Source organism: Cyphomyrmex costatus, unplaced genomic scaffold, assembly GCF_001594065.2.
Source record: "Cyphomyrmex costatus isolate MS0001 unplaced genomic scaffold, Ccosl1.0 scaffold55, whole genome shotgun sequence".
Lineage (NCBI taxonomy): Eukaryota > Metazoa > Arthropoda > Insecta > Hymenoptera > Formicidae > Cyphomyrmex > Cyphomyrmex costatus.
The window spans coordinates 217721-289809 of NW_017279708.1; the positions used below are offsets into that span (position 1 = coordinate 217721).

The 72089-nt window shown below is 33.9% G+C and overlaps 4 protein-coding genes across 5 annotated transcripts in view; 1 reads left to right on the forward strand and 3 right to left on the reverse strand.

Annotated features, from left to right (window-relative positions):
• The first annotated feature begins 17250 nt into the window (after window positions 1-17250).
• Window positions 17251-52189, forward strand: Pde9 (phosphodiesterase 9). The gene is made up of 8 exons (XM_018546469.1): window positions 17251-17383; window positions 32780-32904; window positions 33936-34143; window positions 36478-36589; window positions 48987-49224; window positions 49545-49931; window positions 50021-50272; window positions 50381-52189. Exons 1-8 carry the CDS (start codon window positions 17251-17253, stop codon window positions 52187-52189), a joined length of 3264 nt encoding a protein of 1087 aa, XP_018401971.1.
• Window positions 52190-59030: 6841 nt separating this feature from the next.
• On the reverse strand, window positions 59031-62480 carry LOC113002603 (cytochrome P450 6k1-like). Its single transcript, NM_001365380.1, has 5 exons — window positions 61949-62480; window positions 61317-61685; window positions 60010-60194; window positions 59628-59916; window positions 59031-59212 (listed from the first exon to the last, which is right to left on the reverse strand). Exons 1-5 carry the CDS (start codon window positions 62466-62468, stop codon window positions 59031-59033), a joined length of 1545 nt encoding a protein of 514 aa, NP_001352309.1. The 5' UTR covers window positions 62469-62480.
• A 3476-nt stretch (window positions 62481-65956) lies between these two features.
• On the reverse strand, window positions 65957-69102 carry LOC108779016 (cytochrome P450 6k1-like). The gene is made up of 5 exons (NM_001365379.1): window positions 68576-69102; window positions 67306-67677; window positions 66915-67099; window positions 66248-66536; window positions 65957-66138 (listed from the first exon to the last, which is right to left on the reverse strand). Exons 1-5 carry the CDS (start codon window positions 69093-69095, stop codon window positions 65957-65959), a joined length of 1548 nt encoding a protein of 515 aa, NP_001352308.1. The 5' UTR covers window positions 69096-69102.
• A 1200-nt stretch (window positions 69103-70302) lies between these two features.
• Window positions 70303-72089, reverse strand: part of LOC108779119 (cytochrome P450 6k1-like) — a 2349-nt gene continuing 562 nt past the window's right edge. The window contains exons 2-5 of one of the 2 annotated variants that reach the window (XM_018546477.1): window positions 71647-71913; window positions 71298-71482; window positions 70883-71171; window positions 70303-70544 (exon numbers count right to left, since the gene is read on the reverse strand). In XM_018546477.1, coding sequence (XP_018401979.1) covers window positions 70363-70544; window positions 70883-71171; window positions 71298-71482; window positions 71647-71913 — 923 coding nt within the window. In that variant the 3' untranslated portion in view covers window positions 70303-70362. Of the gene's footprint in view, window positions 70545-70882; window positions 71172-71297; window positions 71483-71646; window positions 72019-72089 lie in introns of both variants that reach the window. The other variant, XM_018546475.1, reaches the window with a different exon arrangement.

The window sequence follows — 72089 nt, forward strand, 5'->3', positions numbered from 1 at the left end:
GATTTACTGTTGTTTTAAAAATTACTTATAATTTTATTCATATTTTTGTTATTTGTATTCTGACATGGATTGATATTGTTTTTCTCGTCTGGCTGTCGATGTTTTATAAACAGGGATATGCCGGCGGCAAGGAGGTTAAACAAACGTCTTAATTAAACGTTCGTCATTTCGACGGCATATTAAATTGAGCATATTTTCCCGCAGGCTTTATCCGACGATACTAACGAGATAAAGACATCGTTATCAGAGGTGCCGATCGCTTTAACTTGAATTAAAGTCATTGAAGGTCTACAGAAAGAGACCCTCGGCTTTTTTTTAATCGTCGAGTAATCAATGGAATAATTATTTTATAAAATAAGATTATGGATTGTAGTTGCGCTTAAATGTTATAGCATAATAATAACATTGTATGGCATATGAATAACGTGGTGAATATGTTAGAGATATTGTAATATAAAAACTGAAATCTTGTTATAGGTAGTTATAAAATTAAATAGGATAAAATTAAAATAGAAAATAACAGAGTCACGTTGTTTTCAAATATAATTATTGGAAAATACAATATGCGAAGCGGTAAAAATAAAAGATTATATTCTTTTATGCATGTAATTTTTTATTTCTTACCTTCGACTATTTATTATGTATTAATCTAAATTAAATAGAATTTATATTATTTAAAGAATTAATAACGATAATAACAAATTTATATAGAATTTGTACTAATATATATTGAGAGAAAAAAGTTTCGAATTTTAATAAATTTTTATTTGAATAGTTTTAGCTGTGAATATTTACTAAACATATATTTGTTTGATACAAGAATTATTAAATTGATTTCACTTTATTTAATTTTATCATTTTTTTATGGAGTAAATATTTGCGTATCATAAATGTTAAGTTAATAATATTTGAACAAATATTTATTAAAATTTAGAATATTTTTTCTCAATGCACAAAATATATGTAGAATAATTAAGTAAATTACATCATTATTTTGTTTATAATATTATTAGGTTATATATTAAGTAAATGGCGTTTATTAAGGGAAAATGCTTCCAAATCTCAACCTGTGTTTCTCAATGTTGTCTCATAAACTACCATTATTATCATGAGCATAAATACCATGCGGTAGCCAGAGAAAATACATTGCCGGGGAAAGCAAGATGGCATAATAAATATCAGCGTCACCGGCTATAATTTATCGGTTACAGGAACTGGATGCGTCCCGCGCACGTTTAATTGCGGGTAAACCGGGAAGAAAAATGGCGCCGTGGCGTCGCGCCAGCGTCGACACTCAAAACAATGCGATGCTGTGACGAGTGGCGGCATGAATCCGCCAGGTCATTGAAATTAATTCGGATTTTCGAGCGAGCGAAACCGAAAGGGGTTGCACCCGTCGCAAATCCTCGACGGAAGCAGCGTCGTCGTCGACTGCACTTTCTGTAACGAAACTCGGGCGGAAAGTCAGCGGAGCTGAATTAAAGAGTCACGGAGCAAATATTTGTACATACTCTTGTATGAATAGTTTGGAAAGTTTACCCGTATAACTTGGCAACAGATGTGGAAATAAATTGCATTAGTTCCCCGCAAATCCCGCGTGAGACGTACGATATGGAGAGAACTTGTTACAAGGGAAACTTTTTATCGCGCAATCCGACTCCATCGATATTCAATCAAACGCGAATAATTTGCGACGATGATTCACGTAGTGAGATTCTCTGATTAATTTGGTATCGCGTTTTCTCTTCGACATACGATAAAATGTTGAATATTGCATTCGCAATTTGCGTTGCAGTTCTGCATCATTTTTCATTTTACGTCATCGCGAATATAAGACGTGAAAGGATTTACACAAATAAGCGAGGAAGGCCGTATTCGGTTAAAACAGGTCTTCGTGGCTAATAATATTTTTGTACGAATCTTACGATTTCCAATTGAAGCAATGGTAAAAGGATCTTGTGTGGTTTCGTCTCTTCAATGGTCGGTGAAATTGCAACACGAAACTTTCTTCAATGCGATTATGCGTTGTACAGATTCCGCGCTTTGTTCGTGACGATATTATTGCAGTAATGGGTCAAAGGGGTAGGTTTGAATCGTTGGCTATGACGCCTCAATTATAGCGTATTTATACGTCATCCGTCGCGCGACGTGTGATTTATTGCCCTGGAGGTCGAGCGTAGCGCGAAACGCCGCGCTCCTTTTCATGGCGACGCTCGCGTGGAAACCGGTATCGATCTCTGTGGCGTCTGGCCGCGATGACATTAAGCGAACCTATAAAACTGTGATATTAATCGAAACCATAAAGTACTACGGGAGTCTCGTGATGGTATGCTGGTCGTCGCCGTCGTCCTTGCGTATCGCTTCGAAACTCCATCGTTTTCTTTTTCCGCTCAAGATCGCTAACACATCGCAATATTTATTGCACGCCGCAGCTTCTTGCAAACGGGAATAAATAGGACGAAGTTACGTTATCGTGATATCGCTGGTGAGAAAATTTTCTCTTTAATCTTTCTTCTCTACTCTCAGGCATGAAGTTTATGTTACGCTTCTTATTTTCATCGACTTTATTTTGAAACACCGTCGCGTATAAGCGAACATTTTCTCTCGATTGTACAAACAACTTTCTTCGACAAATTTGGAATCGATATTTCATCGAGGATAACGTGAGATCTTTTCTCTCTTGTAATACAGATATTTACCTCCGTTAAAGATTTTGAATTTTTTTTAAACAGATTCGAATGTGTTATCTCTATTCGTTTCTTTTCCTACTTTTTTTATGTTACATATTTCTGTTAATAATATATTTTGTACCTAAGGACATTTGATTTCATAGTATGATGCGCGCGCGTCATGAGTTATCACGCGCTACTCATTTTATTTTCTTATTTATTTCTTCCGACGACTTGGCTATCCAACAAAGAAAGAAAGAAAGAAAAACAATCATCGCGAAAATGAGGAACAACGGAGTTTCGTTCATCATTGTCGTGCCTAACATCCGGACGCGAGCCCTTTTAACGCGTTGCAATTTCGACTTCCGTTCCTTTTGACAGAGCGGAAAGAGAACTCTCGCCCTCCCACGCGATACTAGTTTAATTATCTCAGTCTCGGAGACCGCGGAGGAAAAGTAGATGGAGGTGGGAAGAGAGAGAGAGAGAGAGAGAGAGAAAGTTGGACGAATTGGAGTTCGAAGCCACGAAGTTTTCAGAGTTTCTCGTGTAGCTGAGGTAGCGGAAGCACCGATATGTTGTTTACGAATCCCCCGTGTTCTATTTTCGCCTCGTTCCTATATCTTTTTTTTCTCTCCCGTTCCCTCTGAAATCCCTTTAACGCAACCTATGCCACGTGACGGAGATGAAAAGCCACTATGAATTTTTTTCTTTCCCGACTTTCGTTGTCACGATTTCTCGTACCAATGGGTAATTCTTTGAACACTTGTCGCTTCTTTCATCTTATCAAGGAGAGTGAGACGAGAAACATTGTTACGGAGATCAAACGAAAAATTGTCGCCTTTTGATCAGCCGTACCATTGCTGGGAAACGCGTCTTCGTGTTTTTTTTCTAACTGACTATATTCCACTTGAAGAGTGTGTGTCTCGGTGGAACTCGCTAAGCTCGGATATACCGCGCGGATTAAGCGCGAATTAATTATCTCGGAGGAACTCAGTAGAGCTGACATTTTAGTCCTCTAAACGTAATGGCGACTTTATGCTTTTACCATAAAGCCGACGAAGGTGTGCAGGGTTGCAGATTAGAAATGTGGAACGATATGAGAAATTTGACATATTATACTCTATAAAAGTTTATTGCACTCATCATTGACATTATTATTTTAATCTCTAGATTTATAATCGGCATAATTGCAATTAAATCTTCCGAATTATTTCTTATTACTTCTTTATTGTTTTAAATTTTCTTCGATGTATTTGGGTGTCGTATAAAAATCTGATTGTTTTATTGCTCTTGATATATTATAGTTTTATAAATTATTGCGCGCACAAATTATGAGGCAAAAAATATGTAGCGCAGAAAACTAAAAAAAAAAAACGCTGTTAAAACGATCTCGACAAAGATTATTGTTTTGATGTTGAAAGTATAAGATCCTTCCTGTGCAGTTAATAGAATAGAACAAATAGAATAAGGATTCAGCCCTGCCAAAGCTCTTTGTTCGTGTTTAGATCGATAAACTCGTTAGCGGAGAGTTGGTTTCGTATTGGAATGGGGTTGACTTCACGTAAGTTGCCTCTTGTCCGGTCGATCCATTTCGACTTTACCCTCGTGAGTATTCCTTGAGACGTGGAAAATGGTAATTGCCACAATTTCTGTTCCTCTTATCTCCGAGTAAGCGGAAAGCGCCGCCGAGTGGATCAAACGGAATTTTCGTTGCGACTTTGATTAAAGTATAATTATTGAGGTTGCCCGGAGGAATCTCGGGGGTCATCTTTTGCAAGAAAATCTCGTTACGAGATTTCGTTCGAGATATTGCTCCCCTCAGCGACTGTGGCTCCTTTCTATCGGAAAGAACGCGTTCCTTATGCGATCATTGACGAGGATCGGTTGATTCGATCACAAAACAGGATCGATAGCTATAATGAAATTGAATCTTATTATCTTGAACGATGTTATATTCGCTTCAATGAGTCAATTTTCGCTCAAGTAATTAGTTTTTTGTCGATCATTTCTTCTTTAGAATGCCTTTATCTTACAATGTTCTTTTTATTCCAGTACCAATTAATTAAATTAGAGTATTTACATGATATCAATTATATAATCAGACAATTTCTTCGTTTTGTCAAGAATCTTGAACTCGAATCGTTTTTTTTTTATCGTGTTAACGATAACGTATTATATATTTTCATAATGACGAAAATATTAATTATATTATTCTGCGTTTTTTCTCTGTTTCAGTTTTATTTGCGCAAAATTGTTTTTCCACGTTCCTTCCGCGACTGATTCAATTGCGAATTCTTCGAGTGCGCCTCCGACAGTAAATCGGGACATGACATGAAGCAAGCGGGAGGCATCCCCCTCGTAAGCTTGTGCGCATTGCCGTTGTGGTACCCGCATGCGGTACGAGCTGACGCGCCTTGAATTTAATGGTCGACGCCGCGAATCCGTCCACGGATATCGGCCGCTGTCTCGCAAACGATATAACGCATTTAGAGGGCCGTGCGTATCAGTGTAATGCGATTCTACCCGGAAATTCCTGAATTCATTGAATTTCCATACGCGAGACGCATCTAAACGATCGGCTGCGTCAGTTGCAATTGCGTTAACGTGACGTCGAACGCGGACGCGCCGCCGGGAACGATTTAGACGTGTTGCGGGGATGACGACTCGTATCATCGACACCCCAGCTGCGACCCAATTGCGGTATCGTCTATACGGATAGTATATGATTATCTATTTCTCGAGGAATCTTAATATAGATCACATTGCGCATTCGGTTTCGAAAACTAGTTTACCAGACAACATTGCCATTTCTTTAAGATGATACTAAAATTATTCATTAATAATACGGGTATGACATAAAGTTATTTTATTCTCTCTAAATATGGATAATCACTGATTGACATTGGTATCGACTACTTGACACTGGATAATCAATAAAATTCAATTGAAAAAGAAAGGAATATCTAATTAAAATACCGATATTTACATGTTACTTTCAATAAAATATTTATATGTATACTAAAACAGAGTTGGCTAGATTAGAGATTTCACGTTTCATCGATTTTTTAGTTGAATTACACTGTGAATTTACTAATTACTAGTGACATACTTTGAACTGTTCAGTCATTATCCACTGATTTATTGTATATTTAGAGAGTTTATTTCAGATTTATTTAATCAGATTTATTTATTTGATATTACAATACGTTTGATAAATATGAATAAATGGTTAAGTATTATACATGTAAAATTATTCTTGGAAAAGTAATTTTATATCGAACGGATTTATTTATTTATTTAATATTACAATATTTAATAAACATGAATAACTAAATAACCGTAGTTTAGTATTCTGAAACTTTAGAAAATAAATAATAATAATTGTCTCTTAAAAATTCTACAAAACTTTAAAGAAAAAGATTTGAAAAGCGTTTTGTTTGTCTGTGCATTTATAACTATATGTATATACCTATGATCTTATACATAAATACGTTTGCGTCCCATTTTTAAATAATAACAAATGTAATTTTTACTTTATATTAAAGCTAGATTTCAATTTGCATTGATTAGTGCAATGGTTGATGTACACGGACAATATATATTTCGAATTATGAAGACAAATAACATCGCATATATGCGTTGACATTTATTTTCCGGATACATTAAGAAGAGATTTCGGTCATTCGCTTAACTTCGGCCACGCTCGTCTTGTTATACCGGCGGTGACAGCTTCTCCACACTGAAGGAAGGGCCCTTTTGTCGGCTTGCGTAGGCGTAGAGGTCGTCTTGGCAGCTTCCTCCGTTCCAGAGTCGACGGAAGTGGCCCGGCTACTGTTGGGAGGATGTCACAATTAATGCTGACCGAGGCTCGTTAGTACGTTTCCTTTTTCCCTGACTCATATCGCCGATGGCGCTCACCGAGGAACCTGCTTCCAGAGATGTGCGGACGTCAACGAAAAAAGTACTTCCTGGCCACACGTTCTAGTTCATCTCAGGTCTTTATAAGCTCCTATTGTTGTATACATTAGACACGTTGCTCTGCTGGCAACAGCGAATTCTTTTTCATATCCGTTTCAATATCTAAATCAGATAGGAAGTTTGAATTCTTCGTCGGCTATTCACGTTTTCATTTATTAATTTGTCACTTATACCTGTCCGATTCTAACTCGCATTTTTCTTCGACCGGGCGATATCATGCGGTGATATGTGTAGGCGTAAGTGGCTCGATTCTCGGCGTTATTTAACGTCGTCGCGTCCAACCGGCGCCATAAATCACAACGAGATAAAACCTCGCGTATGGAACCTCTCGCGTTGAGCTCGCACCGGAAACGTGGGTTAAGTCGACACTTCCCATAATATCGGCCTCGTCTCTACGTCATGTTAATGTGATATCATGTCTACTGCGTGAGGAAAGACGATCGGGAGATAAGTGGTTTTCGACGGACATGAATAATAGTTGGATATCACTATTAATGATTTGAACAGGTACAGTAAAATCGAGTCACAATGTTATATATTTACGGTCGCCGTCTGCAGTATATTTGTAGGATGTCCATTTATATTTCGCAATATTTTTAGATTAAATCAAACCATTCCATACATACGTTGAATATATCATAAAATGTTATGTCTTTTATTTCTGTGACCTTGTTTTGGTGGCTCATTTTTTATCTTTTGTCAAAATGAATTCTGGAATTGGCTCATCCGTGACGTATATATGTATATTTATAAATATCAGAAATGGAAGTTAATTAATACATCGTAAACATTTCGTTCGGTTCAATTTTAACTTGTATTTTGGCAAGGCAAATTTTCGGCATTATAATCGATGACGACATTATCAGAAAGCACACGCTGGAGCTTGTATTGTATTATGTGGATAGCATTGGTTAATTTCCTGATGCATACAAATTTATTGTAAGCGCATCGGTATGATGCGTAACTTGCTCGTAATCAGCTTATGAACGAAACGATATGGCCGGGCCATGTTTGCGCTTGTCGTGTTTGTTGGCTGAGTATCATATTTGTTTATTATTCGTGCTGTACGATTCTTAAACAACGTCAACAACGTCGGAGAAAGGTAAGACGAGTGAATCGACTCTCGCAACTCCGTTGAAATAGAACAAACGAGACTGCTAGCTCGCTTCACCGCTAATTAGATCTCGAAAACTGGGTCGTGTAGTCCATGTTGAAGAACGAGGAAACGGGGCATGATTCTCCGCCGCGAAATTTTTCAGCGAATTTTCGCTTTGTCCTTATATTAATGCAGCGGTTGAAGCTTTCAACCATGTTTCGAACTTCTGAGAGTAATGCATACACAACACACGCACACACATACACACAGAACATACCTATATTACTTTTAGAAGTTCCAAACATATGTATAATATAATTTACAATTTATATAAAATATGATACTTACAGAACATGTAAATATTATATCAGATACACATGTCAAATCGTATTCGAATATTATGTTCTGTGAATATTATATTTTGTGAATTATAAAGTAAGATTTTGAAAGCGATATGGAATCGACATCTCGTATCTATGCTAACCAGTTTTTGGTTCTGTATAAAAATGATCGAACTTTTCACTTTCCCTTTTTCTTTTTCACATATTCTGTTTCTATATGAAACAAATTTTTCTACTATAAAATATTGTCAAAAACATATATTAAACGAGATTTTAATTATGTTTCATAATAAACCGAATTCGGCGATTTTAGCAAGCTGACGCGAGCGTATAGCAGGCACGTGCGACACGTGTTTGCAGAATGTGGCATTTGTAATGGAACGCATTTGTGCCATGGAAATTTCTCCAAGGGATGAGGCTCACTAATTCCGCAGCATGTTCAATACAATGGAATATTATCCAACCCATACTTGTCAATGATATTGATTGATCTCATTAATTAGCATCCATGCCTATTTGTTGTTTTTCCATGTATTTAAGCTTTTCGATACTTGCTTCATTAAACGTGGTAATTAATTGTGACGATTAAAATTATCAGATTAAATATTTCACCAAGCACTTTAAACTTATTAACTATTTAATGTATATACGTATTTAGAAATTCTGAAGTTTATTTTATTTACAATATAATTATCAGATTAAATATCTTATCGAATACAAGCTTTAAATTTATTAAAATAACTATCCTATATACATACCTATATTGTACGTATTTAGAGATTCTAAAGTTCATTTTAATTACAATACAATTTAATTAACAGCTTCTCATAAGTTTTGTTTATATTATTAAATAACATTTCAGTTAAGTGTCTCTTTAAAGTTTTGCTAGAGGAAATCACTGTGGGAAGGGATCGCAGTTTCGGTCCCTGAAGTAATTAGGGTTAAAATAGTTAACTATCACGTCGCGATACAACCTGATACGATGACAAATGATAGTTTATAAAGTAGGTAATGTAATTTGGACAATATGCTTTTTCACTATTTTATTAATTTACTTCAATATTCACATTTATTATACCAATTTCTTTATACAGCATGTCAAACATAATTAATAATAAAATAAAATAGAACAATTGAAGGACTAAGAACCAGTTATGTAATAAAGAACAATTAATATAAAGACATAAAAATAAAAATAATTACATAAACAACAAACGTTTCGACCGATCGGGTCATTCTCAATGTTACAGTAAATAATTAATAATATTAATTGAAAATTATATAAATTATAAAGTTAAATTAATTAAAAATTATAAAATAGGCGCAAACTTTTATGGTCTTTATACTTAAACTTTACATATTGGAAACCGCGTATATTTTCTCTGGTGGAAAAATAGAATTTTTATTTTTAATTTTTTTTTCATTTTATTTTGTGATAAATGATACAATAAACGCCCCCCCCCCTTCCCCCCATTCACACTGTGAGTTTTGCGAACATGTATCATTAGTGTTTATTGCGAACGCATGGGCTGATGCAATTATTTCATGTATTTTAGAATATATTTTTTCGATAGGCGAATTAAATTGCACATGGTCGAGTTAATTCAATGCAATATTCTCTCTATTGTAAGAGAGGGGAAAAATATATTCTCTCGATAAAGTCTGCCGCTATCGTCGACTCGAAAATGTATGTATTTTCCAACGCGTATACACGTTTTTAATCTCGCTTTTCTGCTTTTCTTTGTGCCCCGGCAAAACTGTCTGGCTATCTTTGTAATATACCTGCAAGTCAGGTATTTCTTGTATTTTACATAGAAAAAGTGTTGTATGTATTTGTCAACGCGTAAATAGTATCTGTATTTCTACGTCGTATAGAGAAATTACTGGGTCTATCTTTGTGCTGCTTTTGTTACATTTTCATTTAGTTGCCGACATTTTCCAACTGTAACTGTTTTAGGGATCACTGTTACTCTGGACTTACGTCAGATATATATATAAATATTGCTATTCTATGCGTGACTATACTATTTCTCCTGAGCTTTCTTAAAATATGATTCGCTGAAATATTGCATTTTAAACAATTGTATGATAGCGTTTAGAAAAATCTAAGTTTTCAACAAAAAAAATAATTTTGAATTTTGAAAATAAATAAAAGTTCACTTTTTTCGGATATTATATTACGTTTTCCAATCAGGATAAAATTTCAATTTGTACAAAAATGTATTACATTATTTAATTATTTATTAATCTCGTCTGTTTTGTTTATAAGTATCTTGAAACGTATGGAATGATTTCGAGATTTTATCAAAGCACGTGTATTCAGTCGAATATTTTTGCTGTAGTGAAAACAGTTGTAAAGACAAATTTGTGACAATAAAATTTGTGAATGCGTGGGAAAGTCGATCGTCTTTAGCGTATATCACGTTGATCTCTCGATAAACTTGGTCGCGACATACGCTATCGATTGTAGCTTGCCGCAAATACGGCGCAGGCGTGACAGACTGGCAACAATTCCGCCATATAAAACGCCGAGCATTCTCGAAAATTGGAAAATGGAAAACAGATTAAAAAGGACCGTGCTACACAACCATGCCATGCTAAAATTAAACCGGACTTGGAAACTGCATTCGGAATCGATTCGGTCATATCATCAAGAGATATAATCAATCAGATTTTGAAATGTCACCAGTAATTTCTACACATATTTCCACATATATTTGCGTAAAAATATTTCATTATTACCGAAATAAAACGCGGTTTGAAAAATTTTTTTTTATCATCGCTGTAATTGTTAGAAATTTAATTTCGCGTTTGACGTCTCTTTCCCTGGTATTTATTTTAAAGGACGTACATGAATATCCAATGCAATCCTTTACCATCGAGAGGATACTTGCGTACGTGCGGGTGAATCGAGTTTTAATCCCGTTGCGTCAGTAAAACCCCTCTTTGCCGGGATTAATAATCACCGTGGTTCCATGCCTCAAAGCCGATTGATCGCATAACGCTACGCAGCTTCGACTAATGTCACCTGATAACCTATTTACGGTCTATTTCGCCTTTCTGCGACACATTACCCCGGCGGTTGAAAAACAAAACGTAAATCAAAAAGGAGATAAGGAAAATAAATATCTCTGTTGATATTTATTTACTTAAATATCGACAGATATGTTTAATTAAGAATTATCTACAGCCAAATCACGATCTTTGGACGCTACCCTGATTATTTGTTAGAAAATCGATCGCGTTTCAGAAAAAAAAATGCTTCGAATTTTTCATTGTTTCATGTAATAATTATTGAAAATATTATTTTCGGTTTGAAATAAGAAAAAATGTAGGAATAATCTGAGATTATATTTTTTTTATATACTGTACAAGAACGTATGTTTATTTTTAGAATTACGCAGTATATTTATTCCTACATTTGTTCGTACAGTGAAAAAAATCTCTGAAAAATCATTCAGCTAAACATACAAAAATAGGAAGTCGCGAATGTTTTTTCAAATTCTGTTACCTTGTACTTTTTCGTACCGCAACATCCAGATCTATTCTAAAAAAAAAAAAATCTGCAACGTGAATCAAGAGACAGGTACATATCGGTTGTATTCAAGCTAACAAAACAAACGGAGGAGTTGACGTTTCAATTCATGTATGTACGTGTTTCCGAAGGGAAAACAAAGTATGAGGAAAATGAGGATAATATATATAAATTCAATAAAAATAATCCAGTAGCGATTAAAGTCTCTGCGGCAGAAACGTGACAATATAGCAGTTCACTGTGCGCCGTTGAATAAATAAATAAAAGACATGGCATTTCAATTATCGCGCTTCATAATTTCGAGTAAGACAGACGAATAGGCCGCGGAGCATCGGGCGAACTTTTCGAATGCAAATCTGTGAACCATTCATTGCATGACAATCCTTCGTTAAGAGAATCTCGCGAATGACACGCGAACATTGATTCATATAATACTCGTAAAATTCTTCTGTCTTTCTTTCTCCTCTTTCTCCATACATTTTAAAATTCTTTGCAAATGCCGTAAATTATTGATTGATGAATAGACGATCACCTTCACTTCGCTCTCAAGAAGTGAAAAGTCCTTACAATCGATTCAACTTGCGTTGCTTCTCACTAATGTACGTCATTGTAGATGCTGATTGGTTTTACCATTTTTCTACGTCCACGACGTTTTCCCTTCTCGACCTCGACGTCCTCGACCTCGCCGTCAATGCATATCCGGTGCATTTCATTCGATTATGTTCCCCGCGCGTCTTCCAGTGTTATCATGTATGAAACTGACTAGTGCAATCCAATTATCGTCATGACGGCCGCCGGCGTCAGGACAGATCCCACTCTGGACAGATTTTATTCAGCTTTGATACGTTACGAACGTCGCCGTCGCGTCGTCGAGCTTTTATTCGAGCTGGTTTCAACCGGCTGTAAAAGATTGCCGTATAAAGAAAGCTATCTATCGTACGATAGAAATTGAGATACGAACCGAAGTGTTTATTTGTACAGTTACACTCGCCGTATTTTAATCTTAATATAAAGAAGTAGTTTTTATATTTGGCTCCCTTCCAGTATGTGCACTATTAAACTATGAAAAATATTCTATATATGATAGATTGATTAAATATTTATGTATATGTACAAATTGATAGGATCGTAAATATACGTATATAAATATAATATATATTCATTGATAGGTCGGTAAAAACATAAAAATCCATATGATACATAAAAGATCACGCATTGTCAGTTATCATCCAAGAAAAGCACGCAAACTAAAATATATATATATATTTGTGAAAGAATTAATAATATTGAGAAAAGGCTCGACAATAATATATAAAAATTAAATTAGTGTAACGGGCAACGAGCCAAAATAAAAACAATACACTTCAAAGAAACAAAGACAATATATTAAATTAAAGATAAATAATCAAACATAAGTAAAACAAACGTTTCGACGCCGATCGGATCATTTTCAATGTTAACAAAAATTTTCAAATCTTAACGAAATTATTACAATAAAAAATTCTTAAAAATTATGCGATATGATCCGGATACGAAAAAATTGTAGTCATTCGTCGAAGTCGTCGGACAAAAATTGTGTTTGTCCATTATTTAAAATTTTTTAGTTAGTCATTGTTGTGATAAAAAACGGTGTTACAATAATCAATATTATCTAAAAAAATTGTCGTATTATAAATAAAAAAAGCAATGAAGTGAAAAACAAGTTCGTTGCTATGTGTAATAATTAAAATAAATACCTTGTTGAAACAAGAGAAATATCTTAAAATCGAATGGAGCAAATTTGCACAGAATTGACAGACGATGTTTATTGTATCAAACACCGCAGCATAATGGTAACAAGGAATAAGGAAACCGAAAGTTCGGTAAAACTGACCGTATTATGTTAGAATATGATTCTGGTAAAGAATACGTATCATTTTGTCTATTTATAGAATGCTGTGAAAGAGCTCATTATACTTCTCATGTAATTATTTTTTTGCATCTTTATCCTATTAATCCTTATGTAGTTAAAAGCTATGACACACGGAAAACTATAAGTAGAAACGTAATAACTAGGTAATAAGCGAATAAGTCAATTACAGTGGAGATCGTAAGACAATAAGTAGCAAATCCAAAGTGTTGATTTGCTTACGTTTTATTATTTAAGTACTTTTTTGTATGTCATAACTTTAATAGTTTTATTATTATATTTTCCTCTGTGTGTTTATTTATTATATTCGTATTAATTAAATAATAGAAATTTTAACGTCCTAATAAACAATATGTTATTATGTCGCAAATTATTATCGCGATGAATAATAAACGGAAATTGGTAACATCGTTATTAGCCTGTTTTTTTTGCGCTCTCTTCAAGGGAAAAAGTACTCGATACTGATCCAATTAGACGCCATGATCTTCTCCGCTGACTCGGCTCGTCTCAGAGAGTAGAAATTTGCTGAAAGCTGGAGTCTAAAGTCACGCGGATATTGCGTCATAGTTAGCCACTTTGCTGAGGAATGATTACTCCCTTTCGTGCATCCCACGCCTTTTTACCTTGTACATACCCTAGAGGGTGTGAAAGAAGGTTGCAAACTTAACCAATAATTCGCCGTTAAACATTAATATATGCTTCTTGGGGCATAAAGATTAATTATTTTCTTTAAAAACTACTTCTCATACTTTTATCTTTGTAAGATGAAATAAATTTCGATTTATTTTGCAATTGCAATTTTGTTATCAGTCTGAAGTTGTAATCTTTAAAATATTAAATGTATCATATATATACTAGGGATGTAACGAAAGTGATTATAGCGAAAGCGAATGCGAAAACGAAAGAAAAAAAAATTTTGTGAAAGCGAATGCGAAAGATCTTTTTTTAAATAATCGCATTACACCGATTTTTACATTTTTGTAAGAAAAATGTTAATTTAAGATTATTAAGAAGAATCACACGCTTGGAATTTTTGATTCAAATCTTCCGGTCCGTATACTTAATGGAAAAATCGATATTTGCTTCTGATGATATCAATGTAAATTTTAATATCTTGTAGCAATAACGTCGTGATAAGACTGATGCTCAGGGCAAATTTACGAAAATGTCATCATAAATTTATGGCACCGCTCGTACGTCTTCTCTTGCGAAGCGACGCCTGACGTAGTTTAAGGTGGTAAGTGTCGAGGGTGGCACCAGCTATATCGTGGCTTCTAATTTCCACCGGCGACCTTGGGCAAAGAAATCGTAAATTTCTCACGCCCACGAGTTTTACCTGGGCGTGGCAGGCACGGCGAGAAGATAGAGACGGTCGAAGGGATGGGGATCTTTTCCTCAATCGAAAGTTCTCCCGTTTTCGCGATATTCCAATGAATCATTCGTTCCCGAAATATCTCTTGTATCAAAAAAAATCTTACATATTTTATGATATTTTCACTCTCATTATTACAAAGTCATAAAAATGCTTCCTTCAATCTTAAATAGAAATGTATTTTCGGAAGATCTCCCAACAAAGAAAAAGTATCTCTCTGAACCAGAAGAGTCAATTCTGTTTCCTGATTTTCTCGAATTTTTCTTCGCAGGAGAGAATACGAATCTCAGCAAGTGAAAAATGTAATATAACTAAAAATTATTCACTGTAGTCGGTATTATAATTTGACGCTTTTAATTTTTATTTTTACTAGACAAAAAAATTAGAGTAAGTTATTTAATTGTCGCGCTGCTTTTAGATCTCGTTGAATTTTACTGCTAATTCTCATGATAAATGCATTTCAATTCAACAATATGTACATTTCTGGCACGATAGTGGTTACATCGCAACCCGTACTTTGCGTACTGTTGTCGGGGAAAGTCCGCGATCGTACCCTGTAATCAAAACACTTTCGCTTCGCCAAGTCAAAAGTAATAAACACAATTCGTACCTGAGAGGCGCAGGTGCGCATCTCATTCCACTTTGGTATATTGAAAAAGATTACTCAATCTTAATACATTTTTTTTATATAGTACTAAATAAAAGTTTACTGACATTCAATAAATATTTACGCAATAAAAAAGATAGAGGTAAATTAAATTAATAATTCTTGTACTAAATAAGTATATATTTAGTAAATATTTACTTAGAACTCTTTAAACGAATATTTATTAAAATTTAGTTTTCTTCAGTGTAATGTGCATGTTTAACTTTCGCAATTTCGACTGGTCCTTATTCCTAAAAGTTGTCGATATATTCAAAAAACTGTGTGCAATTCTAATGCAAATTTGATTTATGAAAATTTATTTTTTCTTTTAATTTCAAACATTAGATATTCTAATACAGTTTTAATATTGAACGTAATTAAAAATCCAATTGACTATATAAGCATGAAAAGAAGAGGAAATGGCGGAACGCTTTTTATATATTGCATTTTATTACATTTGATATCCTCGAGGTCATTAAATGTTTTATTCCTATTTTAAGAATCATAAATTTAATGAAGATTGAGTATTATATACGATGTATGATTATATTTTCATTAGAACAGTCAAATACACTCAATTTTTTTTTTGCCACAGGATGGACCATGAGGAAACGTGGTGCCGGCTGGTTGTAGACGAACGGTCGGCCACGCTTGCACCCCATCGTCGGTCGTCGTTGTTGACGAGTTTCCGGTACGTCCAATCCCGAAGCAAGCGGCAGGTGTCGCATGTAACAGCAGACACGAGCTCGATAGGTGCGATAATCGGGGGTGGCTCGGTCGTTGCCGCCGCCGGGCCGGCGATGCGACGATGAGCTCGCCGAAGGTGTTGCTACCCCTCCACACCCGACCAAAGGTGAGACAGCTTGAAAATTTTGATTGAGTATTGTTGATCTTACATGCGTCTTTATACTTGTCTTTTTTTCTTTCTTATATTAATTGGGAAAATTTTGATTTGATATTTAATTACCTTTTTGTGATTTAAACACTATGTTTTGTTTTTAATAGAAGTATTTCCTTAAAAGGATTAATTAATTAATTGACAATCTATATACTACGCAAAATTACTCGGTTCTAAAATTTTTTCCAGTTTGACATTTCTTAAATTGAGACTTTTCATGATTGAAAATGTGTGTCACATATATTTTAAAAGTTAAATTATTTCTATAATAGTTTGAGAAATATTATATTTCTAATATTTTGATACGTTAAATGGTTAGAAGAGATGTACGTTATATATCTTTGTGAGAACAAAATTATCCTTGGATAAGTCATCATTTTTTTTATTTTATTTGGCATACAGAGGCTATATCTCGTGTATGATGAAACATCACATTGATTATATATCAAACTTTAATTCGAGCAATCTTGAGATATTATTGACATGGCATATATCTTATTGATCCATTTATTTTTTCGATTTTTACGTAATAAGGGGAAAGTAACGAAACATATAATCACGAGTGCGAGAATACTGGTGCGCAAAGTAATATTGCTTCTTCTTCGTGCCTAGCGAGCGTTACATTGTGAAACTCGACAGAAGTATGTTGTTATTGAGAATGATGACGGTTTTGTGCCTAAGTCTCTCACCTTTGTGTCTCGACAGCCCCGTGTAATAGCAAGGCCGGGTAGTCTCGAAAACTGCATCAACCAGGCCAAGCGACGAGGAGCGGTAGGCGGTTCAAGGCCGAAACTATCCGCGTGGCCATGGACCACGAGACGAGGAACGGAACCGGCAGTAACGACAACGAGGAGTACACCAATATTTACTTCATCGTCGGCGACCGCAGGGAGACGGCCACTTACAAGGCGAACCAGGTCACGGACATGGAACTCAAGGGTGAGTGGGAAAGTTTTATTACCACGCTGGCGAAAAGTTTCATCGACTTTTCTGTCGTTGTCGAACAAACTTTTTTCTTTTTTTTTTTATTTATTTAACGCAGCATTCGCGAAATATTCGTGCGTGGTGAGAAAGTACACACATGTGTTGCACACGGTGAGAACGCTCAACTAGTTTTCATAAAATTGTCGTTGACGAAAATAAAACAAAATTCTCGATTAATTACAAGGTACACTATTAACGTTTTCATAAAATCAAAAATAGGCTTAAAATGCCTATTTTATAAAGACATTTTTATCAGAGAATTAAATATGGAAATACTTTTACGTGGTTATATACATATAAAATTATACAGGAGTTTTAGGAGAGGTTGTTAGCAAATTAAGCAACTTTTTAATATGAACATAGTAATAATTTATATCAGGAACGGTAGCGATAAAAATTTGTAATTACATCACGATAACAATTTTGTTATGAAAAAATATTATAAGCCAACAATATCCACTGTGTATGTAAAATTATTATAAACTTGTCCTTAAGTCGGATATTAATGGCTAATTAGATGACAGCTTTTTTGGAGGCTTAAAATTATTGTTTTTACTATTCATATTAGATATCTATATTAGAGAGATACTATATACCATATAATATCAACTCTTAAGAATTTTTATCGCCATTACAGTTCTACAAATAAATTTTCTAGATACAAACACGAGATAAGAACTTATTATTTATTCGAGAGTATTCAATTTATCAGCAATCCAACTGGATTGTAAGACAAAGAGAAGCATTAACGCGGAAGTTAGCAAACCATTAATCTTTCGACAGGAAAAATATTTTATCCCGGCCGAATATCTCACGCCAAGGCAAACATCCTATCCTGTCGTATGTCTTGAACTTTTCACTCGCACTTTACGGCCACGCGAAAGTATAGGTACTTCGCGGATAAAAGTGAGAAGCTTCTTTCCGTCAATGGTATAACGGAAGGCAAGCGAATATTTGACGTTCGTAAGATTTAATCAATTATCGATTGTGACGCGACATGACGCGACACGCGAGCCAGCCAATCCTGCGGACGAGATGTTCGCTTTTACGCTTTTGCCCGATATGAAAGCTTTCTCTTCGAAGCACTACCAAAATTATGTTTGCACACACTTCACCTTCGTACCGTGACCTATCGACCGAACCGCCGCGCCGCGCCGCGCCACGCCGCGCCGCGTCGTTTCTGTCGGCTCGGTCGAGTGGCTGACCGAGCTATGGTAGCGCGGGCGCCCCTTACAACCCCCCCCCCCCCTGTGAAATGACATGAGCAAGCAACTTGTCCCAACTCTTTCAACTCTCTCATAGTTAGAATAATTTTCTCGATTTTGAGGAAAGCGACGACGATCTCGAGAGCGTACAGAAGCAGCCAGATTGAATTTTTTGTCCTCCTCGACCATTAATACTTAGTTCTTTATATTTGACCTAATTTTAACTTCTTTTCCAGCTGGTTTTTTTCTCTTTTCTCTCTTTGCTTGATTTTCTCTTTTTGCTACTTTATAGCATAACGTATTTTATTATATCATACACTTTATGCGTTGCTGCAATGCGCATTATACTTTATAATATATTATACACTCTACTTTTATTATTATACCTTTCGTATTGTTACTGCGGTGCGCATCAAAATTTTATTTATATAACAGTACACAATGAATTTCTCATTTAGCTTTAGGGTAATTTGAAGCATTGTTTAATTAAACATTGCGTGATTCGTGTTGCCTTATTTCATTATTTATCTATGACACTATAACACTCAACAGATGTAAAACGTACTCATTTAATACTCGAAACAAAAAGTTCTCTCTTTTTTTATAGAATTTTAATGAAATTGCAGTTATTTTGCAATTTTAATTATTTTTGATAACAATGCTTTTGCTATACAAAATGCAATTTAATAATCTAATTAAGTCGTTTAAACTTAGATTAATCGATGATGTATTAATTAATTACTATATACTGTTCCAGTTAGAAATCAACACGTAGTGTGTTGTCTGGAATAAAATATTTCAATTTTCGAACTCGGTCAGTAATTATTCCCTCGTGTCTAATGCTATTATTATCGGGTAATTATTATAGTAAAATAGTATGATTACGGTCAATAATATGGTATGCGAATTTAACGGTGTGTTACTTATGTGAGGTTACATTAGTTAATTAAAATCTAATGCAATTACAGCAGGTATACAACCTTGTACGCCTGTTAAGGGAAACAGCTCTTGTCAGCAATGATGTTACCAGCGACGTTACACGACAGTACAAAGTCATACTACACATAGACAAGTCTCGTAAACGGGGCCTTATCGCACAGGGTGATCTCCGATCTGTTGCGTTGTCCTAAAGCCGAGAGCTCTCCGATCCCTTTAACTTTCGTATTTAACGCTTGAGAGGATTGTACGTCGGGCTAACCCATATGAGTTTTCCCTGAAAATTTCTGCTTGTCAGTCAAGATCGATGTACATAAAAATAGCATACGTATCAAATTCGCATTTCTAAAAATAGCACATTTTTGCCCGTTCTATCATCGAAAAAATTAATTAGGTGCGGCTCATTGTCAGTATGCTAATTCAGAGAGCTAATTCTTCTATAATGAAAATTGCCTAATGTAATAAATTTTCTTCATTACATTTTTTATCATATTTTTTTCTTTGAGGTGATTCATTACACAGATTAAAAACCGTACTAAAAAAAGATGATTATTTCGATTAATAGATTAAGAGATCCAAGAAAGTACAATTGTATACATCTGTTCATGAATACACATATCCGCATTACTTTATTAAATTTTAATGTTGATATCGGGAAAGTTAAGCTTATTTGTATCGATTTCCACATTGGTTTTAAGAATCTAACGTCATTTTAATTACGTTTTCAGCCTTGTGTTCCCAAGATCATCACATGTTATGTCATCATTATTACGATCGTTGTTACAGTCGTATGCTTTCCCCCACAGGACACTATAGGCTCTCACGTTTTTCCACCCTGGTAAACTGGCCATGGAATACTCCGCTTAGTCGTCCTCGTTCCCTCGTCGCAGTCGCTTCCACTTAACTAAAAAGCCTTTTAACGAGGCCGACTCCGCGAAAAATCTGCCGTGAGGATGCCACGCAACCGATCGATATCTCGTCATGAGGGCTCAGGATCGAAGCTCCGCTTTTCGCCGGGAATGAGAATTTCTCGACGCCTTACCAAGTACAGAAAATATACGCGTCTCTCCTGATACGGGAATGAGGCTTTTCCGATAATTATTCATCGAGCTATACCGACAAACGTAGACGGCACCACAAGGAAAAAAGATGATGTTGTAACGGAGAGAAAAAGACGGATGTTATAACGGTATCTGTATAAAAATGAAGAAAAGTTTTCGTTTTGAAACTTTTTGTTTTCCGGCACGTGAAAAATGTTTGTGTAAAACGGGCTTTTGTAGTAGTGCTTGTAATTTGCTGAAGGATTGTTAAAGTAGAACTGGCCAAACTGGAAAATCGAAAATGCCTGACTGTGGGTGCAGCCCTAAACGTCTCACTGATGTTTTAGGTAGCAACCGGCCACATTGTCCGACACGTGAACGACCGCTTTCAACCGTTTTATTGATCATAAGCGGAATTGGACGTCCCTCGGGCCTATTTTTGTACTCTCTGGGGAGAAAAAACGTAAATGATTGCATAGAGAAAAAAATATGCTGTAAGCGGCAGATTGGAGAAGTTCGAATAATTGAAGAGAAAATTTTCTCAGTGTTGTTTTCTCACTAGAAAATTCTTTGTACTATTAATTAATTTTATTTAAACACTTGTGTAATTTAGTTATTAGTAATGAGTAATTTAGTATTAATTTTTATACAATAATATATAGTTAAATTAAAAATTTAACGAAGATTATTTTTCTATAATATATTTTACACACATCTATGTACTTTTTTACTTACATACATGAACTTTTGTCTTTTATTTCTTTCTTAAAAAAATAAAATTTTCTTGTCTTTCTCTGTATTCTTTTAATTATTCTGCAAAGTAAAAAAATATACATATACAAGAGATATAGTCCAATGCATAAAAGATGATCTGTACTTTATCATGAACTTAACAAAGACAATAAATGTACACGCGTTTTTATTTAATCGCTGTGGCTCTGATTACAAAAGCTAATGGTGTCGTTTTTTGTACTTGTATTTTTTTTCTTCTATCGTATCTCTAGGAATTACGTAACATTATATTTAATTGAGAAATCGCGTTTTTACTGGAGAGTCATTTTTATTGGTCCTCGGATCTTGTAACGTGTTCGTCTTCTCGTTATAATCAATTTGTCTTACGTCATTTCTTTTGATGTTTTTACTATCACTGTAAACTTATCGAGCCGTTTTGCTACGTCATGAGCAAGCTTTTGTTATCATGATATCTCATTATCCGAGACGAGAAATTAATATCTGATGCCGTCATTATACGCTCTCGTTACAACGAGATTGTTGTTGCAATGTAGAGTCGACATTCTGGCGTGTCTCTCTGTGACGCAAATAAAATGCGAACAACCTCAAAATCACACTGCTATATATGTGTGGCGATAATTGTCGTTATCTTTTCATGGACAATAATTCAATTTACTTTCGTTTTTTTCTCGTAATACAAACGTAACGTGATTTCGAGATAATTCCTTTTAATGCGAGGAACCTAACAACACAACTTTTTTTTCTATATTTGAAAAAATTGCAATTTTGTTTGCATCTAAAGAAATTGCTCGAAACCAATTCCTCTTCAATTTTCGAGTCTCTCCTTAGTGTCTTGTGAAGGTTTCAAGCGAAGCTTGAACGTGTAACGAGGTGCATTTACGCATTTACCTAATGCAATACACAGCCTCTATACATATAGACAAATATCGATCGATAGGCTGAGGCTCTAACACGCTTGTGACCCCACCTGCCATCTAATCAAGCCATGTCTCGAACATCCCTTACATCCTCTATTACCTGCCAAGTTGCGCAAAAGACGTCCCCGATATTGACAATTTCTCCTTTATTTTTAAATAATATACGTACAGTATTAGAAATTGCATTTATAACAATGCTAAAATTGTACCACAAAGAGTGCTTTGAATAGATAAAGAGAAAGAGATAGAGAAATATTATTTAATTAATTTAATTATTTAATTAAAAATTAATTAAGAAACATACGAATAAAATATGAAAACAGTAAAGTTTACCTGCATAAGAAAAATATAAAAATAAGCTTTCGAGAAAGACGAGACATACGGTTTAATTATATCAATATTTCTTTGTTTCTTTACTACACTCTAGTCTGCAAATAACGATGCCTAACTTAAGGGTCGTTATTTTCGCTCTTCGAATCTTGAATATAAAAATAAGATTCTTATTGAGTGCAGTCTATTTTTATTGATTTAACAATCTTGTTTGAAGCGGGAAGTTTATCGTAGCACTATGAATAAGTCAGCCACGCTGTGACACGATTTATTCTGCCCTAAATAGGCTTTAAATCGATTTGTTTCTATCATTGTTCGAAATCTTGAAAAAACCTTTCTGTCGAGAAATATTTGTCTTTTGGAAACGAGCTTTATAAGTGGAAGAAACGTTTTCTTTCTTTTTGTGCTGATATATTTATTTCAGACTCGGTTATTATCGTTGATTCACGATGCATAGGTAAATGAAATTATACGGCTTAATTGTGATGAGAAAGGTGGATTGGAGAACTGTGGTTATTATAAAAGAAACGTCAAGTTTAAAAACAGAGCTAATAGAAACCAAAGTAGTGAATGAAAAATACATTACTTTTATTCTATAATTTATAGCATGTTACAGTATATAATTTATTCGCGTTTTAATATGAGATAATTTTCCAAACCGTTCATGCATTTGCTGATAAATTGCTCTTTATTTTATTCGCGCGAATACTTCCTTCTTCCTTCATTATTCGCAAATATGTCAACTCGTTTCGAAACGCACCAACGTCATTTCGTCGCATTTTATTTGTGAGAAACGCCTGAGAATTTTCCGTCGTTGTCGTCGAGATCCGTCGCCGGAACAAGGTTCCGGACGAAATCCCGGAAATCGAGTGCCGCGGAATTATCGGCGGCGGAACTGCTTCCGGGATTCGCTTCCGGAATGCACGAGAGATAGAACGCGGATTCACCGCGCGGTACGACACCCATTTACAGGAATCACCTCTACAGCAATCAGGCGTGTCGGAAACTCAATTTTTTGCTGTTGAAAGTTACATTTATTGCGCGAACGGTTAGAAACAATATTGCATCGCTGCATCGCAAAATTTATTCATTTACCGCTTTATTTATTCGCGACAACATTATTATCAAAGATTCGAATATTATCGCGGTGTATTTAATTTATATTGCCGCAACTTTTGGAATTACATCGATAATACAAGCTTTATATTTGCATAATTATTAATAATAATTTGAGTGATATACTATAGATATAATTAAAATCATATTAACAAAATTATATTACTATCAAATTATGAATTAAATATGTATGATTTTATCTAAAAAATTAAAAACAATTTCTATATTTTACATACATGTTTTAGCAATTTGTGTGATTTCCAATTATTTTTGAGTAGTTGTTCCCTTTATCTTCTTTTACATATTTATAAATGTAAATATATGTATATCCATATATTACATATTTTGATAACCAATGTAAAAATTGTATGCAAGAGATTCTTGAAGAGTACGTGAGCTTAAAGAAGGTATCTTTTAAAGTGAATTTTCACGAAAACTAAGTTTTGTGTGAAAATATTTTATTTTATGTATATATCCCTTGTAACGAGAATCGTATTTTTCCACCCGCGGTTGTATTATAAATATTTTAATATTTATATAATTATATTTTTTAAATTGATTTCGTACATTTTGACAAAGTAGTTTTTTCCGAGGAATTTTAACAAGTTTCTAAACAAAATACGACGTTTTTCAGGAGTTTCATTGGACGTATATATATAGCGGTGGATCTGTACGACGCGACGCCGCGCCGCGCCGTCTCGAACGAACGCCTTCCGACGGCGATAGCGCGTCCTACACCTCGCCCCAATGATATTGGCCTCAACAAAATAATGAATAAATTGAGCGTGGGTCACAATAAAAATATAATCGTCCGCCGTACGTTCATGATTCACGATTCATTATCCTATTATTGTCAATGGACGGCTAGAAGATAGCTGCCCCCACTGATCTCGCCGTCACCCTTCCTTCACGTACGTATATGCGCGGTTATATATGCTTCATTTCGTTTTGCATCGTGCGAATCTGGCAGCATTTTGTTACGTGTAAACTGACAAATCTGGACTATTTCGTTTCGTAACGAAATTCGTGCATTCGTATTTCGCTAGTATGTCGAGTTTCATAAATTCAGATGCGGCGATGAACGAAGAAAAGATTTTAATTATATTTTATAAGAGAAAATTCATTAATTTAACGATGGTAATTAAAACAACAACATAGATCTCGTTACGAGATGCTACGCGGCTCGCGATATTCGTGAGGATTCTCACAGTATGCATCTCGTCAGTGATAGGAATTTTATAAAACATTTACAAAGTTTTTGACGTATGTAAATAAAAGGAATAATTGTGGGGCTTTCATTCGAAATTGCTGCTTTATTTCGGCATACGGACGGAACTCGATTACTACTAGCTTTGACAAACGGATATTTAATTTAGCTGTTAATCAAACCGCGCTCTGTCTGACAGAGGAACCTACGGATATATTTAAATATGATTTTCAGCGAACAAATTTTCATCAGAATTTTTATAGTACTTTTCATCGCAAATAACGATAATATTGCCGAAGTGTTTACTTGTACGTATAATACACATATTTAATAATTAAATCAATTAAATTGCATGAATTAAATTATAATATGTAGCGCTGGGATCTCTTGTACATTATGAAAAAATTTTTGCGAAAGTTGATCGCAAGAAAATAAAATACGTCCATTAATCTAATTACATCAAACTTGAAATAAATGGCCGAAAGTCTAATTTACATTGTCGAATAACGTGTGTCTCCTCTCAGGTGCGCGACATGGAATTACACAAATGCGAATTTTGTTTTAGTTTGAAGCTATAGCATTAATAATAAATTATGGAACTTGCAAAAGTATTTCATGAGAAGAGCGTATAAATTATCTCGCGTATTTTTCGTCACTTTGAAATATTCTGCACTGTGATATTTATCATTAAAACGAATTGTATTTTTGCACAGAAAAAATATTACATACTTTATTTTACATCTTATAATTTATGTCGCTTCTATAACTCTACAAACCTTGATTTTTTTTTTTTACTCCGAAGGCATCCTCAATCTTCTTTTTAGAAGCACTTTCTGGTTCGAAGTCTATTGACACTGTGTATATACGATCAGGTCTAATTGCGACACGGTACGTGATTCGGAGACGACCAATCATCGTCGCCCTGAATTACGGAGGGTGCTTAAAGTACTCGATATCGCGCCGCACCGTCGGCCACACCGACCGCTCCTTGAGGTTGATCAGTCGAGCGTTTGCTTGACAAACGATTGTGCATACCGCGTTCGATGAAAGTTTGCTCGCGAATTCTTATAACTCGTCAACCAACCCCCAGCGATCTGTCTCCCGCGACCTTTACACTGCGCTCGGTGAGTCTAATTTAAGACTCATCCGTTCAACCTTTCGACGCTCGAGGTTGCTTCGCGGTTTGCTAAGTGGCTTGAATTTCTCTAACTCTCTAATGGAGGAGGGCGATACACACTGTAGAGAGACACGCTATAGACAATAGTTCCAGAAATATCCATTATATATCGCTTAGGAAACATCGATACCTATCGTCCTTATGCATGAGCATACCGAAAGGATTAACCTTTATCCAAGAAATGTGTACCCGACTGTTTATAAAGTTTAAACAAAAATTACTTTTTAAGACTTAAGAGGATCATAATATAGTCGCCACTTTTATCGTCTAACCGCAATAATTTTTGTGTCGCAATTTCTTTTTTCTTCCTTTTTTTACAGTATTTAAAAATCCTTTTTCCGAATCAATATAAATCAACTTTAGTCTCGGTTTAAAATTTACTTTTTATCCTATTTTAATTCTTGTTATAGAATTAGAAAAAGATAAAAAAAGTAAATTACACCAAAAACGGGTATTGTAGACTCTCCTAATCAATACGAAAATATGTTACGAAAATTTATGCTTATGTATGAGTACGATATTGATGTCATAATATAGTATATATAGCATGTATCAATGATACGTAAATCGTATGTGTGTAAGTCCTATCGAATCGATAAAGCAGACGACTTTAGGAATTCTCTTAATTTCCAGGTTCACGTAATATTGTTATTTAAGCCTTTGGTTTTATAAAAATAATACGCGTGCGTATGCAATATTTTTACGCGTGATGTGCCCTTTTCGTATAGAAAAATAAAAACTTTGCAATGTTTGCATTAGAAATATAATCTGCCAACGCCTACTTGCCTATATTTTTAAATGCGAAACTGCCAGGATTATTATCCGTGATATTTACGGATCGCGAGAATTCAGTTCTCTCAGTTTTATAACGCCGGCAAAATCGTGCAGACAAGTCCACGATAAGTTCTTTCGACCAGCGAACGCAAAACTTTTCATTTTATTTATTCACGTAATCCGCACACGTTTATGGGTCTCCTCATCGTGGTGAATATTTCGTGGGAATAAGAGACTTATTTGGGATATCTCGGCTTAACCTCCGAGGTGAAGTTCCTCACTGAATTCCGGAACTATGATGAACGGGTTGCCATTAATCCCGGGCTTTTTGTTTTTTGCGACTTATGCGATGCGCCATTACTTGGGGGTTGTTGCGAATATGTTGATAATTATTATACTTCATAATATCTCAGAAATGAATTATTTTTTGAACATGGAACGAGATGCATCGTTGCGTTAGTAATTATTTGTATTATTTTAAGCCGTTAAATAATTTGATATTATATTAGAAATCGTGCGTAATAACAATGTCGGCTTTATTTCTTGTTCTTTTTTTTTTAAGATCTATTTTATCTCGAAACTGCAACTACGAATTCGCAGTATTCTGTAAGTTAAAAGTTTTTTATCGTATGTGGATTCAACAAACTGAAGCCTCGATAACGAAATGATTTTTGCATATCAAATTGACATATTTCTATGTCTCTTCAGAGCAAGGATACCTTTTTATTTGTATGAACTGTGTATTGGTTTTCCTCCAATAAAAGAATCGCGGTATTTACGAGAAAAATATGGTGCGGTAACCCGATTAAAGTGGCAAGCAATAGTGACCAATAAACACTTGTACATAGAGATCGATATTTTGTTTCATCGTATATCTCTCCTGGAAGAGAGAATTCAAAAAACGGAAATATTCAGTTTTAGATTGCATGCTCGATTTCAGACGATTTTTTTGTCACCGCAAAAATGTATTCAGCCTTACTTTTTTCCTCTCACCCTCTTTATTTTGTCAGGCATTTGTTGCCGAACATTTATTCACTTGTTTCTCTCGCGTGCGATCTCGACATTATGATTATACGTAAGAAAATCCGCGACACGTCGCAATATATTCTCGGGAGGGAAAAGGGAAGAAAAGTAGAACTTCAACTTTTTCGAACGAATATTTTTTTCTCGATCAATGTCTACGTCCATTAAGCTTGACTGAGATTGAGTAATGATCGGATGTTTCACTTTCAAGTCATCAATTCTATGATCAATGGTTTGATGCCATTCGATTTGATGGAAAATGTGATTTTTCAGCTTTACACCGGATTTTTAACGACTTTTAATATTTAAAGAGTGAAAAGTTACAACGTGGTTTTAAATTTGAGATTTAGACAATAAACTCATATGAGATTGAATTATTGACACGTATTCGAAAGTTTCAATATTATTACACCCTTTAAAATTATACGATATATAATTTTAAAATTACGGAAGGAAGGGAAAAACGATTGCATAAAAATTTCTATCTTTTAATGCTTAAATAATTATATTTTATTAAAATTTATACCGTTGGTAATATTTAAATATGTACCGAGAGAGGGAAAAGGAAAAATGAGGGAAAGAAAAAACATCGTAAAGCTCTATAAATCTTCGGATCGTGTATGTATTGTGTATGCGATTAATCAAGGATTTCGAATGTCTGCGTCAGGGATCTCGGGTATTTGGACTTATTTGAGTAATGCAAGTATTCAAATATCTACAAGTCAATTTCCACGCTTTTTTTACGCGCGTGGGAGATATTCCATCCCGCTCCAGATTCCAAGTACATTATCATGTAAATCATGTAAGCACGTCGGTAAACAAACTCGAGGAAAGAAAGAGCTGAACTCCGACCGGGTTGGCGCCATAACGTCGATGAGACACGGACGAAAATTCGATGGTTTGGTCGTAAAGGTTTAAGTACCCTGAAAAAAAGTGAATGCATGTGCACGCGATTGTTGTAATCGCGCTTGCTGTACGAGGTGCTCGAGCGTTTTTACGACGCAACGGATCGCCGACTGACGCGAGTATTATGGACCGGAACGTAATTGAGCGAACGACATTAGTGAATCGACTGCATTGGCGAAGTTTAATCACGTTTTTTTTTTGTTACGTATTATATCGATATGAAATAAAAAGCTACTGAAAATAAAAAAATTTAATTGCTTTCTGCATGTAATTTTATGTCGAGTCAAAATGAAATCCAGTCAATATTCTCTTCTCCCTTTCTCTCTTTTGCAATTTTTTTTATTAAACAATACGCAAGGTTGATACAAAATATTTGCTTTTACTGTATTGTTTTCTACTGTAAAATTTCCGCTGTTTATAATAGTTAAATGCGATAGACGCTGAACAAATATTTACATATATACCACACAAATATCGTTATTTTAGCTATTACATTATGTGCAATCACAAAATTTGTATATTATTGTTTTACGATAATATTGCTATGTATTTTAATGACTCGTGATGAAAGCCAAACTATGCATCAATTTTACTCCTACCGTGTAGAAATATTATACGTATTTCGAAAATAGCTCCACTTTTGCTTGCATTCATTTTGAAATGAATGCTGTGAGAATGCTTATGAATTTCGAAAAAAGTTTTCCTAAAGAGAAAATCGTTATATAAAAACATTCAAAGCTAATAAAAGATCTGCTTGCTTTATTTTATTTTATTCGATTATATCGCGACGGTTTGCGCGTGCACGAGCAGAATGCTCAACACATTGCATTGCGAGAAATCTGAAACGGCACTACTGTATGGATGCAGTACAGGTGCATGAAAAGGGGAAATCATGCGGCGTGTGTCAATGGAATCTTTTTAATTTATTTGTTTTTATATCTTTTTAATTAAAGCACCCTCGCAAATTCCATTGACACACGCCATACGTTAAAAAAAAAACGTAGATTTCTCTCTAGCTGAGTGAGATTCACAATAAATTTCGTTGCGCCTCTCGCGTATTGTAAATACTACTCGCTGCCGCTGTTGCCGCCTCGGCAAACGATTCCAGGTTCAATTAGCGTCTCGAATTCGTGCGTGGGTGTGGTGGACACGCGTTGCATTTATGCTATGCGTTCTGACATTCCTCGTACTGTTTGCTATAATTCCAATAAATCAAACGTGGCTCGGCTGACATAGTTTGCAATTATCAGCAGTACTATATTTTCCATAATCGTGAATATCACGGTTTGTTCATACACAACACAGACCTCTAAGAGAATATGACCTAAAGTTGTCCAGAGGATGTTCTAAAGCGTTCAGAGGACGTTTACACTGAAAAAAAAAAAAAAAAAAAACAGTTTGATAATAGCTACTAATATTGAGTGAATTATTATAGTTTCAATTAAATATTTGGTTAATATAAAATAATTTTATTCTTCTAAATAATATTTAGTAATTATTATTAATTTTTGATTGGTTATATTATGTTTTGTAATACTTGCCAAATATTTAGAAAAGAATAAAATTATTTCTACTATGTTTACCAAACATTTGAAATTATTTCACTTGACATTTCATAACTATTATCACATTCTTTTTCAGTGATATTAAGAACACATTCCCAGGAGGTCTCTTTGATAAAGTGTGCAACTCGATGAAGACATTACGTTAAAATGTCACGATATATTCCTGCGTTTGCTAATATCACTGCATTACAACAGAGAGTTTAGTAAACAATTATCAGTTATCTTTATTCTACTTTTATTTACAATGTACAGATAATGAGAGTTTTTTTCAGTAACGCAACTAGATGAACATGAATTTTTTGAATTCTTCGCAAATTTTTAGTTGAATAAAATACAATTAACCTATATTTCACAGACGCTGAATACAACTTGCCTATTTCAATTCGCGAGGCGCGATGAGTTTGATTGCACTTTGTGTTATTAAAAACAAAAATCGAAGTTTGATAACAATGATAGCTTTCGCCGCGGACGCGAATCTCTTTTCCCAGTTCTGACGGTGAAATTCTGACGAAAATAGCCGCGTTCCCTCGTAAAGGTCGCACATAAAACGAAACGAATGCGTGACAACGTTCCACTAGGTGTTTCATTTCAACCTCGATTCAGATAAATCGCGAAACACTATGATTTCTCGTGTTTCATTGCTCGCATTCCGTTCTCCTGCCGTTTTCTTGGCCGAGACAAGCGCAACGAGGAAAATGCGCTCTTGGAATATTTTTATTCTATTTTAAGGCGTGCACGTCAGTCAGGGGGCAAACTGAAAAGAGCGGACCTGGACTCTTTATAAATGATCGCACCAGGTTTCTCTGCACTTCCATTTTTCACACGAGAACAAGACGAGACGTGTATTTTACAGTGAGATCGCGAAAAACTCTCTCTTTCTCTCTCTTTCTCTCTCTCTCTCTTTCTTCCTCTCTCTTTGTTAGTGCGTTTAAGATGCACCATTCAAAATCGATTATTGCTGCGCTTGTAATTTGAATGAGTAACAGATTACCCGCTTTCATGGAAATATCACGCAATTTCGTTTCATTTGAATATAATATCGACATAACATCGCACCATTCGCAAGATAATTGGACCATGCAGTTACGTTACTCATCTATATTTCATCGTGGGTATAAAATGAATTCATTCATTAGTTATTACGGAAGTTGCTTGTCGGATGCTGCTGTTGAATCTAAAGCCGAATTTATATATTGTATATTATATATGTACATGTTGAGCTTTTTGAGTATTTCAAGTTACTGCATGTGCTCGCTAAAACAAGACAAATGGAAACAACAGATTGCATCATTTATTCAGCGAATTTTTGTACAGTTTTCGATATTATTTTTCGAAGTGATGCACACTCGCTCACGTACGAACACGAAATATTCTTTTAAAAGAATTACGGTATTCTAGAAGTGAGTCAATGTGTCCGATAAATTTAGTGTTGATCTTTTTCTCAATTAATATTATATATTCACATTTTACTTTAATTCTCGAAAATTTTGCGATTTTTTTTTAGCGAGAAATCACATAATTAAATATTAAATTAAATGTCCATCAGAATGCGTCGCATTCCAGGAATTAATTAAGAGTTATATTCAGAATTTTTATATCGTCTTTTATTCTATATTCATAAATTTTGCTACGACTTTATATAAATTTTATTTAAAAAAAGGAGAATCGTGTAACTGCAGCAACTAACATTTACAATCCACTTCTATTTGAAAATTATTCATTTGAATCTGAAACTTTCCGGAAAGCGTATATAAGTAGAGAGGAAGGCACATTTACGGCCGTCATTCCGACACTGTGTCGTCGATCGTAATTACCGGGAGGCAGTAATACACGGCCGTTACACTCCGTGGGTAGCGTGGCGCTTTGATTATGAATAAAACATGCACTTACAAAACACCATTCCATCGCTCTTCTCTTTACTCGCTCGATATACCGGAAAGAGTATGTCGCCGTTCGTGACGGGCGGGATTCTATGCACGCGTCGCGCGACCAGGGGCCATTTGTACATGTCGCCGTTTTTTGCCGGTCGCATTGTCGGGAAGCCGGGGTAATTGGGAGACGGCCGTCGATCTCCCGTGCGCCAGCAGGGCGCGTTTAATAAAGTTAATATCGCCTCTCCGGTAATATAGTAAACGGTGGACAGTTAATAGCGCGGGGATCGAAACCGGGGGTATTTTGTAAATATTGTTTGTACGTGTCATATTTTTTCTCCCGCTCTTTCTCGACGGTTATCAGGATGATAATTCTGGATTAGGAAAGGAGAATGATGATCGTCTTTCGCGTTGCATCGCGAGGTAAAAGTAAATTTAAGGAACCTGCGCAAACGAATCTCCTTCCGGTAGAAGGAAAGAATGAATGGAAATCAATTCAACAAAAGAGAATCTATACGTTTTGTCTTCCAGAACTCTTTAGAAGCGCGGCAGAGGCTGGTCCTCTGGACATCGTAAAGCTTCGCAAGGGAGACAAGCTCCTCAATATTTCAACTCATCTACCGGCGAACACGCCCGAAACGCCTTATGTTCTTCAGGTACTTGATTTAAACTTTTATTCTACGTAATTGATTACGTATTTGAGGAAATAGTTTTTGATAAGTCTTTTTTTTGTGGAAGTTGCTCCGCAAGAAGGGCAAAGAGTTTCTTGTTATTTATTTAAAGAAATTTGAGGAAATAGTTTTCGATAAGTACTTTTTTGTGGAAGTTATTCCGCAAGAAAGGCAAAGACTTTCTTGTTACTTATTCGAAGAAGTTTGATGAATGAAAGAATTGTGTTCCCTTTTATCAGATTTTACTGTTTATACGGTAAAAATGACATGTTTGAAGCAACCGATGTCTTGATTTGGGTAATGAACATTTAATCTGCGTTTAATTGAACAATCATTGTATTATCATAATTGGTCTTATCACGTAATTGGAATTAACATTGATGATAAAGTTTTTGGTAAGAGTTTAAAGCTTTGATTATTTTTCATAAGTAACTACTTCATTTGTATATGGCTCTTTACATATTTACGAGGATATCGATCTGCACTTATTAGATACGAATGTAAAATTCATTAGATGATAAAATGCAAAAGATATTTTTTCTGATCGCGATTGATACGCATAGATTTGTGTCTTAATGCTTACACATTTTTTCGTATCTTATAATTTTGATAGGAAAATTCAAATAGAGCTAAAATGTAAAATTTTGTAAGATATATTTATATATATATATATATGTAATGAACATAAAACTATCTAAGTTAATTGAATACTTAATTTTATTATAGTATCTCATATTCTATAACGTATCTTTATCTTATTTTCTAACATTTTAATAAGATTGTAAATAAAAATGGTGAAAAAGTGTCCAATTACATAAACTATTTATTGGCGAAGAAATAAGCGAATTAATTTATCTGATTAAAAGACAAACGCGCGATATTATTTTAGAGTTTAGATTATGCTTTAATTTTGATTAGTTGATTAGTTTATAGACAATGTGTTAATTTTCCTTTACACAAAATATTTTAAATGCGCGCAGCGTACACTTTACGTACTTAGCTGGTTGCTTTTTAAGATCGTCGGCGCTCATCCCGCTTCTTCTGGGGTGATCGAGGCGGAGGTACTTTGGGCTTTAGAGAGGCGCGTGGCGGCTTTAGAGCGGCAACTGCGAGAACATCAAGAAGCTTTATACGCCACACCCTCTCTCGCTCTACGAGAACTCAAACGCCAAGTGGACAGTTTCAAGAACAAATTGGAGAACAATGATCAGCTGAGCTGGCTTAGTAAGTAACCACATACTTCGTTCCTGCATTTTGAGTGTCCCTATTATGCCTAAGTATCTGACCGATTTATGTCAGGGACATTCTGTAAATGTCATATCGAAAATTAATAAAACTTGTCAGATATTTTTATCATATTCTTTTGTAATTTTTTAATACGACGAAATAATTTATTTCCAAAGATCAAGTTTGGCAAGATTAAATCTAATTATATTAGAAGCGGCTTATAACATATATATACATATATATATATATATATCATTCTAAAGTTTATTACGACATTAATATACTTTTTATATGTTCGATTTTAGCATTTTTGTAGGATTAAAAATTTTTATAACGAGCAGCTGGAGTGTAATTTGATATAATTTATAATTCGATAATTGTCGCTTCTAATTTTGATGACAATAATCAATTTTAGTTTCTTAAATAAGTAACATGTACAAAACTTGTGGAAATAAGTTTCGTAATTGAACTTCGTAATCGGATTTTGTGGCGCGGTGACCGTAGCGGTAAAAGTGAATGGGATAATCCAGCGGAACGGAGAAATTTGGGATAATGTCTTACTTTTGACATTAAATAGCGAACATTAGCGAAATGAAATGCTCTGGCCGTCTGTGGATGGCCGTCATTATCCGTCGAATGATTGCACCTATGGACCTGTGGGTCCATTATCGTAATGCATCGGAGTGCACGCTACTGTTAAAATTAATTTATTGTTGCGGCATTATTCTTTTATGTTAAATACGAGAATAAAAGTCTATATATTGGTGTACCGATATAGAAAACATGATTGTTCCTATATTGTACAGGATACAAGGAATTTTTGTTTTATTGCGTCGTATAGTGAAAAGAAAATGAAATTGAAGATAAATATGGACATTGTCGGAGCAAAGCGCCACGGGCGCTTTCCTTCCTTTTCAATCCGCTCTTTCGAGATTTCAATTCATTGAATGCACGTTTAATTATTCTCTTGTTTAATGAAATCTCGGGTGAAAAATAGCAGAAATGGAATTTTAGTAATGTCAAAATTAGAGAAATAAAAATGACTAATGGATTCGTTCATCAATTTTAAATAGTTTTCGTATTGCATATTAAAGATTATCTTGTATAATATTTTTGATATCAAATTCTCAATAATAATTTAACACGAAAGCTGTATTGATATTTTTGTTTAAGGCAAGAGTGTAGTCTAAATTGTTCACGATGGTTCTCGACAACTTGGAAACGTTTGGAAATTGAATCGTCACGCAACACGGCAATCCTTTCAATGAAATGGAAAAGTTGTTGCGTTTCAGGTGTACAAATAATTGCCCATTAATTCTGAACACAGTAGAATTAAATAATCGCTAAGGAAATTACACTTGTTAAAACAATTACTATCGGGGAATTTTATTGTATATCGATAAAATCAAAAGATATCTCGGTAATATTTATTATAATGTGGAAATAATTCTAAACAAATAAATAAATAGCAAATAAGATAGTATACCCCGAAGAAATAATAACGAAAATATAATAATTTGAAACATACTTTTTTTCAATATTTTGCAAAGTATCTTCGGTTTATTGTAGGAGATTAATCTTAAGATATGTGTGTATGTCTCAACTTGACTTTTCCAACACAATCGTTGCGATAACTTTTCTTTTTTAGATTTTATGTCCTGTACTGAATCGAACTTTACGTTGAAATAGGTCGGTCATCTCGGTCAGATATAAAAGTTCGCGAGAGATTTTACGATGCCGCCCGATCTGAGACTAGCGACGGATATACGAGCGAATAAACAGCGGCATGCTTGGCCGCTGAATAAATATTTGTCCATGCAAGGAACCGTTCCAGCTATTCCTATCTTCAATTTCTAGTTGAGCTAATATAGAGGTTGATTCAAGTATGGACGAAGAAAAATATTCCGCTCTTGTATGGCCGTTATTTTAATTACTATCTCAACCTTCTTTGTGAGTTGGGGCTATTTGCATACCGCGCAGAAATTTAATTCAGAAAACTTCGTAATCTGCACTTTTTATTACGTATGTGTAATTTGATCCTTTACAATATTTTTGCTAAGAGAGGATAGAAAATTTTCTAAGAATCTGCCGATAAAGGGAAAGCCGATGAAACTGGGACGGCACGTGTATAGGCAACTCTTAGCACATGAAACTCTTCCTTATAAAATCTTGTTACGACGTGAAATGACGTAGAGTTTGCGAAAAATTGCTCCAGTGTCCCCCTTTCCATCTTCGATGTTCTTTCACGATCCTTTGTTGCATGACACAGTTCCTGCCGCAAAAACCCAAAACTTTCCGAGAGCTTAATCTGGATATCTCCATCTTCCGCAGGTTTCTACAAGCTTCCGGAGCCCATCTATATGGAATCCTGCCGCAGATTGCAGTATCGTCGGAAGAGTGATAGCATGAAGCGGAAAGTTCGGGAGAAGTTCCTCAATATCTGGTGAGTTAATTAAGATTGTATCATGTAATCGCTAAAACTGTACGTGACGCAACGTTTCGCCTGCATTGTTATAGTTCTTCCTTAGTAAACGGTAACCTGCGCACATACGTATATATAATAAAGTAACGTGTCAAATCTGACACTTTGATAAGAAAACTCTAAGAAAAATAAATTTTATATTTCTGCGATAAAATTGCACAAGACGCGCGCCGTTGAGAACGCCGCTATCATTGATAGCGGAAAAATTCCTTATCGACGTACTTTTATCCACACACTGAACCAGTATGGATCTTCCATGCCGATATTACGTGGGCAGGATCGCCAATGCTGTGCTTCCACAGCATGTTCGATCGAAGTGCCAACAGGCCGTTGGACAAGCCATCGGCAACTGTAGTGTGCCGCGGCCGATGATTAAGCGGCTGCGATAATCCTATCTATTAAGCAGCAATATGCCGCTGTTTCCAGTTACATTGTCATCCAATAGCGATCCGATAGACTCACCGTTCTCTACTCTTGGTGTAATGTGAGAACCCCCCACGTTCCCCAAGTCATTGTGATTAAACGTCGATGCTTCGCGCGTGCATCGATCGTCTATCGTGCATGCCATGCAGCTAAAAACACGATCCTACCTAGAAGATTGATTAGCCAGGGGGAATGTTATTTAACAAATACACATACGCTGGAGATTCGCTGTTGTACGCAAGGTATTTCACCATTCGTGCCTGTCATTTCACTCATGAGCTTCTCTAGCCGATTTATAATAGATCTTTTCTTAATATCATATAGAAAAATCATAGAACGTTCTATATTGATATCGTAAAAATAAACAAATTTTAACGTTCCCCAATGAGAAAATCAAGTTGATGTAATATTTAATGATTAATATGAATTATTCGTTATTTAGTTTTTTGGTTAGCCAACAAATTTCAAAAGAGGAATTGTGATAATTAAATTAATAATTGATAATTAATTATTAATTTCTCATTAGAGCATTGCTAGGTAATACATATGTATATAATGTGTTAATATTTATTTGGAGCAATCGATTTATTTATTATAAAATGAATGAGAGATAGGGAGATAAACAAGCCATAATAATGATAAAGCCATATTGCAATTGCTATTGAAATATCCTCTATTGAAGTTCCTAGTCAATAAAGCATCCATTGATGGCTTAATTTACCACGTTGAACGTCGGAGATCAAAGGATGTGGTGCGGAAATTAATTATGAAGCGATGTAGAAAGTATAGAGAATTTACGAGGGACAATTATCGGGAAATTAGGAATAAACAATTCGTCGGAGTAAAATTAATCGATTTGCTGAAATATTAGCAAGATCGCCGGGAATAAAGTATTGATCCGTTTCCCTTTGAAGCGACGCGACGGTGAAGATAAACAATCAATCTCTCGACGCATCGTAAAGTCTCATCACGCAAAACAGTCATGCGGCGCGTTCCTGAATGCCTATCTCTGTTCTCCCAGTTTACGTTTTCCTTATTTAATATTATATGCCTTTTTTTAATTAAAAATTTTTTAATTAAAAACGGATTTAGACTTACGCGCTGTAATATCTTAAATAAGAGCGGTATACAATGTGAAATACGTTTAATAAAATATAGATTGTGATATTAATCATCACGATGATGGCGAGATATTTTAATGCGTGAATTTTTTATTGCGAAAAAGGTATGCGTAAAAGCTTTTTTAATTTCGCTAGCTTAAAGTGGCGCGATTCGAATTTCCGTATTCGAGATTTTCTTGCGCGTAATTTGACGATATTTCCTTGCGCGTAGGATAGGATATATTACGCAGACGCTCTATTGCGAAATCGGCATAATCGAGGGCGTGCGCATCGCAAACAAGAATCGAAAGACGGATGGATCGTAAAAGTTGATTGATCTATGCTGATACAAGTGCGGACTGATGAAACTCCGGAGATGGGCGAAATCTGTACTCTCTTGCAGCATTACTGCTGACAGTTTGGCGACTAATAAATTCCAGATAAGACTGACGTATCGAGTTTGTGCTGTCCGTCTAAAACAGACGATTCGTTAAGATGCATTTGCAATACAAGCGACAGATATTTACCTCTAACAAATTGTGGAATCGGAATAAAAACAATAATTTTATTTTGATAAAAATGAACATGGGAAAATGGAAAAAACGATAACAAAAAGCTTTATAATAAATGTATTTAAAAAATATGTTTACCTTTATTATTTTGTTGTTTGTAATAATATTACGTTAATTGTTCTAGAAAAAAACGCAAATGTTAACGCAAAATGTATTGTTGTGTGTAATTTTAAATTGTGAAATATTAACACACTATTGTAATTTTTCTATATTTGTACTGTACATTTTATAAAGGAACATTGTTAAAACAATAATTCTTTGAACATCAAATCATCTGTAAGAGATGTGAATCATTTCTTCATTCCACAAAAATATTTGAAATTTATTGCTGTAGAAGTAATATTTTTAAAATGCATATTAAGTGTTAACTTATACCCCAACGTTAAATTGTACTGATACAGCTTTGAAGCACAGAGTAGCTTCAAAGTGTTTCGAACGTGAATAGTTATTATACGATGGACAATGACAGGTATAAAATAATCTAGTTTACACAGTGGTAAAACTCGTCGTTGACCAGACATCTCTCTCTCTCTCTCTCTCTCTCTCTCTCTCTCTCTACGTCGAATTGATTCTATTATTAAAACCGTTTTATTGATTATATCGAATCTGTCGGACTTGATTTAACGCAAGTTATGTGTTGACATTGGCAATGGTAGTAACATTACGTCCGTCTGGTTTTATTTAACTAACAAAAAGGGCACAATTCAGCGCAAATGTAAGATGGGAATAAAATATGTGCGTAAGTAACGACGCGGAATACGAGCCGTGTTATCGCATTTCCTCTAGCTCGGATAACCGTAAAATGAAATGTATTACCTTAAAATTGAATCGTATACAATGTTGCATGCGACTTTTCGATATTGGACGTGGATTTAGCGAAGTAAGAGTCACGGATGCATAAATGTGCATTTGAGTTGCTTTTTAACAAATACGTAATAAAATTCATATAATTTATAAAGCGTTAATGAATCTCGGGGAGAATTCCAATATTTTAATTTCGCGAGAATCGTAGTAGAAACAATTGAATCGTTTATGGCTTATAGATTCGCAAATAATCGACGAACGCGTATTTTACATCTCCAATTACGAGTTACTTGTGTTCGAATGCATTTCCCGAGAATACTGCGCGCGCGCATCTGTTATTAATTTAATTACAGTTTATTTCATTCTGCTTCTTTTTCTCTGAATTCTTCTATTTAGCTTTGCTGGATATTTCCACTTATAATTATACAACATTTGATAGTTATACATTACTTAACAAAAACTAACTACTTAGTTATGTAAATTATATAAATTTTAATATATTTTTCTATAAAAATGCCTGAACACTTCTTTCTCTCTACCTCTTCAAATTATATAATTTAAATTATAGAAATATTTTTAAAATATGTAAATATTTTATTCAGAGAATTCCAATTTTTAGACTTAAAAATTCTATTTTTAAATTTAAATTTCTTTCATATTTTTAACAAAGTTGAAGTTGAATTTTGAAATTCGTAGTAGGTACTACGAATTTTGTTACAATCTAATATTTATTTTTATATTAATTTATATTTAGGAAATGTTGGAAACGTTTTCTGTTAAATGTGTTTGACATTTTCTGTTAAGTTTTCCACGTTCGAGATTCCGCGTTTGTGAAAGAGACAAGAAGCGGATTACATTTACAATGACGACAATTCATTTTGCGTCGTGATAAAAACCTGGTTACGAGTTGACGTATTATGTTGGTTGGACTTTTTATTTCGCCTTTATTGATGTACTTATTTCCACGTATTCTTAGGGTAAAATGAGAGTTAATGACTTTTCTCGATTTTTTTTTTTTTTCTTCTCTATAACAAAACCTCATTTCCCTGGGCATCGCGTATCGTGCAGTCTCTCCGGTTACATTTTCGTCATATTCTGAATTTCGAAAATACTCTAGTTTATTGAGTCTGTCCGTCGCGTCGTGTCCGTCATAACACTACGAAGCTAAAAATTCCACGAGAACAGCGCCGTCTTCGCGCGTCTGATAAACAAAAACAAAGAAAACGAAAGGCGGTGATGCGTTATAGTTCGCATTACACAAGTAGGAAGTTTCCTGGCATAATTTCAGCGAATTCTATATAGGTGGGATTGTGGTAAAGCGTGACGAGGTGCAGGGCGAGCCTCGGGTGCTTAAAATAGGGAACATACGCGGCGTACCCGCGCGGCCGTGTCGGGATGCCTCGGAATGCGGCTGTTACCTATAAGTCGTACGTGCGTCTTGCATCCACAACCACGCCTTTTGCATCCTCTTCGTCTGGTTTGTGCGGGTCGACTTATTCCACGCCCGGCGAAATGTGCGATTCCGCCGCCGCCGTCGCGTATCGAATATCAAAACGTATCGCGCTTGTGCGCGGCAGCTCGATTTCTTGCGCTTGTCTGTGAAGACGAATAACACGAAGCGAATAAAATACGACGGGGAGACTCGCAGATTGCCATTACTATGAAATGTTCAAGATAGCGATGAACGATAAGTGATTATGGAAAGCTTATTGTTAATGTAGGTGCTCATTTATTTTGAAATACTTATTTATAATTTGTCGAAACTTATTTTGAATTAATTTGCTTTTAATTCTGTTGAAGTTAATCGTTAAATTTTTCTTTTTTTTTATCATTTTTGAGATTGTATATAAGATAATGAATTACCTTTATTTTATTTGTTATAAAATATATATATCTATTAGAATTTGTAACATGAATGTAGAACTTGAATAAGTTTTCCAAGTTTTCGAGTGATGGAAAATGAAATCTTGTTTAATTCGTTTTTGCGCTCAATTGCAGTAGCTTACCTGCAGATTCGTAGCGCAGCAGAAATAACACGTTGAATTTGGGACGATGAGGATTCGGGTCGAGAAATTTTCATCCGACAATACAGTCAGATGAATATTTTTATCTGCTTATTCGCATCTCTCCTGACTGTTAGTTCAGATACAATTTACTTTGTATCGCGCGTCTCTCATTTTACCGTTTATCTTCAAATTTCATACGATATTTTTCATTTATTGCGATTTACAATCAAATATTTGTTGAGATCAGAGATACATCACGTTTATCGCGTGATGCGTGCGGTGAGATTATTGATTTCGATCCCAGATACATCGGGTAATCCCGGAGTTGGTGAATATATGAATGTTTGCGGTATTTCACAAACACCATTTTATGTCTCGACACAGCGGCGATGCAGAAACTTTGCTTCGCGGACTTAAATGCCTATCTGCGGGCGAAGACAATCCACGGCGTTTAATTAAACGAACGTCAATCCGTTGGATGGAGCTAAGCCTACTAGCGAGTAGACAATTAATTACCGATTTCATTTGATTGCAACACGATCGCGTGTTTGCAAGTCTTGATATATAATATACGGGATACATCGTTCCTAAATTGTTTATTCCACGTTGCATGCATTGCAGAAGCATCGATTTATTCCATGTTGCTAGAAATTTCACCGACTGTCCGCCAATACATTGAGAGAAAAGAGCTTGGTATTCGTGCCTGCAATTGCATAATAAAATAATTATGGTTGAGAGCTTCATTTTTATAGTTATTACTGCTGCAGTGTTAGTAATAATAATTATATACATATTGTATTTGTAGTTCTACCAACATAATATATAACTGGCACAAAAATGACGGTAAATTATAATTATATGTATTATGATAATTGCAACCATTTTTTTCCTCAATATGCTTATTCATATATTTCTCTCAACTTTTTATGAATATGGAGGCGATTTTCCAGTTTGCAATTAATTCTGACCGATATTATTATGGCAGAAATTTGATAAGCTTAGTTGCTTAATAGTCGAATTGTTCTTCGTTAAATATCTTGAAATTTATTCTCTAAATGAAGCTCACTACTGCGAAGCATTAAATTGCAGATATCCCGGCCATATTACATGAGTAATCAAGCTATTGTATTCCACTCGTGGTATTATAACAACAATTGTTGCACTAACATTAATGCAAAATTACTATACGTGTTCTATTAACGGATCGTATTAGCGAAACTGGAAGAGTGGCTAATTAACAAATTGCGCCGCACAAATTACGCCTGCAGATGGAAATATTGGGTAATTTATTGTACCTGTATTTTTTGCGAATACGTGTCTGAATACGAGATGCAGCATGGACGGTCCGTAATGAAAATTTTGTTTTCGAATCATCAAGTGAAGCCGGAGAGAAAATAGGCCCGCCAGTAAAGCGAAGATCAAAGATGACACTTCGACCTTTACCGCCCTGACGTCAAGGTTTCTTTCTCGCACATGCAAGGCAGAAGTAACGTCGTACATGTGAGAAATGTCCTTTACGTCGCTCGTCCGTCCATCAAAATGTCTCGTCGAGCTGACTTGCCCGAGGGTGCGTTTGCAAACGCAATTAAACGCGAACGTGCTCGCGTGGCGAGTAACTATCGTCTCGCGTAGGGTCTCTACTCAACTTTCCACACCGTCGCCAGATCGTGCCAGATTGCGAATCGATATAGCGATATCGCATTGAAATGAGAAGCGTCATTCTATGAACTTGGCGGAGCCGATATCTCATCAGCAAATTCGATCGCAAGATATTGCGACGGTAATTGTACTTCATTGAAATGTTAACTTGCTCTCGAGTTATTTTCAAGAAAACAATATATGAAAGGAAATATTGTCTTTTCACGTTTTTCAGTTTAAAAATTCATTCTAGATAGCCGATTTGAGCGTAAAAAAATTAATTAATAATTAATTAATAATTTATAAGTTATTTATTCTTACTATTGTTACTTTTAGAAACTTTTTATTATTTCATTATCATTTTTTAATCATTTTACTTACATATTTATTTTTTTCTGTGTAAAAATAAAAAAGAAAAAGAGTGATATAAAAGAAAAAACTGTATAAGAATAAAATGGCTATGTATATCTTGAATGCACTGTCACAACATTTAGCTGAGATAAATTTGTATGTTTTTTCAGATATTATATTTCTGCATATATTAGTGACAGAATAATTTTTTGTTGATAACATGCTGACGTAATATCTTTCAGGAAAAAAAAAACGTTCTCTAAAGACGTTCGATCGCTCCATTGAAATCAATTGTCCATTTGCGTAAAATCCGGATTGGTCCGGAATTTTTTTTACAGTATCTATTATGTTGTTTGACGTAACACAGCAGGAAGACTGTGTGTGTGTGTTTTTGAAGCGCCTTAATACGCGCGTGTGATTTCACGTACATTAATACGGGGCAAACCGGGGCAAACCGGCGCTATAAAGAGAGACCTTGAAGAACTTTAACCTTCCACCCTCGAGGGCTTTACGTGGATGGCACTTTATGAAGCACGTCGTACGTTTAGACGCGTGACACACGCAGCTCGGTCGAGAAAATCATGAGGCCTTTTTAATACTTTCAGCGCATCTCCACTGTAGTTATCTTCCACGTAAAGAGCGGAAAAATATGATATTTAAGAAGATCGATATTCAACAATATCAATCCTCTATAATAGACTTCGTGTGAAGTCTTTATCTGTTCGTTCCTGTATCGACAGCTTCAAGGCTTGATTGTCTTAGAGTCAATTCTCGCCACGTCTTTCAGGAAGGTGTGTGTGTGTGTGTGTGTGTGTATGTGACACAGTGTGTATCATGAATTTATGTATAATTTTTCATTTACACTTGCTCTACAATTGCGAGAAAATTTTCTATCTTCCGATATTGGAATAGAGTAATTTCTGAGCTTGTTTTGCGCACGACTACTAAATCAGCGTGATTGAATGCGCGAGTTAATATACGACGTGAGAAATTAAAAAAATATCAGGCAAAACAATTACGCGCCGGAGTATCTTCTACATATGCATTGCATATATATGTCTTTTGTCGTATTTGCAACGTAATTTCCTCCTTTATATTCATAGGGCGTAGCGTGACGCAAGTGAAGCGATAAACTTGCGGCTCATTTGACTCGGAGGGCTTTAAAACATCTCGCTCGAAGAGCTGTTACACGGCTGCGAGATACATTTGCATACGTGGCATGTAATCTGATTATCGACTGACTAGGATGTTTGGGAGAATCAATATCAAAATGAATGTAATAATGGGCAACGAGCGCGAATCGGGCGTATAGCGGGTAATGCAGTAAACCTTTAAATGCCATTATGATTTCGCGTCGTGCAAATGGTACCGCGCGCGCGTTATAAATTTTCATCCAGGAACTTCCAGGAATATTTCACGTCGCACAAAGTATAACAACATGATTACGGTTGACGCGGGCGCGTTAAACTTTACCACTAATTAAACTTCCGTAATTTATCATCGGTCGAGAGGAGAAAGTTCTCGGAGAAAAATCAACAAATGGGTTATGAGCAGGGACCGTAGACTTCCGAAGGATTTCCCAAAGTTTTCCCGAGATTCTCTCTCGCGAAGCCACGAAGTTATTTTGGCGGCTTAAGATACCCAATCCTATTTCGCCTCGAAGTGTACTCTTATGCAGATGCATTCGAAGCAAGAGAGCTTGGTCGCGTGTTAATTCTCCGAGTACCTCGAGTAGCACGATTGCGTTTAGAATTGCATAAATATCGTCCTATTTTTACATTGTAATAAATTTTATTTTACAACTTTAAGAAATACTGTCATATAAATTATTAACGTATTGAGCAAAATTCTCGCATATATACATATACAAAATATTCCAGAAGTCTTAGTGCAGCCGGAAAGGTCATTGTAAAAATAAATGGAAAATTCTTTTTATAAGCAGATATATGGAACTTACACATTTTAACTTTGTTCGATTCCGAACAGTTAAGGAAATCTCTTATGACGCAGCTACTTTCTGACCTCTGTGAAGTTGGCACCTTATTTAAAAAAAAATGAAATTTTCGACAGAGTTCTGAATGCACCCCGAAGAGTTCTGAAGTTCCTGCCTAAAATAAAAAATAGTTTTTTTATTTCACGTAACTCTAAAAAATTTTTCTCGTACGACAAATCTAAAAAAAAATTGTTTACAGTTACGGGAATTCTGTCGACAGTTCTGGGTAGCACCCCACGAGTTCTGACGAAAGTTCTTAATACTCAACGCGCTAGGACTAACGGTTTTAGAGATATCGCAATTTTTTGTATTTAAAAATAAAAAAATTTTTTTTTTTAACATTACGGCAGTTCTGTTGACAGTTCTGGATAGTACCCCAAGAGTTCTACTAAAAGTTATTAGCATTTAAAGCACTATGACTAATGGTTTAGAAGATATCGCAATTTTTCGTTGTGCGTTTTGTGAAGTCAGCACCTCAAATTTTAAATTCTGGATTTTTAGTGTTAATTCGCCAGAACTATTTTTTATTTTAGGTAGGAACTTCAGAACTCTTTGGGGTGCATTCAGAACTCTGTCGAAAATTTCATTTTTTTAAAAATGAGGTGCCAACTTCACAGAGGTTACTTTCTGTAGTTGAATAAAAATTCGATGCTTTTAGCCGAATATATATTTACCGAGTCTTTAGCACAGAGAACGGATACATAACTCTCTCTGCGCCATGATTGCCACACATTAATTGTATTATTAAGAATGATTCAATTTAATCAGTAAATATTGATTCGCATGATTATATAATATTTAATTTATGCTTTTTTTCTTTAGAAAACTATCGGGGATATTTAGATATGTGAAAAAGATTAGTGATAAAGTGAATAATATGTGTTGAGAAATATTTTCTCCAATTGCTTCTGTCTCCGGTGGTAGTCACGCACACGTCGCATCGACATGCAAATCGTGCCATTTAGGTGGTATTCGCGGCAAGATGCGTTTCTGTTCCTTTGAAGCGTTATACTCGCGGCGATTTGGTACGGTGCATTAAACCGGGCTACCGTTTACCGCAATTTACTAGCGATTCTTCGCAAACGATTATGGCTGCAGCGGGGAGAAGTTGGAGCGCTTCCGGGCTAAGCTTCCTCATCGAGGCAAAGCTGTAAACGCTGTGTGCCATAATCGTTTCCTCTCTTCCGGCTTGTTCCCGTTCAACCCTTCTATATCACAAGTTTCTATTCTGATGAGATATTCAGAAAAAAAGTTACGCGAATAGTGACCCCGATCGTCGAGACTATCCTCTTTGAAAATGTATGGAAAAATCTGTTCCACATGTTTCGTTAAGAAATCATTTCCCTGCTTAAACATGTCGCAATTGTCGATTTACTCTACAGTCTTTTTTATATCAAAAAATTACATTTTATTGAATTATAAATTTACTTTTAATATGTATTTTGGAAAAGCAAAATCCACACCAAATAATACACTACATTTATTTTATCGATAATGATTATAAAAAAGTTATGCGACAAAGGATTCTCGTACAGTCAATGCAATAATAACATGTACTCGATAAATACTACAGTAAAAGATTTAAACCATAATTTTGCAGTAACAATAAATTAAAACTGTATGTTGTATCGAGGAAGAAACGTGAGAATATCAACGCATTGAAGAGCGTAAAATAAAAGCTGCCTACTTGAGAAAATACCGAAGATGCTATGCACACATAGCACCTCCATTCACTCGCGGATTCCGTTCGCTTCCGTTCACCGTGACGGACCCTCCGACAGTGGTTAGTTGGCCTCTGTCGCGTTACCGCGAAATGCTATTAAGTTACTGTTATCTAGGTAATAAGGCCCGTCACGGTTTGGGGCGTGTATAATAGCGAGCGCGTCACAAAGCGTGCATTATCACGCGTACCATGATTCGACGTCCTAGCTAAATACGGATTGCCAATTAGCGGTCGTTAGCAAATAAGCGTCTGTACCTATATGCTGCAAAGGTCTTCGCGCAAGACCGTTTTCCGCGGCTCCAGTTGTCTTTTGCGACTGGAAGAACGTAAGACGCTTCTGGAGCATCTTCAGCTTACGCCATTCACACTTATTGTCAAAGACTTCATTTCAAAGTAATGATTTTTTTGTTAACTTTCGTTACCTATTTCATTGAAATAAGAATTATTTTTTAGCTACTGTCCTTTAGCTTTCTATCATTCAAAGATGAATATAGTAACAGAAAATATTCCAGCACTAATTACGATGTTACGTGTTATGCAATCATTATTTTGCTAATTGCGCGGTTTCATGTGTATGGCGAGTTAAACGCGTTTCTGTAAGATATAGGAAGATTGCAAAAAATCCGAATAAATAAAGAAAATGGGAGATGATTAGGAAAGATATAAAAAACTACAAAAGCTTCTACAATTTATTTATTACGATGAATGCAATTGGAATAAAAAATTAACTTATTATAATAAAGAGTAATTTAGAACAAAGAGATGTGATTATAATCAATTTTCGATGTGCTGTCCGTTTAACTTCATTTTTTTTTAAATAGATGTTGCAACTAAACATTATTCATTTAGCGAGAGATACAATGTGTAATTATGCAAATATTATTTTATATTCAAAGACACGTATATACGATGTAATTATATTACACCATTTCATCGTTGTGACGCAACACCACATGTGGTTCGATTGATTCCAGAGGATTTAATGAATTTACAACGAATCGATTGTATTATCATAAATTATGTTATGCTGGACATTGCATCTCTTAGGCACGTAGCTATTCTGGGGAGAGGTGATATAAGTGACAATACTCTACGTGATGTTGGCGAATCGATGCCGCGTCCGATACAATTCCGTTTGTCTCGACGTATGTTAAGCCCGTGTTGATTTAGCAGCACGAGCAGATAACCCATTATCTGTCAAAGTAGCGAAGAGCTGTTGGCCAAAGTACTCTACCAATTAATCCGATTAATCCTGCGTGCCTGGGTGACCGATTGCTGACGCGGGTGCGAAGTTTCGTATGGCAATTGACGCTCTGGTACTTGCCCTCTCGATAAATCAATTTTAACATAGTTCTGTATGTTCATATAACAATTTTGTCTGATATTCCCTCAAATTGATATATTTCAGGGCGTTTTTTCGAATAAAATAAAATAGAACAAAAGATTATCTAACGAGGTAATAATTTGTAATGACGAAATAAACAACTATGATCCTGTGATGAAGAAAACGATAGGTGTTAATTTAATCATCAATCGTAGTGGTTAATTAATAACTTTCTGTTTTCTTAAAATTTTTTATTATTTCTTAAGGTTATTATTATCCTATTGAAATGAGGAATAACTTAATTAAACATATCTAAATTAATTATTAGTTGGTAAAGTTATCAACACATGTCACGAATATGAAAATGCCATCGTGTCTTGGTAGAAAATGGTAAATATATTATAATTTTCTGTATAATTTTCAGTGACGTGACGGTTTCGTCGAACGTTCGCGAGTGGTTACGCTCGCCTGCCTTCGATGCACGACAGTGGGAAGACGAGGAGCTGTTGCTGATGCTGCAGACGATGTTCATTGAGCTCGACCTACCTCAAAAATTCAGCATTCCCTTACCGATTCTGAGGAACTTCCTCTACGAAGTCTACAATAATTACAACGAGGTGCCATTTCACAATTTCAGGCATTGCTTCTGCGTGGCGCAAATGGTGAGTATTTCTTAGTCTTTGTACTGCTCTAATTCGCACAATTTCCCGCGAAGAATTAACGGTTATGTGGTAGCGTGATTATAATTACATGTTGATGTGCGAGAAGATATATAATAATAAGCGTGATGAACAATATTGCACAGTAATTACGACAAACACTAATTGTTTGATTACATCTATTAATTGGCGTTAACTGCATTATTGTACAGTATAATATAATCGAATTATTTTTCAAGGAATTAAAATACATGCATAACTGTACGCTCTATAGCTACAGATCGAATTGAGTTATCCGCTCAGTGCTAATCGATTGTATCTAGATGTACGCGATAGCCTGGGCAGTGGACCTTCCGTCGAAAATTGGCGATCTCGAGGTCCTCATACTTATTGTTTCCTGTATCTGCCATGATCTTGATCATCCTGGCTACAATAATATCTATCAAATAAACGCGCGGACCGAGCTGGCGTTACGTTACAACGATATCTCGCCCCTGGAGAATCATCATTGCTCTGTGGCATTCCGAGTCTTAGAGGCGCCCGAGTGCAACATTCTCGCGTCATTGGACAACTCTACGTACAGAATAGTTCGCGAAGGCATCATAAGATGCATTCTGGCGACTGATATGGCCCGGCACAATGAGATTCTCGCCCAGTTCATCGACATTACTCCTGAATTCGATTATACCAGCAAGGCGCACATAAATCTGGTAATTTACCGACGACTGAAGTATTTAATGAAGTCAATTTAATGAAGTATTTAATCGGATCTACTTAATTTCTTATTTACGCTTTGCAGTTGTCCATGATCTTGATCAAGGTGGCTGATATAAGCAACGAGGCACGACCGATGGAAGTCGCGGAACCGTGGCTAGACAGATTGCTTCAAGAGTTCTTCAAGCAGAGCGACGCGGAGAAACTCGAGGGCCTTCCGGTCACGCCCTTCATGGATCGCGATAAAGTGACCAAGCCGTCCTCCCAAGTTAGCTTCATCGGCCTAGTTCTCCTTCCTCTCTTCGAAGCTCTCGGTGAACTACTACCCGAGTTGCAGGTATTTCATCTTTTCATACATAAACTTATCTATTTGTGTCTGGAAGTAATTAGCAGTATATATAGTTAGTTATATATAACTAAATCCATATGAAATTGTGTTTTTCAGGATCTCATAGTTCAACCGGTCAGGGAAGCTCTGGAGTATTATCGCAGACTGAACGAAGCAGCCAAAGATGAGCGTCATCATCGGAGAAGCGTCGTGGATATCGGGGAGTCGGCTCCGTCTAACACGCCAATCGCTACCGGTAGTTCTTCCACCGTTGTTAAGTCTACATCGTCGCATAGCATGCGCTCAAAAAGGTCCGCCACGACAATTCATTCGCGTTCTCGTTCCACCGACGATGATATCACAGAAAACTTGACGATGGAGGAAGCGGAAAATATCGAGAGCTCTGATCCGGAGACTGCCACGGAGGTAGAGATCAGCGAAAAGACGCTCAAGTTCAAAATCTCTACGGAGGGAACATTGACTGGTCCGACCTCCGGTCGGAAGAGCTATCCTGGCAGTCGGAAGGGCAGCCGGGAGAAGTCTTCGTTGGATTATCACAACCACGATTTAGCCAAAGCTGTCCGTGACCACGATTATGAAAGGAGACGCAGTAGAGGCGAAAATCTCGGTAGTGACTTGAGCTCTCCGGTGAGTGCGAGGTCTGCCGAGGGAACGCGGATCCTTGAGGAGACGGAGAAGGAGACGATTATTTTAGATGCCAAGATTGAAAGCAAGACGCCTGAGGGAAACGGTAATGTCGTCGCAGTGGAGGCCCGCTCGCAACCGAAGAATAATGTGAGGAAAATTAGCAATGTCATAGAGAACGATCACGAAAACAGACCAAGCCGCAGGGATGCTCATAGCAGTCGGGAGTCGGTCGGTGTGCGATGTTGCTGCGACGACAAAACTGGGCCGAATAACAAGTCTCTATTTTCGCGACTGAGGAACTTTACGGATCGTCTTAGCATGAGCTTTGATTCAAAGGATTCGCCTAGTCCGAAACCGAAGCATACTTCGAAGATGCTCAATAAGAGTAACTCGATTAGTAGTGGTTCAGCTACGACTACCTCATCGAGGTACAACAACTCATTGTTTATTTGCAAGCGCTGTAACTTGATTAAGTCCTCAATAAAGGATGGCAACAAGACAGCCATTGCAACCGTCGTGGAGTTATCGCCGGTGGACAAACGGGCGATGACTTTGCCAAAAGTTCGAAAGTCCACGGATAGTAAGAATAAGAGCTGGCGAACGGTATTCGCTAAGGAGAAAAGGTCGTCCACTTCTTTGGAGGCTTTGCCAGCAGCCAGTTCCGGCTCCCGTTCGTTTTCCAAACACCGCAGAAACTTGTCAAATCCCGAGGGCAAGTCGCAAAGCTTGAAGGAAACGAAAACTCGACAAACTCCGGACATCGAGTTTCACGAGATAGACGTTCGTTCGAAGAATCAACAGCCTGAAATTATAGTCAATCCAGACGATACCTGCTGCGATATCGAAGAAGATCTTGGCAAGATAGAAATCAGAAGAAGTTCGGCTAGTATGGAGGATATATCTAAAATGGCGAAACAGGCAGCGGAGGCTGCTGTATTAGGCGTGCTGGATCCTAAAAAAGCGGAGGAGCGTCCTCACACCGGCAGTCTAGACTCAATGCTCTGCAAAGAAGTGTCCAAATCACGAAAGAAGCATTCCGCATTCTGTTCGCCCGCGACGACAAAAAAATCGTCACCTGGACTATTTTCGCGATTTAAATCTGGTATGAGCATCGATAGCACTCGGAGCAATAGCAACAGCGATTCTTTGCACGATCATGGATCGCAAAGCGGCTGGATATCCTCATTGACAGCCAGCTTCCGACCGAAAAGACATCCAAACGAAACGCCGTTGTCACCGCATCCACCGAGGTCGCCCAGCAGAGAGGAGATCAAGTGATACGTCCTGGTGGTCGAGGATTCCTCGGACAAGAAACTCAGTCTCCGCGGTTGGTGGCCTGAGAACTTGTTCTGCTGCAATAGCTAAGATTCAAGCGTTCAATGTCTAAAGAGGCTAATTTAGACCAAGAAATTTTCAAGAATATCGTCTTCATATTCGTAAAAAAAAAAAAAAAACGAATAAAATGATTTCTAAAAGATTTTTTAAAACGTTTAAATTTTCTAATGCACAGGAATTATCTCGCGTACTTCTCTCTCGTCGCGATACTAATTGTTGTTAATAGATTAATAATTGCGGTGACTAAATTTTCAATCGAATATGTCAACTATATTCTATTTTGCGAAATAAAATGTATCATAAATTCTTGTGAGTAATTTACAATTCGCAGCGCACGATGCACTTGTAATATACGAATTAAATATTTCTCCATGTATTCAAAACGGTCAATTTAAATGAACGCATTTGCTCGAGCATGCCATTTATCGAGAAAATATAAGATACATATAATATACATGATTATCGCAATTGAATTAAAATCTTCTCGCGCAGGAATCCTCAGACCGACCATATTATTTCGTGTTATCGACTTTGAGTGTTTTACGTCATGACGCTCGCAAAAATCGGAATACATTTATTTGTGAAGGGCACTTACGGCCTGTGGAATACAAGGAAATGTACGCTATATACATAAACTATTTTATTTATTGTCCAATTAAAGAGTAGCCTAACGAGTAATCATTAATGTTGTTCGTTATTATATATATGTATATAAATATATATATATATATATATAAATATAGATAAAGTGCAGATGTATACAAAGACGTAAGGATATATACATATCCATCGTGCGTAAAACAAAATATATATAAATCTATAATATACACGAACAAGTGGATAATTAAACGGAAAAGAAGAGGAAGAAGACAAACAAGTAGATGTATAAACGTGGCTCTGTCGTATTGATGTACGATTAAGTTTCACGAATATGTAATCAAGGATGTAAGGATAAGAGAATATTCTCTGACTGTTTCTAGAATATCCCGAGAATGATCGCGTGTTTTTAGACAATATTCTCAAAATTCCCGGACAATATTCTCAAAATGGAGATATATTACTGTTTTCCGAAAGAGCACATGATTATTCCGAGATAATTCTAAAAAAAAGAGACACATATATATATATATATATATACATATATATATATATATACACACATATATTCTCGAATCCTAGAATATTCTTAGATTATTTTTATTCTCGCAAAGACTTCATCTCATAAAACTAGCAGTTGCCACGGTAAAAAGAGAAAATGAGATAGATTTGTCGGAATAATTATTGTACCGTTCGTCGAGACGATTCACGCGGTGAAAAATCTCGTCGATTTATTTGGTCAGAGAACGGCTATGTAGAAAAAAATGATTTTGCTGAAATATTTAAATATTTAACTAGATCTGAGCAGCGCATATAAATAGAATCTCTTAGAAAAACTATGACCCCTAAAGTATCAGATTGTTTTTTGCCCTGATGAAGTTAACTGCAATGTTGGCATTTAATGATCAAAACACGGAGAGATAATCACGTAACTTCTTTGAATTTAGCTGGATATAAATTTAAAAATAACTTCGTTAGACCATCAAATAATTATAATTAGGATAATCATAATTAAGACGTTTAAGTTGGCTGCTAAAATGTCAAAACTTTTTTTTGCAGCATTACTTAATATACTACAATATACTTAAATGTTTTGACAATAATCCAATAAAATTAATTTCAGATCTATATATAGCTAAATTTGTAAATACTTCAGCAAAATCGTTCTTTTTGTATGGCGGACTATTTCTTATCCAGTTACATCACTAAAGTGCAATCAAGCTTGAAAAATGATTTGTTTTCGCTGATGTATCAATCAAGGAAAACAGATCTATTTGAAATTTGTTGAAAGAGATTGGTGGATTGGATGGAGAACTATTGTGAAATATTCTCAGCGTCTCTTCAAACGTCAAACACTGCGAGAAAGAGTAAACTTCGAAAAAGAGAAGCATCAAATTCTTAATGGTTCTCTTCTCGACGAATTGTCCTCTCCTGCGATTATTCCGTTTAAAAATTCAGACATAGTATAATTTTGGTTTCTTAACGTACGCATTATGTACGAATTACTTCTATATAGCGTCCTCTGCTTTTCATATTTAGCTGTTTATACTTTTATACTTTATCAACTGCGTTTGTACAGCGATTAAAAACTGTATGTATTGTTGAATTCTAGTCTAACGTTATTGTTTTTAAGGAAAAAGAGTTGGTTTCAGGCGCGTTTTATTTTCTGTGACGGTCTTCGCGAGAAGAAACTCGATGTGCGAGCGAATGAGCGAGCGAGCGAACGAGTGAACGATTCTGCTAATTATTTGACCGATTATATTATAAATGATTTGTTCCTTTCTCTCTTTTTTCCATGCCGTAAAATTAAGATTTGTCGGTTAAATTAAATGGAACTGAATGCATGACGACACAAGCGGAAAAAAGCTGTGTGTAAAACCATTAAATAATTAATTTTAATTTTAAACTCTATGTATAAGAAAAAGAATAAAGATTGCGTCAACCGCGCAATCTTTTTATTCAGCAAATTCTACTGTTGGGACACAAAATCGAAAACAGATAATTATACCAGACACAGTAAATCTTTTATAACTCTCACGAGTTTCAGAATTAAATTAGTGTATTCACATTTTCCTACAATATAAAAAAGCTACTATCGAAAAAATAGTAAATGACATTTAAGAAAAACAAAAGTTGAAACAAGTAGAAAATGCGATTATGAGAAAGTGGCGTCAACGTATGTAATGACGTATACTATAGTAATGAATAATCAAATTTTCAATTTGTGATGTGGATGGAAAAAGGCATTTGATTCTTAAAATAAGATTATCAGATAATCGTAGAAATAAAATTTCTACCTAGAAATTGCAATCTCAATTAGATTTTATCCGAATCAATGAAATATCGTGCAAAATATCTAAAAATAGGATACTGTGAATAATGTGAAAATATTTTTATTATTTTTTAAAAACAAAGATGAATTTTTTAATTTTTTTGATGTAATATTAAAACTGCAGACTGATAATGTTAATGAGAATATGATCAAACTGCATTTTTTTATCGAGTTGTATAGATAAACTTGAATGAAATAATTAAGTATTTATTGTAAAAGAGTTATATCATGACCAAACTGTTTCTAAAATATTTCTATTTCATATCATAGAAAAAATCAAATGTTCTTTTTTCATTTGTATCGCTTGCTCTTTGTGCCTGATCGTTATTAGTGTTGAAGATCGATATTGGAAAAAGGTACTCAAAAGCTAATTATTTTTAAAACTTTTTGCAATTATACACAAAGATAGCGAAAAAATTGAATTTATCAATTATTTAATAATTGTTGTTACATTGTGTTAAACGAACTTGTCACGAAAATATGAAAAATTATCTCAGTTTTCAAAATTTTCTAATATAAAGACTTTTCTTACAATTACAAATAAAAACAGTGTAATTTTTTATAAATTTCTTTTAAATTTTAAATTTGGCAATATAGTTTTGGGTACTTTTTTCCAAAACTAGTCACACATTTATCTACAATTTCTTATCTATTCGACTCTTTCGACTATTTCTCAAAGACTTAATGAAAACATAATCAATGATTTTCAGAGATAACCAAAAATTCTATTTAAATTAAAATTTAAGTTTCATAAAATAGAATGTGGAATAAAATTCAATTTATAAGATCGTTGAAATATTGATCATCGCTTCTCCAATGTCTAATAATTAGTGATGCATAATAAATGAATAAAAAAGAAATATATTAAAATATGAAAAGGAATGCAATGGGCCAATCGAGCCGTATTATACGGTATCGTTTTACTCGTCAATTGAATCTTTAGTCCCTCTAGAATTTTTCTCATATTCCAATTATCGTCGTCAATTATTGGGATAAAATACATTTAAACTCATTCGCATAATTCATTGGTCTCCATTTCCATGTTAACAACGTTGAAGAGAAGAAATCGGTGTTTAACACGCTTAACTTTATTTATTATTATTATACCCTCTTATACCAAAATTACCGATTTATTGTGTATACGACAATCTTGTTTAACCAAAGTTACCAATTTTTTAAATGTTTCTTTTAGAGCTAATATTAGCATTCACAGAGAAATAATATGAAAGGAAACTAGAAGTTTTGCAATTGTTTTAGAACTTCTGAAAAAAGTTCTTACTTCTTCCAAACTTTCCTCCACGTATTTTTCGTCCTCACGTAAAAATAAGACGGCTTGATGTTGATAGAAAATAAATTTGGTTTATTACTCAGTCATAAAATATATTTTTACATTTAATGATTATTAATGATTAAATTAAATTATTAGTTATTGAATAATTGCTCTATGCTAACATTTATACCGCAGTTGCTGTTAAAAAGTAATCCGCTATGATAATGCCATTTCTAATTTGAAATCCTTTTGAGTGTTCGATAATTATTAAAATAATTAACGAGCTTATAAAATGTTATTACCATAGCGACATATGAGATGTTCGTAGAAGTGGCGTAAGCTCAATGCACAGTGAACATATTTGAGTAAAATACGGTTATAAAGATGTTAAATAGTGCAGCTTTGTTGACACATTTCAAATTGTGATTAATATTATTTTTAATTAAACAGCTTTGTGTACCGTAGTGATTTCGAATTTTAATACGAAACCTCTCGATGTGTGTCCTTCGTGAATTCAAATAACTGAATCATGTGGACAAATTTCGTGTTTATACATGATCCGTTCTCCGTCTCGCGCCGTCCCTTTCCCACATGGTAAATTAAGTCACCGATTGCCAAGAGAAAAGTAAGAAAAAAATCAGTCGCGATCGTTGCATCGGTCTCATCGTTAGGGGAATGTTAATTATATATGAAATTTATGCGTACGACATAATTTGGATGCACGTGAGAACGTGTATATACATACAGATATATGTGATGCATATACATATATCTGTATCTATATCGATATAAAATAATTCGATAAAAATGGAATATCCTATATATATATATATCTGTGTGTATATGTATGTATATGATATATATACACGTACATGCATGTACACATAATGAACAAAAGTAATTATATATATAAATAAATAAATAGATTATATATATTTATCTGATATATGAAGAGTTAAGGGGAGAAGAACAAAAATATAGTTAATGCTCGCGGGCGAGTTACTAGCGCGATATTATAATGTTATTGATATTATGTTATGGTATTGTGTATGGATGAAGCGTGTATAATTCTGTGTGAAAAGTATCGATGGAAATCCCACACATGCATTGCGGAAGAGGTGTATTGATTTATATTGCTGTTCAGTGGCGGCGTATTTTTTTTCCTTTATGCGATATTATTTAGAATTGACGATTGTTTCGCAATAATTGTTAATACGAGAAATACCTCGAAACAGATTGAACAATTGTACTTGATGAGAAACATTTACCGCGATCAGATTAATTGTGGATATAGCGTCAGTACTTTTACTATCTATGGAGAAACAGAATAATCAAGAGAAAGAGAGAGATATCTAAAAAAAATCATAATATTTGTGACGTCTTCCTAATACAGTTAGAAATAAAAGCAATTCACGTTGCAGTACCTACTTTCTAACTCTGTATTTATGTTAACGTTTAAACTTTAAAATAAAAATATTTAACTTTTAACGAAACTATTAAAAATTGCTTGTTTCTCATTAATTCGTTGTTTTACATTTAATGACATTTCCGGCACTTTTAAGAGGTTTTAAAAGAAATGTAAAAAGATATTTGCACTAGTATCTAGTGTATATTATTCTAATTTTGCCGGCGTGCTGATGAGAAAAAGAAAGATACAAATTAGTCCTATCAGTCCTGTAGTCTCTGTACAGTTAAAATATGTTTTCAAATATAATTCTCTGATCCTGTTGAGTTATATATATGATAAACATTCCTATAAAATGCGATCAAAGGGATTATATTTGAAAAAGGAAATTATTAGAACTGCTTATGTATACGATCATTGCGATATACATATGTAAGTGTGTATATTATTTATATTACGAATTGAAATCATCGCAAACTATATTATAAAGCCTACCGTCACTGAACAAAACGCGCGAAGAAAAGTATACTTATTTATATATAAAAATATATATATATATTTATATATGTATATATAGTATATGAAAGATACTATCGATATATGGTATCAATCATTCCATTCGATTCCAAGATGTCGTAGTTATATATTACCGATGCATAATTGTAAGTAAATCCACATGGTCGATCGCCCGGCGAGTAGCTTGCCCGCGTGATCGATCGTTAGTCTTTTTGTAAATGAGAGTAAGTGAATGAAAATGGATATATACATAGCTGTATATGTATATATATATATATCATCACATCAGCATGTGACCGGCTGCTCTTGTAGCTGCCTCCTATATATATTTACAATGTCGACGAATAAAGAAAAACCCATCATTCTGCGGGTGATGAAGAAATATTTAACACAAATCCCTTTTTATATTATTATCTTTTGTAATTTAATAATAAGTAGGCAAGGTATATTTTAAGTTTTATCTTGGTAGTTGTAGAGTCATGTGATTCTGAAGTTTAGTTGAATTGAATTTTTCTCACTTTGCAACAACCAAAGTATACCGAAATAAGAATTGAAGTTTTTTTTTTTTTATTAAAAAATATATTTCTCGATTTATTTTTACAGATTAGTCTATGGTAAAATGTTAATACAAAAATATGATTATATCAGTAATATATCAGTAATTTTAATTATTAACGATATTAGCTTTCCGCATGTTGAGATATATTATGCCATTTAATGGTGCTGTCATAGCCATTGCTGAATCAATAATCATTGGCATCATAGTTTTTTCGCATGGTGTTACTTCATACTTGTTTAAAATTTTAATGAGCGTCAGTTTTATCAGTAAAAGTCCAAAGCGAGTACCTGCAAAATATACAATAATATAACTTATTATATTATTTTAATGAAAACTTAATTTATATAAGTTAATTGATTTTATTTTTGCAACTTTATAATTGAGAAATCATCTATTCTATTATATAATCACAAAGTCTAGTTAAATTTTAAAAGACGTCTTCAATATTATTGCGTAATCAACTAATCAATGATCATGATTTAACTGCAATTACACCTTAAAATATATATATACAATACTTAATTTATATATTTCCAAATTCAAATTTATTATTCAAATACAACTCGTGCGTAACTTTTGTCTAAATGTAAAATTTTAGATTTGTGTAGTTAAAAAGTATACATCTTCCATTTTTTCTGATTTGAATTTTGCGTGCGATTGACAATTTTTTTTTGATATAACGATTAAAATCAATTTTCTCACCTATGCAAGCATGTGGACCGTCTCCAAAAGGGAAGTAAATGCATGATGGCATATTACATTTGTTTTCCTCACTGAATCGCTCTGGATCGAATTTTTCAGGATTGGGAAAATATTCCGGATCATAATGTAGCCCAAGCATTGGGATATAAATCGGGGTACCTTTTTCAATTACAAGATTGAACTTTGGCACTTTGTAAGTCTGCATAGCCATACGATTTAGATATCCCAATGGTGGATATTTTCTCAAAGTTTCCAATATCACCATATCCATGTATGGTAGCGATATAATCTGGTAGAATGAAAATGTTTTTATATATTGAAGAATATTTATATCAGCATCTTTCACAGTTAATTATTTGATGGAATAGATTTATTAGCGCACCATGTCATAAGTAACTTTTCCATCGGAATTGTGGAGCGCTTGGTGCATTTCTTTTCTTAGGGTGTTCTGAATGTCAGGATGTAATGCCAGTTCATACAACGTGAAAGCAACAGGCACTGAGGACGTATCGAAACCAGCTGAGAAAAAACTGGCCGCTTGTGCCATGAGATCATCTCCATCAAATTCTAAAATTTAATTTTATTTGTAGAATTTTGAAAGCTTCCGTTATTTGCTGCAATTAAGTTCGATTACCGTTTGGAAGAAAAATAGTTATCGATTCATTTGAGCAGCACGCCAAGAAGACCGCAGCGTTGTTGATTTTCGTAAATGGACGTGCGGAAGAGGGAATACCGGCGCATAGAGTAAAAAACGTAATTACTGACAGTGTTCCAAGTACTGACAATTAAGTAATTGTATTTAATTCTACTTAAATTTTGAAAATGTTTACTTATTGGTATAATAAAATTAAATATAATTATTTATAATACATAATTTATATATATAAAAGAAAGCATTTAAAATCAGATTGCCGATATTTGGAACATTATCAATAATTGGGTCTTTTACTGTAACACGTAGAAAGCGAAATGATAATCGGCAAGGGTAATAGTCTTATGGCACGAGATTCGCGCACTGAACCGAAAAACTGTACGTAAATATTAAAATATTCATTGAATTAATAAAAATTGGTTCAATTAATTCTCATAATAATTTAGATTATTAAACTATTACTAGATTTATTGCAAGACTAAATATGTAATTATATTAATGAATCCAATTATTGTATTAATATATTAATTGGATATTAAGTTGAACATTGATTAACAATCATTCGTTGGACCGAAATTTTTTCAGAGCGAATAGATGAATTGTATGATGACATCCGTACGATATTTTCTTACATATCAGAAGCTCTGGATTAGAAACGAGTACACACCTAATCAGTACGATTTATTAGGAGAAAAATATACGTACAGTGTAGTTATGGGATGCCATAAGTCGCAATGCGAATTCAATCGAGGTATAAGTTCGAAACGGAAGGAACACTGTTTTTCTCCATCCGAGAAAGAGAAGAAGCGAAAGTTTTTAAAGCGTACAAACGGTTTTAAAAGTTGAAACGTGTAATGGAGGGATCAGCGCTCACATTTTCAAGAGACTCGTGTAAACACAAAGAAGATGAGCTAATGTTATACGTTATTATTGTTTATTTGTCCAATTTTGTCATTGTAAAGTATCATGGTACATACTTTTTTTATATTTTTATATACCTATAAACTATATAAGTTTATTTACCAAAGTCTACTTACCAAAGTCTTCAATTCTATCATCATGACTGTTTTTCTTTAGCTCAATTAGAATATCGATGAGATCGTGTCTTTTCTCGCCAGAGTCCATGCGTTTAGTTATTACTTCCCAGAAAAGCTTGCGCAAAAAGACAGTGGTCTCCGCACCGAATACTTTTAGACGAGCTATACGAACTATGTCTGGAAGGAAAAATATTGCGAGCATCTCCAAAGCGCGTACATAATTATTCTTAAATATCATCTTGCCATATTTCTGAAAATTAAGATTTGAATCTTTGAACGTGTTCACGTCAAGTCCATAAGCAGTGCTGCTGATCACATCCATGGTTAATTTAGAGCTTATATCCTTCACATCTATTATTTGTCCCTTACCTGCAACAATGTTTTCAATTATATATATAATTAAACTTATCTAATTGTAGATAATATATTAATTCTCGATTTTTTATTGTCACGAGTGAATATTTTTTTGTGTAAAGATTAAAATATATAGATTATACAATAAATATAAGATACATATATAATAAAATATTTTAGTTAGTACTTTAAAGTTACTTAATTAGTCTTTATTTAAGAAATTCTTATAGCTCAACATTTTTTTAATTTTACAAATCATTCAACATTCTTCAACTTACCATCTAATTTTAGTGAGTCAAGATACTCATCTAAATGATTTCCACATTCTAACATTAAACCAAACATTTTTTTCAGTTTACCGGATGTAAAGAATGGGGTTAATTTTGTTCTTATAATTTTCCAAGCAGGATTTTTAATAAAGAAGAGATTGGCGTATCCAATACGGTCTTTTGGATCACCCTTGGTGTATCGGTCACAGAAAGTATTAAAATCTTTTATCAAGACGTTCTTGATAATTTCACGATCGCGAAGTAATAAGACAGGTTTGTCGAGAATATAAAAACCTATATAAGGTTCACCCTTTGCATGGTCATACAGTTCTTTTAGGAAATATGCCGCAGCTTTCTTTAGAAGCAGACATTCCATAAAATTGCCCACGAAAGGTGTTGGCGTTATTTCCAACACACCTCGGTTTTTCCAATACTTAAAATTGCGAGTCATGTAAAGGTAAGCGGTTATAATGATAATTGTTAAAATTATTATGCCATCCAGTCCCCAGTAGTCCATTATGAGCGCCATTTCGCAGCTTCTCTATAAAAATATTATACATATTTTTTCTTGTGTTTGTAAAAATAGGGAATGTTATATTTTTAATTATGAGATTAAAGAGACATTTGTTCAAAATACATTACCAATTTCAAAATAATGATTAAGTGATCTATCTTCAGAAAATTACATTTAAAAAATTAAGGAAATCTAGAAGTATATAAGTATTGTTTATTTAGTAAAGACATGTTAATGAAGAATCGTTATGATATATTGAACACCATTTTTAAAATTCCGGTAGAAAAATTTATATAGAATCAAATATACATATATATATACGAATATATATAATTTCAATCTATATATGTATACAAAAATAATAAGAATAATTGGAAAATAATTATAAAAAAAATAACTTTTGTCTTTTTTTTACAAAAAATAGAATTACGATTATGTAATAATCCATTATGTAATACTCTATGTATAACATACAGTTTATTCGATAAAAGCGTGAGCAATATAACTTTCAATATGCCTTATCTCACTTTACCATACTTATTTATAAAAATCTTTTTTTTTTTAATAGCTTCTTACTTCTGGTCCATTTTTTTCGTACAAAGATAAAGTTTCCAATCTTCTTTCGGCGTACGCGACACACACTCGTCGTTAAATACGTCGTTTTCCAATAAAACTAACTGAGAATCAACATCAAACTAACTAAGAATTATTGTACATCGAACTTTCTAAAGTATTACCAAATAGAGATAATCTACAAAGATATATCAAGACTAAGATATTTCACAAATCATAGTTTATTTGAAGAAAATACCCTTGCAAATCTCAGAAATATTATTTATTTTTCAATGTCTAAATAATATACTTTTACCACATATGTAGAATAGTTTGGAAAATTATATTTCTTTATAAAAGGCTCATATAATTCTATTTAAAAAAAATAACCATGATCTTCGTGTTAACTTCAAAAATAAATATCACGTAACCGGGATAGATAACAGCGCAATCTTAATGATTTATATGTATGAGTATGAGAATATAAGCTGCATTTCACTTAACACTTGTAACGCTCGTGAGCATTGTTTGTTTTTGTTTAATATTTAATATACATCAAGATAAAATAATTCCACGGGCGTTATACGTTAAATGATACGCAGTCAGTATAGAAATAACAGCCCCACCAGAACCATTGTTTAGCAAAAGCGACGGATTGAGCAGTCTCTAGTGGAAATCTATGGTTACTTTACTCTCTAAAGAGATATTTTACAGAAATGAGTAATTTAATAGCTATTACATCTATGTAATATATTCATACCTTAGTCTCGCACTTCAATCTCGAAATCCTTTATAATTAATTGATTATGTTTAATTATTTTTAGTATCAATTTATTTCTATGTGAAAATATACGTTGAACTTGTAGAAAAAATTATTAGACTTTGAAAACACATTTAATAAATATTAATCAAAAGTGTTATTAAATTTTGATAAAATTTTTTTATGTATAAACAATGACATTATTAATTCATTACACTTTTATTAGTATTAATAGTTTACATCAAGATTCCGATAACAAATCGAAATTTTTATAAAACGAAAATATTTTGAATAACATTGAATTAAAAAATATAAGTAGTAATTTTCAAGTTATTGCTGTAAATAAATTAAATAAATATTATCTCTCTCTACCAATCATCCAAAATGATCTAACTTAACTTTATAAAAAATTGTCAAAATCATTACAACAAAAAAGAATAGTTCAAAAATTTTTCTAATGAAATAAAGATAACATTATTATGTTAAAAATATGTACTTTTTGTAGATATTTTTTGATTAATTAAAAATTTTCTGTCAAGTTGAAAAATAGATTTTTCCCTTTTTTAGAAAACTTAATTTTTTGAGTTGTGTTACTTTTGAAGTAAGGTATGCACACATATATGACAAATAAAAACGCAAATTTATTATTTCTGGGACATTTATAAGTTTTTTTCCGCTCAAATCGACGTTTGATATCGCTTTTATCTCGGTTAATTTTATTTGTGGATAGAAACATTAACATATGTATAATTTATGATAGTAAAATTGGTTCGTAAGTTAGTACACATTTCAGTCTAGGATATAATAAATTAATTAATTAATTACTAAATTAATTAATAACTAATAAATTAATTAATTACTATCTTTATTATAAAATTATAAATAATTACTGTTGTGTAATTAAGTTTGTTGATATTGCTCATAAATGAGAAAGTAACGTGAAGTTTAAAGATATCACAAAAGTATACACTACTGTTTATGCACTGCTGTTTTTATATGCGAAATTTATGTGTGATTTTCTTGAAATCTGAAGCTATACTGCACAATCATTATGTAGCAATAACTTGCGTGGTCATTTCTCATTCTCCTGAAGGTGAGCAAGCAATTATCTATCCCACCTTACAAGACGAATAAATTATTAAGATTTTTATCTTAACATAACTTGTATATAAGAATTAGTTCTTTTATACAAATTTTTGCAAAATGATAGTTATTACACAAAAAAAAGTGAAAATTGTGTAATAAAATATATGAAAACAGGAGCATCTTTACGTATTCTTCTGATTTTGTTGAGCGTAAGTGTTACAATATAATTGTGTTGTAACACTTGCGCCTAATTTCCACATTTATACGAAAACAGGAGAATCAATTTCTTAGAACAAATTGTACCACACCATGTCGCTTAGACCGTAAGATTATGCTTTCATCTCTATAACATTGTAACATCTATAAGAATCGCTGAAGAAGGGCCCATGAGTTTCGAAACATTCGATATTATTTTTATATTTTTTATATTTTTTTATGTATTATATTTTTTATTTTTATGCTGTATTAACATTGTAAACTAGAAATTTATTTTAGAAAAAATCTTATTACCACTTGATTTAGACTCGTTTTTTTCTTTATACTTGTTAACAAAGATAGAAGAAGTCGATCGCCATACTTGATATCGAACTAATCGATTTACCGCGATTTTGATCTAACCTTCCGTTTTTCCGTTACCTTTGCATTCATGTTCTTGTATCTTGCTGTACGTTAAAATATACGTTGCATTGTGTGTAATCGTTCCTCTTATTTATTTGATTCACTCATAACTGCGAATAAGCGACAACAAGACTCAAAATTTTATTATAATTTAAAAGGTTGAAGTAATTTGAATTTTCGAACCGTTAATAAGAATATTAAAAACAAAGAAATGTTAAATGCTACATTGAAAGTAATGTACAATTACTAAGCATTTGTTATTGATTTATAATATAACAAAGAGACAATATGTTTTATCTTTTAAATGATCGTATGCCGATTTATTTTAAAAACAATTTAGTGCACAAGGAACACAATATAATACAACATATTTACTTTTTTATTAATTTTTATATTTAGTTGTGCAGGTTTCTTATCAAAACGCGTATTTAGTATAAAGAAATAATTGTACATTTATGATTTAAAATAAAAAATTCTATTAAATATTTTAAATAACATTAGAATTAATTTTTCGGAAATTGAGACTTAATACACCGTTTAACGGCACTGTCATAGCTCCTCTTGGATCAATTTCTACTGGTATCGAAGTTTCTTTACATGGTGTTACCTCGCACTTGCTCAAGATCTTTAGTATTGTTAGCTTCGTCTGCAAGAGCCCAAAGCGATTGCCTACGAAATACATATAACAGCATCGTATAATATTATATGAACAAAAAAAAGAAAATATTTACATTGATATTCTAATAAAGAGGATATTAAAATCAGTTTTCTCTCTTACCTATACATGCATGTGGACCTTCACCGAATGGGAAATAAACACAGGGTGGTCTGTTACGTTTGTTCTCCTCATTGAATCGTTCTGGATCGAATTTATTGGGATTGGGGAAATATTTTGGATCATAATGTAGACCAAGCATTGAAATATAAACCGGTGTACCTTTCTCAATTACAAGATTGAACTCTGGCACTTTGTAAGTCTGCATAGCCATGCGATTTAGATATCCCAATGGCGGGTACATTCTCAATATTTCTGAGACTACCATATCGAGATATGGTAATGACCAGACCTAATGATAAAAAATTTATACATAAAGATAATTTTTCATTTAAGTTATTAATAAGCAGAATAAAATTCTTAGATTTTATTTTGACTTTAAGTTCATCTTTTCTAACTTAAAATTTATTATCAATTCTTATTGGACCACTAAATTTCAAACCGAATGAGACAATCGAAGAATTACATACATAGTATATTAATTCACACGCAATTACTTAGAAACATCCGTGATCCAGCTTAGACCGCTGCGGCATTCGGTTTGAAATTTATTTGTTTTACATTATAATTTATATAAATTATTACTAAGAGTGTATCAAATGATATTACTATCTAATAATAAGCAAAACTTTTTTTAGAAAAGAGAATTAGTAGATAATTAGTTGCATACCATATCGTATGTAATTTTTCCATTGGATTTCTCAAGTGCCTCGAAGATTTCTTTTTGCAGAGTTTTCTGTATTTCAGGTTGCATCGCGAGTTCATACAACGCGAACGTTGTAGTCGTTGAAGAGGTTTCAAAACCAGCTGAGAAGAAACTGGCTGCTTGTGCCAAAAGATCATCACCATCAAATGCTAAAATTTACTTCATTTGTAGATTTTTAAAAATTTCCAGTTGTTATAATTAATTTTCGTTATCAGAATTATAACGTGTCGGTTAATATTTTAATTATTATTAGTTATATCACATCTCTATTTGTTTTTATTAATTTAAAGAAATATTTGCAAAAATTTTTAGAAATAATTAATTATTTAGTACAAAATTAGTTAATTTTACTTACTGAAATCTTTAAGATCTTGATCATTATTATTATTATTTTTTATTTCAAGAAGAATGTCAATAAGATCGTTCCTCTTTAAACCAGATTTCATACGTTGAGTTAATGTCTCCCAAAAAACTTTACGCATAAAATCAGTGGGCTCTTTACCGAACATCTTTATTCGTGTCAAACGGACTATGGCTGGAAGGAAAAATATTGCGAGCATCTCAAAGCTGCGATATGTATCATATTGAAATATCATCTTGCCGTATTTGCGGAATTCTGCATTCGGATCTTTAAACGAATTCACATCGAGTCCATAAGCGGTACTGCCGATAATATCCGTAGCAAATTTGGCAGTTAATTCTCTCACTTCTATCGTCTTTCCGTTACCTATCATTAATATTATAGTACTAGTTTGATTTATTTATCTATATGAATATCTTATTCTATAATTTCATGTTTTCATCAACATAAATAAACATGTTATCATTGCGTGTACCCGCATACATTAAAAATTGAATTGATTTTCCGCAAAGATAAAATTGTGATTTTACATTAAATAATTTTTTCGATTTTTTGACAAATATACATATAATTAGTTTTAGTAACATTACAATTTAATTGTATAAGAAAATGAGGGATTTTTGCTAAGAATTAAAAAAAATTTTTTAAAGAATTTTTTTTATTATATGATCATTAGTCTAAGTCCTTTTCATGACTAATAAGTGAATTAATAAAAATATTTTTGCTAATTATATATGGTTATGCTATTCATATTAATGTTATGTAATATTTTACAGTTCTGATGATGATTGCTTAGAATTGGTTGCTAGGTTTTGTAACAATACATCCAGATTAATAATATTTAATTATACCTTTATAGTTTGAGTTTTTTTTACGTAATAATTATTTTTTTTGCATTCCTAATAATCGTACAATACGAGAAACTGTGTTTTTTAAAATACATTTTTCAAAATATTGTATCGGCCGAAAAATAGCCTTATTGATTTACTTTCTTTATCTTTTAAATTGATAAAACTTTTACAGATTATAAATCTATTATATTTTGCACACACGCTAATTATAGTTTATAAAATTAGTTTTTATTAAAAATTCAGAACGAAGGACAAGATCATATTAATATATTCAAAGTCCGTTTGATCAAAAATACTTGTATAATTATCAATTTTTACTATTTTATATACAAAATTGTGACATTATAATATTAAAACTTCAATTTTTTTATGTTCTTTAATATTTTATATTTTATGAATTATTCAACACTTACCTTCCAATTCTAGTGCATCAAGATACTCATCTAAATTCTTTACACATATTAACATCAAATCGAACATTTTCTTCATTTTACCAGATGTAAAAAATGGCGTGAGTTTCGTTCTGACTACTTTCCAGGCTGGATTCCTTATGAAAAAGAGATTTGCATAACCTATGCGATCGACCGGATCGGCCGTGTTGTATCGATCAGAGAAATAATTGAAATCTTTCACTAAAATATTTTTAACGAGTTCTCGATCGCGAATTAGCAAGAAGGGTTTGTCTAACACGTAGAAGCCCACATAAGGTAGGTCCTTCGTTTCTTCGTAGAGATCCTTCAGAAAATATCCCGGAGCTTTCTTTTGGAATAGACACTCCTTGAAATTGCCAAAGAAAGGCATTGGTGTTATTTCTAAAATACCCCGTTTCTTCCAGTACTTAAATTTGCGTGTCATGTAAAGGTAGGCAGTTATTATGAAAGTCGTAAGAATGATCATGCCGTCTAGGCCCCAATAAGTCGTTATTAGTGCCATTTTGCAGCTGTCCTATAAAAATGTTTTTTTGCATTTATGTAAAAATAGAAATGCAATATGCTTCAATTATTTATAAGCACATTGAAGAAATGTTATTATACTTTTATTTTAACGATACATAGTGCTGTAACAGATACCTTTGGAAAGGTACCTGCATAGAAAAAACGGTTGCCATGACTAAAAGTATACCAATACCATCAATATATTTTTAGTTATAAGAATTATAATACGATTGTGGGTTCAAGATATGTCCGTCATATGTTATCACAATGTACCAAATATATTGGGTAAAAATTATTTCTGATTGTTGCAACCGTAACATTTTTTTCTATGTAGGTATGCCCAAACACCTCACAATATTCATAAAATATTAGTAAATATTTATAAGATTTATTTTTAAGGATGTATAGTTTTCAATTTTTTGTAATCTTAGAATGCACAGATTATAAATACATATTTATTATAAATACATATTAGGAAATATATATGTTCAAAAAATGACGATTATATCGACATTTGAAAAAAATCTTTTTAGTACATATTTATAAATGTATACTAATCACAAATAATTATGATCACCTAATAGTTGCATGGTGTGATATTAAATGATCTATAATCGATGTATGATTATCAAAAATATCTTCATGAGAGTTAAAAAGAACTTATTAGAAAAAATTTGTTTTCTTTAACAAATTAAATTAGTTCTCACCGTTGAGTGAAACACGGAATATTAAAAAACTACAATACGATATTTTCAATGCATGTATAATAATTTTCACAAGTTACAGAAGACAAATGAACTTCAGTATCATGCACGCAACTGTATTTATGCATTGTAACTTCCCTTTCTATTCTCTTTCCGGTTTGTCCTCATTGCATAAACGTATATTATTATTGTAACGTAGGCCCGAGATTATACACGTAACTTTTAATCTCTGTTCTTAACAGTTGATGTATCTATATATCTATATTTGCTCATTGGAAGATGTCATTTTTCGTAATCTTTCTTAATTGTCTATGAATAGATAAACAGCAGACACTAACTCGGTACGAGCAAATCATTCGATTTGTTACAAACACGGATCCATCGAACTTGCGAGAAAAGGAATAGGTAGGTAAAAGGCTTAAGATATTAAAATAGAACAAAACCTTAAAAATATACTATATATTTATCAAATATTTATTTATTACAGTAAAACTCTTGAAATATCGAGCAAATGTGTGTCTCGTAGTTCAAATATGTTAAATTATTATACTACACTAATTTTTAATTACCATTATTGTTAATTTTGTGAACGTTGAGATATATAGTACCACCCAATGGCGCTGTCATAGAACTTGTTGGTTCAATAACCATTGGTATTAGAGTTTTTTCGGATGGTATCACCTCATATTTCCTCAAAATTGTTATAATTCCCAATTTTACTTGTAAAAGTCCCATACGGATACCTATGAGATGTATAACAGTACATACTATGAAACGGTCCACAAATTATTCTAAATAAGAGAAAAGTTATTGGCATTGTCTCAATAAATATCAATAATAAAATACTGTATAATATTGTTTCCTTGCGATGTTATAATTAAAAATACGTAAATTTTATATCTAGAAAATTTGGTTAGACAGTATCTAAATCATTTCAATGAGTAGATTTATACATATAGATGAGATTTGTAATTCATGTAACAAAAGGCAAAAAATGTGAAGTTGTACTTTAACTGATTTAGTTTTGATTCTGTACATTTAATAATTTTGTCTTATTTTCTGATAAAATCGATGTCTTTACCTATACATGTATGTGGTCCATCTCCAAATGGAAGATAGACATACGATGATCTATTACGTTTGTTCTCCTCGGTGAATCGTTCTGGATCGAATTCATCTGGATTAGGAAAGTATTCTGGATCATAGTGCACACCAAGTAACGAGATAGAAATTGGTGTATTCTTCTCGAGAACTAAATCAGAATCTGGTATCTTGTAAGTTTCCGTCGTTACACGATCTAAAAACGGTAACGCCGGATACATCCTCAAAACTTCGGATACTACCATGTCGAGATACGATAGCGACAAGACCTGTTGGCACACAAGTAGGATAAATATTCTAAACTGACTCGGTAGTAACATAAAAGTCATTTCTGTTTTATGTAGTGATAAATATGAAATTTTTTAATGATAAAAAATAATGCATGGTTTGCATACCATGTCATACGTAATTTTGCCGTCAGTTTGGTCGAGCGCATCAAGAATTTCTTTTCGAAGCCTATCTTGTATTTCTGGATGCTTCGCGAGTTCGTATAAAGTAAAAGACACTGTTGTTGAAGAGGTTTCAAAACTAGCTGCGAAGAAAGAAGCTGCCTGTGCTAATAGATGATCTCCATCAAACTCTAAAATTTTTAATTGTATTTTTTTAAATTTTTATTTCTTAATTCTTACTATAATTAATTTTAATTACTGAAATTATTATTACTTAGACAAATTGAATAAGTATTCTGATTTTTTAATGCAAATTAATTATATACTAGTTTGAAGAATTATTGTATTTACTTACTAAATCCTGTTTCACTATTCTGATCTCCGTAAGATGTTTTCAATTCAATAAAAATATCAATGAAATCATTTCTCTTTTCACCAGACTTTATGCGCTCGGTGATAGTTTGCCAAAATAAATTACGTAAGAAGTCAGTGACTTTCTTATTGTATACTTTTGCGCTCATGAAATGAACTAAACTTGGTATAAATAACACCATGAGAAAGTCGTAACCGTGTAAAATGCCAATCTCAAAAATTTGTTTGCCATATTTTCGAAATTCGTTATCTGGATTATTCAACGAATCCACATTAAGTCCAAACGCAGTAGTAGCAATTATGTTCATAAAGAATTTGGAGGATAAGTCTTTCATTTCTAGTTCAACGTCTTTATCTGCCATTAATATGCTGATGTAATCTTTATATTGTTGCTTTAGTTATTTAATAGTGTGGCCTTTTATGCCT

Coding starts and splice junctions, on each gene's coding strand:
- Pde9 (XM_018546469.1), top strand. CDS start 17,251: ATGGACCACGAGACGAGGAACGGAACCGGCAGTAACGACAACGAGGAG. Junction 49,225..49,544: donor GCTTCTGCGTGGCGCAAATG/GTGAGTATTTCT, acceptor GATTGTATCTAG/ATGTACGCGATAGCCTGGGC. Junction 49,932..50,020: donor GCAAGGCGCACATAAATCTG/GTAATTTACCGA, acceptor TACGCTTTGCAG/TTGTCCATGATCTTGATCAA.
- LOC108779016 (NM_001365379.1), bottom strand. CDS start 69,095: ATGGCACTAATAACGACTTATTGGGGCCTAGACGGCATGATCATTCTT. Junction 67,678..68,575: donor TGATGCACTAGAATTGGAAG/GTAAGTGTTGAA, acceptor TATTAATGATAG/GTAACGGAAAGACGATAGAA. Junction 66,139..66,247: donor AGGTCCACATGCATGTATAG/GTAAGAGAGAAA, acceptor TGTATTTCGTAG/GCAATCGCTTTGGGCTCTTG.
- LOC113002603 (NM_001365380.1), bottom strand. CDS start 62,468: ATGGCGCTCATAATGGACTACTGGGGACTGGATGGCATAATAATTTTA. Junction 60,195..61,316: donor TGATAGAATTGAAGACTTTG/GTAAGTAGACTT, acceptor ATTAAATTTTAG/AATTTGATGGAGATGATCTC. Junction 59,917..60,009: donor GAAAAGTTACTTATGACATG/GTGCGCTAATAA, acceptor TCATTCTACCAG/ATTATATCGCTACCATACAT.